This window comes from Lethenteron reissneri, chromosome 49 (genome assembly GCF_015708825.2).
Source record: "Lethenteron reissneri isolate LAM-NWPU_2019-01 chromosome 49, ASM1570882v1, whole genome shotgun sequence".
Taxonomy (NCBI): Eukaryota; Metazoa; Chordata; class Hyperoartia; order Petromyzontiformes; family Petromyzontidae; genus Lethenteron; species Lethenteron reissneri.
In genome coordinates, this window is record NC_083827.1 from 780,797 (window position 1) to 852,885 (window position 72,089).

A 72,089-nucleotide genomic window follows, 5' to 3' on the forward strand; every position below is an offset into this window, starting at 1 on the left:
AAGGGGGTCCGGCGAGACCGGGTTCGGGGGGGGTGTGGGGGGGGGGGGCACTTCCAGCCCGGGCCCCCGGCCCACTGGACAGGGGGTCTCGTACCGTGCGGCGTGGACGGAGCGGCGGCTTTCGCCGACGTCTTGACGGAGCAATGGCCACGCCTGCGCAGCGTCTTGGAGACGTGAGCACTCTTCCGTGAAACGTCCGTGGAAGTCGCCTCTCCGCCAACGCGTGCGTTAGGTCCAATTATGTTAATTGGTGTCCCCCGCAAGATCACACCCAGCCCGAGTGAGCATTGGAAGCGTCCGTCTAAAACGTGTTGTCTTCACAAATTTTGTTTTAAACGGCAAAATAAAAATTATATATATTTCCCCCACTTGACAACTCAAGTTCTACGAGTATTTATTTAAATGTCGCACTCAGAGCCACTGGTCACATTCGATTGCGATTTTTTTTTTAAATCAAAACATGAACAAGACAGAGCTATTCAATAAATTTCTGAAGCTGTCTCCTGGTGGCATCACACATTTATAAACGCAAACTCGTGATTTGATCTGCAAGCGGCTCGCCACGGCTGCTGAGACAACCCCCGTGTCCGCACACCGCTCCTGGCGCTCGTGTGTTTGGGTACACAAGTGTGTGTGTGCGTGTGTGTATGCGTGTGTGTGTGTGTGCGCGTGGGTGTGCGTGTGTGTGCGTGTGTGCGTGTGCGTGCGTGTGTGTGTGTGTGTGCGTCTTGTTGGAATTCCCTACACCTCTGCTGTAGCAGACGGACAGAAAATATGGCATATGTGCAGGACCGCCCTTTCCTGAAACCGCATTGGGGCTCCGCAAGCCTCTCCTCAGCGTGCCTAGCAAGGCGATGCTGAATAATCCTTGCCAGGACCTTTCCGGCACACTGAGGAGTAAGATGCCCCTGTAGTTGTTACAGTCTGTGGGGTCCCCCTTCTTAAAGAGGGGGGCCACCAAGGCATCCTTCCAATCCTGCGGAACCCGTCCAGTGGTCCAGACTGTTGTTATGATGTCATATCGGGCAGTCTGTTCACAACGCCACCCTCTCCGAGCACTTCGCTTGGGAGATCATCTCTGCCCGGTGCCTTTCCTGGTCTCAGACTCCGGATCGCCTTAAGTACTTCCTCAACAGATGGCACCTCAGCCAGCCACTCATTAAGGACGTTCATGATGGTGAGCGGGCCCGGGTAAAACTACGTGGCCGGGAGTCAGAGCCTTTCCCTGTACACCTTGGGGTGCGACAGGGATGTCCTCTGGCTCCCACATTATTTAACATCTATTTTGACCACGTAGTTCGTGAAGCCTTCAATAGCTGTACTGGGGGAATTTCCATTTGGTACAGATATAATAGGAGGCTGATCGATGACCTGGTGCGATCAAGGGATGGCTCCCTATTGGTCAACCACGTTATGTATGCCGATGATTTGGTAATAGCTGCTCATTCAGAGGAGGAGTTGGAGACGCTGCTGCTGAGACTGCCACTAAGAGGTGGGGCCTTACCATCAGCCCCACCAAAACTAAGCACCTGCCTGGGTATTTGTACCATTGGACACTCCACCCCCACAACTCCCAATCGGTGATGGGGCAGTAGTGGAGAGAGTGGAGAGTTTCCCATACCTGGGCAATGTGCTTATGACCGGCTCCAGTTTAACAGCAGAGGTCTCCGAATCAGTCGAGCGGCAATAGCTTTTCATCGGTTGCGTAACGCTGTGTGGAAGCTACCTGGTCTGTCGCTCCGCACGAAGCTTCAGGTCTTCTCGGCCACAGTCATTCCCTCCCTTCTCTACGCTTGCGAAACGTGAACCCCCCTAATGGAGCATCTTCGCCGGTTGGAAACATTTAGGCTGGCTTGCCTACGATCCATCCTGGGTTTAACCAGGCTGGATTGTGTGAGGAGCTCACAAATCCTTGAAAGATCTGGGCAAAGTCCCATCGGTGAGCTCCTCCGGCAGGCAAGGCTGCGTTGGCTGGGTCATGCAGCCCGCATGCCCAGCCACCGCATGCCTACACAGCTTTTGTTCGGCCGGATCGAGGGGGCTAAACGGGCGCGGCACGGGCTAGAGAAGAGATGGAGTGATGTGGTACAGGAGGACGTGGAGCTGAGTGGACTTGCCGATGACTTGTATCAGCGGTGTCAAGATCGGCCTCTGTGGAGGAGGCTCGTGAAGGACGCTACTGGCCAGTTGGAGGCAGTCGCCCTCCAACAACAACGGAGGGCGGAGGAGCGACGCTCACAACAACGAGCGGAGCGCCGGGTGGCTAAAGCACAGCAAGTTGGTACAGTAGGGGGCACAGGTGGTGCATCAGCCAGTCATCTCGGTCATCTCAGTCGACCCGTGGCACCTGGGTCTGCCCCGTGACCTGCCAGCGGGCGTTCGACACTTCACGTGGCCTCAACGTGCACCTAGCCTGGCACAAGCGTCGTGGTGACGTCACCGCCACTTAGTGGCGAATGGCGGTTGTTGTGTGCGTGCACGTGTGTGTGCGTGTGTGGTGTGTGCGTGCACGTGTGTGTGCGTGTGTGGTGTGTGTGTGCGCGTGTGTGTGCGTGTGTGTATGCGCAGCGTTTAGCGCGCTGCATTACGAACCCGGCGACCCGAGTTCGAATCCCGCTCACGGCCACCACCAGTGGCGGTTATTCGAATCGGTCCTAGGCCTCTCCTAGGTCGACTCGGCCTCAAAATGAGTGCCTAGTGCGGTGCGTAAACATCGCCGCTGGAGAGACAAAGGTGGCCGGGCGTGGTGCTGGCCACCCACCCCCTCGTGTGTCGAGCCGGCCTTCAGAGGTGCTCGCTAACAGTCTGTTGAGCCGGTAAGGGGGGGCGGGGGGTCTTTGTATGCGTCTGTCCCTATCACGCACACGCGTGTGTCTGTGCACATTAAGCCGGTCAATCCCACAGCCTTCGCGAACGTGGCCTGAAAGCGCACCTGCCCTGGCACTTTGTACCGGCGTCGCGTCGCCCACACTTGGTGGTGGAGGCTGTCCAGCAATGCAGCAGGCCACGCACCCACACTCTCATCCCAGAAACCTGGGCTCAAGAAATGCAGCTGTCGTAAGGAGCGTGTCGACGGCCACCGATGAACACCGGTCACACCCTCGGCACTCACGCCTCAGTACGAATGCCCTGCTTGTCTTCAGGTGCTCTCAAATACCCGCCCCACACGCTCGGGATGTATTTAGGCAAGCACAGCGATGCTGGCGACCGCTGGATCGCCAGTCTGCGCGGTAATTTGAGGCAATCGGCACCACCCCCCCCTTCCTCCTGTATCCACCCAGCTGTACACATGGGTACACAGTCAATCGACACGTCCCATGTGGTGGGAGAGTGGCTCCTACCAGCACGACCACCTCGTACCGCTCGACCGTGACGACCACTGCTGGTACAACAACTTCTACTGGAACCACGAGTAACAGCTACCACTACACAACCACCACCACCACCACACGGGTGAGGATCAGTGTTGGTGACGAGCCCGTGACTACCACTACTAGTTCGCTAAAAATAATAATCTATATTTCAAGAGCCGCAATGCGCGTGAATACGAGAGACGGTGGGTTATTAATGATTGACGTCACGAAGCCGAGCCCTGCTCCGGCTGGAGGAGCTCTGAGTGGCGTGAGCCAGGAGTTGCTTCTGAACGTCCCCTGACTTCAGCGTCCTTGAGTAAAGGGCCAAATATGAATCAGAAACAATAAGCTCGACGTTTGTACTGTGAACACGCGGGCGCCACGGCGTCGAGGGGTTACCTCCTTCACCTGGTATACAGGATGTCGTGGGTTCGATCCCGACCCTGTCGCCTCTATATTTGGAGTCTGCGTGTCTCTCTCCCTGTGGTCGCGTGGATTTTTTTTCCGGGTCCTTCGGGTTTCCCTCCAAATTTAGAAACATTCAATCTTGATTTGAAGCTTCCGTGACTGCAGGGATCCATACCAGAGGTCGCAATCGGGTATCCGATACCCGGCTACCCGTACCCAATACCCGGCTACCCGATACCCGGCCGGATATCGGGTACCCGTTTGCGACCCTGGTGCGGCCGCGTACGGGTAAGGAATCAAAACCCGTTTGCGACCTCTGATCCATACTCTTTGGTTCTTTCGGTAAAGTCACGTAGATAGAAATAAAATAAAACAAATCACGACGTTTCGATCGCAACACAAGCGGTCGTCATCAGGCAAAGGAGTCAAGCCTCTAAAGACAAACTGTTTGTCAAGGTTTGTGGATGGGCGTAGCCCAAGTGCAACAACAACAGCAGAAGCACGGGCGGTGCACGAGTGCCAATAAACATTCGTTTTGACTATTTGGCTATAAAAAAAAATCATTGAGCTATCATTTGTGGCCAGGTCGCTTCTGAAAAAAAAAATGCTACATAGCTTAGTGAGCTTTATCTGGTAAAATAAAAAGTTTAGTTTAGATGAACAAATAAAAGCCTCGTTGTTTTACATTTCAGATGTTGAGTCAGGCGTTCTCTAAAACAGGTTTAATTGGATCCGTTGGGAGTTTGTGGCGCATCGCGGTCCGGCACCTTCTGCGTCCCAACAGAGCCGCGAGGAACAATGCAGGAGCAGCGGCTTAAGTGGCGACATGTGCAGCCTGCTGAAGATCCTTGACGGTAGTATCACCTCGTGCATACGAGAGCCAAGCTGGACGTCGGCCTCACCGCGCCGTGGGACTTGATTTGTTCGTACGTTTCCCTGCCGCTCAATGCGGGCTGGAGAGGTATATTCATGATCGCCGCCCATTTTATTTTTCTGAAATATTTTATTTCCTGGCAATACATATTTATGAAATGAGAAACTCAATAATGAAAGTAATACATAGCCATCTTCCTCCTAAAATTAGATCATTTGATAAATGTTTCGTGGCAATTACATGGTGGGGATAGGCTCCCAACCAATGATAGAAAAAGGAATGTCCCAGACTGGAATGAAAAACGAAATGCCCATATTATTCAACTAGTTCATAAAGCCTGTTTTTGCCAGGCAAAAGTTTTCAATAAATATAATAAGTAACCTATGATTTGTAAAAAATGTTTTATCTACGATCAAACACTAACTACTTCAAAAATGTATTTTCCTGCAATTTTTTTACTTGTTTTTATTAGAAAGAACAAAAAATTACTTCATACTCTGTTGAGGGGAAGCTCCTATCTTTGACCATTTTTCAGGTTTGACCATCATAAAATGTATGTTTTCATTCAAATCCAAAATATATCAAAACAATTAAAGATAGAACAATGGTTCTCGCTTTAATTTTATTAGCGGTTTAATGCTCCATCAAACGAAAAAACCCGCAATCTAATATTTTGAACAGTTTCTGAATAACACCATACCAGCCATGTGTGCAAATCGAGATTTGGGAGCCTTAAAATGAAAACTCTCGGTCTCACAGATTTTTATTGTGTCCAAAAAGCTACCTATGTACGAAATTGTCAGCTTTCTACCTTGCTGGGAAGTACCCTGGGAGTTTTTGAGACGCAGACTAAGGTCTTTATAGATCAAGATGGGACCTTTTTGACAGTATCAAAATGATGACAATAGGCTTTACCCTTTCTGGCAACAATACAGCAGTGTTATGATGTTCAAACATATTCAAGCATTCCGTTTTCCCCATTACAGTAAAGAGTCAATGGCCATTCCTTTTTCTGTAATGTATTTGTCCATCCCTTTTATGATCTCATAATTTTGATAGGTCACGGAATTATTGAATATTCGCTTAACTGCCAGCACAGACATACGCATTGTAGACCATGCATCTGCTTGCATTAAGACTTGGGGCAGGCTTATGTTGAGTAAACTACAGTCGAAGAACTTTAATTAATCTGTATTCGTACAAGCTTAAACGTGCGAAATACAATTCAGAAGGTAAGGGGAACTCATTGTGGCGATCATCGTTAAATGATACAATTTGACAATAACCGCGAATAACGATACCGCGGCGAGCCGGGAGGGGGCAGTGCCGCCCGCCCGCCCGCCCGCCCGCCCTGGGCGCCGCGGCCTCTCTCCCTCTCTCTCCCGCAGCAGGTGGCGCGAAGGAGCAGCAGGCGGAGCGCGATGTCGCCGCGGAGAGTCGCTCGCACAGCCGGGCGCAGTGCGCAACCACCGTGCTCGATCCGCTCCTGGATGAAGGTCTCCTCCCCCCGCCCCCAAGCTTGTTGCCATTCTTCATGGTCCTGCGACACCACGAGCCATCCCGTTCCTGCATACGAACGGATCCCATCGCTCCGCCTTTGCTGCGGTCCTCCTCTTTGGGGGAGTCCTTTCTTTCGGCATCCATCGACCATCATCTTTCCTATCCAAACCCCCCCAATCCACAAATATTATTGCAAACCAATCGGGTTTGGCCCTGACATCACGGCTGCTGGGCGGTGGTCATGAGAGATTTGCCGAGGCTCTTCTAGGGAGGTTGCCAAATGCGCTTGGTGTGGCAAACAGCACTTTGTGTTTGGTGTGATATATCTGCATATATGCGAATTGTACCCGGTGACTTGTGTGTGACTGTTCACGGAGTTCTGCGAGGCTTAGGGGCGAGTGCGGATGTGGCGAGTTAGTCCCACCAAACTCCCGTCACAGTTGTCGTAAAAACGTCTTGCATCGAACAGAAACTGCGTTATCAGCTCCCTTCATTGGCACTGCCTCATAAGACAAAAACAAATCAAGGCAATAGTACTAGCAATGGCTGTTCTTCACATTTGAGACAAGACGGCAAACAAAATACACTTCTGGACATTACGAGTGGGGTCAAGTGGTCGTAAAGTCAAATAACGACCATCGTCAAAAAGGCTTCTCACTCAAACAAGTGCTGGGTGATGCTTCTCTCCATTAGTGGGCCTAAGTTTGGATTGGAAATTCCACTTTTCTATGGCAGGGTCTTATCATTCCACAGAACACTGGTGGCACTGACGGTTGAGAGCGAGTGGTGGGCAGGCTGTTAATGTACAAGGCCGCGTACCCAGAGTGCAATGGACGTGTGTGGCACGCACGCACGCGGATGACGGGTCACACGTGCAACATCGCAGACTGCCGCCCCCCATAGGCGAGGGCTTGAAGGTCACTGGCCGAGCCGACCGCTGCCGTTATGTCGCCGACGGTGGCGAAGCGTCCGGTGCGACATCGCAGCCAGGGTCCAGGTACTTGAGCAGAACGCCGCCGCCATCCCCGAGCCCCTCTCCCTCGCTCCCCGGGGCCGACAGCAGCGAGTCCACGAGGGCGTCCATGGGCCAGGCGCGCAGCGTCGCCACGTCGCACAGATGCAGCTTCTGCAGCGAGAGCGGCGCCAGTGGCGTCACGGTGACGTGACGTTCCAGTCCCGGCCACGGCTCAACATCGGCGGCTGTGATGTCCCCCGCCCCCCTTCACAAACCCACACTGACCAGTGTGGTGAAGTATTAGGCTAAACAACCACCATGACTGACATGGTGTGAGAAGCACTTAATTTAGAAATCAATCTGGCACAAGCACCATGGCGACGTCGCTCACGCTTAGTAGTGGATGGAGGTACTGCTGCTGATGCTGCGGTGGTGGTGATGGTGGTGGTGTGCGAGCGATGCCTGTTATTTACACAACAACGCAACACTGAGTCCCATGGCCGTTATTCAGGAAGGTTCGGCATTGGGATGTTTGACCAAAGTATATTTTTTAAAATAAGTATTTTACATGTCGCAGTACACAAAGAAAATCCGCCACACGTGAATCGACACTCAAATGTCCTCACAAACAGATTCATGAACACGTTTGCTGTGCTGCCATCTCCTGGCCAGAGCCCTGCAGCCTTGCAGATTTGTGAGTTTTTCAGCGCTTGACGATTGATTCCCGCGTGATCCTAAGATGCGCCTACAATCTCAACCGTGCGCCGCCATGTCTGCTCACAACACGGCAAAATGTAGCGTGCGGTCACACACGTGATTGAGTGTAGTGCCTGTGTGTAAACCGTGTGCGTGTGAGTGATGCGTGTGTACCGCCTGTAGAGCGTGTAAGTGCGAGATGCGTGTGCGCGACCACCTTGGCACTGGCGACGTGGTTGTTGTTGGGAAGGCGCGTGGCGCTGGCGACCCAGTCGACGACGCGTCCCACCGACCACGCACGAGACACGAACACGGCACGCTCCTCCTGCTGCTGCTGCTGCCCCTCAGAGACCCCCGCAGTGCGCGGCAACCGCACACGCAGGTACAGCCGCTCCTCCTGCAATCGCACAGCCGCACGCACAGGCGTGAGCGCAGCGTGGTGGCTAAGTGTGGCTTCAATACGTGCGGCACGGTGGAGTGTGACCAGGCGTGGAGTGGTTAAATTGGCACGGGATGGGTAAGCGTGCTGCGGTGGAGATAAATTACGACGAGATGTGGGGGGTTTGAGTGCAGAATGGTTAAGCTTGGGATGTTGTGTTGAGGTATAGTGCGGCGTGGTGTGGTGTGGTGCGGTGTGGCGTGGTGTGGCGAGGCACTGTACGCCGTTGGGGTCCAGTGTGGCCCGGTGATGCGCACTGTCGTTGAGTGTGCACTGTGTGGTAGAGACGGTGCTTTGTGTGTTGTCTAGTCACGCAGTATCGCGTCCAGCCATGGTGTCGTGCCGTGCAACAATGCGTGTCTCGTTGTGTCTTGTAGTTTCGTGCAATGTTGCCACATTGTGTTGTTGTGTCGCTTTGTTGCGATGTGTTGCGTTGTGCTGTGTCGTGTCACGGTGGCATGACCACGTTGCGTCGTTGCGATGCGTCGCGTTGAGATGGGATGCGTAGGGAGTCCTGCTGTGGCCGCCTTTTGTCGTGTTGGGCCAGGCCACGTTGTGACATCGTGTTGTGTCGTGTTGTGACGCGTGGCATTGCGTGGTCGTGCCTGAGGGATCCCCTGCTCCCCCACTGCCTGCTGCTTGGTCTTCATGAGCTGCACGCGTGCCGTCACGGCCGCACTCCGGGCCCCGCGCCTCCCCACGGCGGCTGCAGCCCCACACCTCCCCTCTACACAGGGGAGGGAGAGACGCGTGGTGACCACCGCTCACGGCAGCAGAGAGAACACGTGACGTGTGGGAGTGCAGCTCATCTCCTACCTAGCATGGCCTCGAGAGGAAATGGGGTCATGTCATACGTGAGGAGGCTCGTGAAGGACGCTACTGGGTAGTTGGTAGGCAGTTGCTCTCCAATAACAACGTATGGCAGAGAAGCGACGCTCATAACAATGAGTGGAACTTCAGGCAAATAAAACGTTGGCACAGTAGGCAGTAGGAGGCACAGGTGGTCAACCCATCGCACCTGGGTCTGTCAAGTGACCTCCAGCCAACAGTAGGCCTTCGACACTTCACATGGCTTCAAAGTCCACCAAGCCTGGCACAAGCGCCCTGGTGACGTCACAACCACTCCACCCCTACAACTCCTAATCGGTGATGGGCAGTTGTGGAGAGAGTGGAGAGTTTCCCATACCTGGGCAGTGTGCTCATGACCGGCTCCAGTTTATCAGCAGAGGTCTCACTCCGTGTTAGTCGTGCGGCATTATCTTTTCATCGGTTGCGTAACGCTGTGTGGAAGCTACCTGGTCTGTCGCTCCGCACGAAGCTTCAGGTCTTCTCGGCCACAGTCAAACCCTCCCTTCTCTACGCTTGCGAAACGTGGACCCCCCTAATGGAACATCTTCGCCGGTTGGAAACATTTAGGCTGGCCTGCCTACGATCCATCCTGGGTTTAACCAGGCTGGATTATGTGAGGAGCTCACAAATCCTTTAAAGATCTGGACAAAGTCCCATCGGTGAGCTCCTCCGGCAGGCAAGGCTGTGTTGGCTGGGTCATGTAGTCCGCATGCCCAGCCACTGCATGTGTGAGGGTGCGTGCGTGAGGGTGGGTGCGTGAGGGTGCGTGTGTGAGGGTGCGTGCGTGTGTGAGCGTGCGTGTGTGAGGGTGCGTGTGTGAGGGTGCGTGTGTGAGGGTGCGTGTGTGCGTGTGGTACCAGTGATGCCCCGCACCAGCTCCTGCGTGCGCTGCATGCGCGGCGCCGCCTCCTGGAGGTTCACGCACGCGTGGTCCACCTGGTGCCGGTGCCTGTGCCCGCGCACGGAGACACGAGCATCCGCCGTGCGTACCCTTGTTGAGAGCGAGCGCCTATTCAGGTCAGCACGGCGCACAACCGCGCTCGTCTCCGTGGTGTCAATGTTTTATGTCCGCACTATGCTAGGTACGCTTTTAAGGCCAGGCTGACCTAGGGAGACTGGTTAAGATCATTTTGACTGTTGGCCAGGAATCGAACTCAGGTTTAAAGTACGGTGCGCTTACCACTTTGCAAGTGCTCTTTTTGCATGTGCATGAATACAAACATACAAAGAAAAGGATCCGCCGTATAGCCTTAAGAGACTGTTGGGGCAAGTGCTGTAAGTGAACACCTACGAAGGCGGGAACGGCACACGAAGAGGTGGGTGGTCAGCACCACGCCCGGCGTTTTGCTGGCCACCCATACACGTCCAAGCACGGCGTATATGCACATGTACACACAAAGCTCTCGATTCTTTGCGTTGTCAAATCGCTCCTCGTGTTTTCCTAAGCCTAGGAAAGGTCGCTTCTTTTGCTCTGCTGCTCTTACTTCAAGAAAGGTCTTCCGATAGTGTACACGTTTTACGCTCTCTCCTGCCGACTGACGCGAGAGGGAAGACAACGGGGAGAGGGGCGGAGCTGCCCGGGAGTGCTGCTGGGACACACGGGAAGCCACGGGGAGCGGCCGGGAAGCCACGGGGAGCGGCCGGGAAGCATGTAGAGACAGGGAGCGGCGGGGGAACTGGGCGAAGTGCAGAGAGAAATGAGGAGGAGTGAATCGACGCAGTGGGGTGGGGGAGGGTGGCACGAGAAGACGGGTATCGACGGCACGCACCTGAGGCACACCTGCAGGCTGCAGTGCGGACACAGCACGGGCAGCAGCTCCCGCGCCGGGCAGGCCGGCACGTGGCACGCGTAGCTCGTGGGGCCCCCCCCGGCGGGCGCCGCTCTCCCGGGAGTTGCCTGTGGGCGACGCGCCGACTCGGCGTTACTCTGAAACTCTTTTTACTTGAGGGGTGACCAAGTGGCTTGGGGGCTCATAATGGCCGTGTGTTTTTTAACACTATCGCCACAGTGGCGAGATGTTAACTACCTCTCTTGGAATAAAGGTCGTGCATTCTCGATCCCAACCCTGACGCCTGTATATTTGGAGTTTGCGTGTCTCTCTCCCTGTGGTCAGGTGGATTTTTCTCCGGGTCCTTTGGTTTTTCCTTCCACATTTAGAAACAACGTGCATTCAGAGTATTTGGCTGCTTTAAAAGCCACTTTGTTGACCTATTATTTGTGGACAGGTCGCTTCTGAAAAAGAATTAAATAGCTCAGTTGGCCTTACCTGGTAAAATAAAAAGTTTAGTTTTAGTTTGAACTATGTGACATCACTTTCACTTCCGCGTTGAGCCAGTAGAGGTCGCGAGTGGTTTCGTGTTGGCTTGGTTCTGAGCCCAGGTGCCCAGCCCTCTTTGTGTCACATACCCCTTCTCCATTGGGACAGCCGAGCCGAGTTAGCGAGATGCCCTTGGGGTACACCGGTGGTATTTCCACAAGTTATTTTGCCGTACTGAGCCGGAACTAAACCGCGCCATGGTGGCCTCACGAGACATCTCAATCTGCCTCAGAGGCCGGCAGGGGATAGGAGCGGGGAGAATGACGTGTACATTGTGTGGCGTCACGGCTCTGGGTTCCACGGTGAACAACCTGGACCTCCTGACCCGCGACAGCCCAGCTTGGCACGGCATCGGCATGGCTCCGATGTGCGAGTGGAAATGCGCTTGCGGTGTCAGATTTTCCCAGCAGGAATTTTGTGTAAATGTGAGCCAATTGGGTGGTGGGTGTAGAGTGCTTGTGAATGCGTTGCAGAGTGTTGTGTATTGGCGAGCGTTCTGTGTAGTAGGTAAGGCTCCTCGGCGTTGAGCAACTCTGCTGCCGAGGCCTCACCTCTGTGCATGCGTGGTCGTCCTTGCCTCTATGCTCCAAACTGTGGAAACACGGGGGGGGGGGGGGGGGGGGGGGGGGTCACAAGTGTGGCAAAGGTGAGCAGCAAGGTTCCGCAGCTAGCACCATGCAAAAAACTATATATTATATATAATATATATATTCTCACCAATGAGACTCACCAGAACACCTTGGCACAGCCATTGCAGACGAACGGGAGGAAGTCTGCAACATAAATTCTCGGAAGAGTGAATTTTACTTTCAATGCAATTGCTTTCTTAAAGACCAGATAAGAGCCCGTTGAGTCCTAGAATCAAATTCTCGGGAGACGTGGCAAAGAAATGCGTTGTAACAACAGGCTCTGAAGTGCAACAGATAAAAACAGAATTAAACATATATAATAAAAAACAGTAAAAGGATCTAGATTGCTGCAAACTAAAGTTCACAATTAAGCATCATAACAGGATACTTCATAGCAGCACACTGGTTCACATGAATGTAGATATCAAGATGTAATAAAGAATAGTTTGTAAAGCACTGACATGTTAAACTAAGTGATTAAACATTATTTCTTATTTTACCAGGTAAGGCCTACTAAGCTATTTAGCTCTTTTTCAGAAGCATCGTGTTTACGTCGTGAAACCAACAGCACATCAACACACAGCCTGTGGCTGGTGGTTCAATGCAGAGGCGATACAGCAGGTGCATGCGTGACGGGGGGGGGGGGAATTCTCGAATGTGTTATTGCGGAGCCTTGGTACAAGTTTATAGATTAAAATGCTTTTTCTTCTTCAGTCCAGTGAATGGGTGAGGCTCCAGTGGGGATAAATTCATCAACACTTGAAAAACTAAAAATCGTGCAATACATGCTTGACCTGAAAATATAAAGCAGGAGAAAAGTGATCAAGTATGATCTTAGAGAAGACTGATCGATGAAAGAGACATGGCCTGCTTATTGAGTTCTTTGGATTCTCCACAACAGCGCCGATTCATTATAATTTGTTTTTAGATATCTTTGAGATAACTCAGAAAATTACAGCAATTGTATGATTGGCATAACAGTGAAACCAATAAGGTATTGTAAAAAAGACAAAACATTTCTGAAAACAAAATCTATCTATGCAAATGACAGTCAGACGCGGTTCTAGACATATTCATCCGGTAATTATGGAAAGTAATGTTGTCAACGTTTTCTTCAGTACCTGTGACGGGAATGTAACGGATTCAGGGGACCGTGGCTGCCAGGATCACCACCGAGGTGTGTCGGAGGCTCAACCCCATCCCTGTCGACCCAGACGCGTCACCCCGCATTCCAGTCCAGGGAAACTCAGTTTGCAGGTCCATACGGCGTACAGCCGGTTCAATATGGGCAAAAATATGTCTATTTGTTTGTGTTTCTCCCTCGTGATGGGACTTTGCAGGATGAACGTTGAGATTTATAAGGGCACGGGGTGATCAATAGGGTCTGAGTTGTTCTGGAATAAGGTAGGCAGCAGTGACAAGGGGTTGACAGGTGTGGGACCCGGACACATGGAGGGGCAACCTCCCTGAAGCACCCCAGATGCCGCACGCGACATCCTGCTACTTATATTCCTATAAGGGGCCGTCCATAAATGACATCACGCGATTTTGGACGATTTTTGACCCCCCCGTCACACGGCATCACAAAAAGTCAGACCCCCCTCAAATATGACGTCACAAAGCTCTGCCCCCCCCCCCCCCCCAAATAAAACATGTTTCACATCGCTTTAAACTATTGTCATAGTGCGTATTTAATGTGGCGCTGCACTCTGATGTTGCAGGGGAAAACATTTATTAAAAAGTCTATTTAAGTAGAACGTATTTTTGGTTCTTTCGGTAAAGTCACGTAGAAGGGAAATAATACAATTTAAGTATAACGTGTTGTCTATATTTATTTAAAGTTATTTATTTAAAGTTGCGCATTTTGATGTGACGTCACATTTCTCACCCCCCCCCCCTCCCCCGTCACAAATGTCTGACCCCCCCCCTCCCCCCTAGGTGCGTGACGTCATTTATGGACGGCCCCTAACGTTATTTTCACCTGGGCACGTGTTTCAGGTGCGTCTTCCTCTCCGGCGCGAATGGGCAAACTAAATGAAAGCTATTGTTAATCTACCAGGTCCACTGAGCCATAGATGATAGCTCAACGAAGTGGCTCATAAGTGTGGACATTGATCGCAGCCAAATCCTCTAAACGCGTGATGTTGATTCTAAATGTGGAGGGAAAAACTAGAGGACCCGCAGAGAAACCCACGCGACCACGGAGAGAGACACGCCAACTCCAAACACGCGACAGCAGCAGCAGCGGCAGCAGCGTCAGGGTCGAGCTGGAACCCACGTGGGGCTCCCCCTGCTGCCCCTGCCGCGTGCCACGAGCCCCTGCCGCGTGCCACGTGCCCCTGCCGCGTGCCACGTGCCCCTGCCGCGTGCCACGTGCCCCTGCCGCGTGCCCCTGCCGCGTGCCACGTGCCCCTGCCGCGTGCCACGTGCCCCTGCCGCGTGCCCCTGCCGCGTGGTGCCGCGTGGCAGGCGGGGAGGGAGTTGACGTCTCCTGTCGCCACCAACCTGCCCTGCCCCACGCCAGCATCTGGTGTTAAAGCAAATCGGCTGCAATTTATCTACTGAACTGATGCAATTTGGAAATGACTCGTTGGTTCTTTCGGTAAAGTCACGTAAAAATAGATCACGACGTTTCGATTGCAACACCAGCAACCGTCATCAGGTGAGAACTGTATGTAAATTCAAGCTCGGCGAGAGACATACACAGAGAGAGACAAACACACAGAGACACACGCAGAGAGATACAGAGAGAGCGAAACACAGAGACAAACCGAGAGACATACACAGAGAGACATACACACAGAGAGACACACATAGAGATGAGACAGAGACATACACAGAGAGACACACACAGAGACACAGAACAACAAATCAAGATTGAATTTGGAAATTATATATATTTTTCGTGAATTGCTTATCTTTCCCCTATATTTGCACTCCTTTCGCTTTTTCAAATTACTTGTTGTAACTTGCTGACCCACCCCTACTGGACGTCTGTAGAAAGAGCTTCATAGCTCAGCGGATTCCTCCTCCCGGATGAATGTACACGACACATTCCGAACGGGTGTCGCTGGCCGAGGCTTGGGCGAGGCAGCACGGCCGCCATCTTACATGGGGACGCGGCGATGACGTCACCGTACCACACGTGGTACCCTTTACCAACATGGCCGCCGGGTGACACATTATTGGACATTATGAAACAACGAAGCCGTTTCCGCACCGTTAGCACAAATGTTTGTTCAGTAACGGAGTTCATCGCAACAACGCGGGCAAAGGAGCCCGCCTCACCCGAGCATGCCGAGCCCTACCGAGCTGCCCGCACTGTTCAACCGCGCAGTGACGTCCCACGTCTAATTCGGCCATCTTGCGAGTGACGTCACGCGGCGGGCGGGGTTCGATCACGTGACCGCGAGTCACGGTACGTGTCAGGGCGACGACGTCACGGAACCTTGCGAGACGTCACAGGGAGTGGTTCACAGGGAGTGGTTCACCCCTGCTTCTAATACCGCAGCGCGCATGGGCGAGCGCCGCCGCGTCGACGTTCGCGATTGGCTCCGCGGTGCGCCGCGTCACCCAATCGCGCGCCGCTGTAGGGCCCCGCCAGCCAATGGGAGCGGCTCTTGCTCGAGGCGGCTCCCGATGCGCTGTGGGCATTTGGAGCTCGGCGCCATTTCGCGTCTCTCCGGCGACTCTCGGCGGCCTCCGCGCGTCGTCGTTTTGTCGTCTCCCCTTCGTCTCGCCTCCGTCTCATCTTCGTCTCTCCTCCTCTTCGCGAGCGTCGTTGACGACAAACGCGGCCATCATGTTGAAGTTCTTCGGCGGCGGCGGCGGCGGCAAGAGCAAGACGTCGGTGACGCCGCAGGAGGCGCTGCAGAAGCTGCGCGAGACGGAGGAGATGCTCGCCAAGAAGCAGGAGTTCCTCGAGAAGAAGATCGACACCGAGATCGCCACGGCGCGAAAGAACGGCACCAAGAACAAGCGCGGTGAGGACGCGGGGGAGACGCGGGGACAGGGGGGAGAGATGGTGGGGTGACACACGCGGGGATAAGGTGACACCGGAAGACGGGGTGACACACGGGGACATTGTGGGTGAGACACGGGGACATTGTGGGTGAGACACGGGGACATTGTGGGTGAGACACGGGGACATTGTGGGTGAGACACGGGGACATTGTGGGTGAGACACGGGGACATTGTGGGTGAGACACGGGGACATTGTGGGTGAGACACGGGGACATTGTGGGTGAGACACGGGGACATTGTGGGTGAGACACGGGGACATTGTGGGTGAGACACGGGGACATTGTGGGTGAGACACGGGGACATTGTGGGTGAGACACGGGGACATTGTGGGTGAGACACGGGGACGTTGTGGTTGAGACACGGGGACGTTGTGGGTGAGACACGGGGACGTTGTGGGTGAGACACGGGGACGTTGTGGGTGAGACACGGGGACATTGTGGGTGAGACACGGGGACATTGTGGGTGAGACACGGGGACATTGTGGGTGAGACACGGGGACATTGTGGGTGAGACACGGGGGCATTGTGGGTGAGACACGGGACATTGTGGGTGAGACACGGGGACATTGTGGGTGAGACACGGGGACATTGTGGGTGAGACACGGGGACATTGTGGGTGAGACACGGGGACATTGTGGGTGAGACACGGGGACATTGTGGGTGAGACACGGGGACATTGTGGGTGAGACACGGGGACATTGTGGGTGAGACACGGGGACATTGTGGGTGAGACACGGGGACATTGTGGGTGAGACACGGGGACATTGTGGGTGAGACACGGGGACATTGTGGGTGAGACACGGGGACATTGTGGGTGAGACACGGGGACGTTGTGGGTGAGACACGGGGACGTTGTGGGTGAGACACGGGGACGTTGTGGGTGAGACACGGGGACGTTGTGGTTGAGACACGGGGACGTTGTGGGTGAGACACGGGGACGTTGTGGGTGAGACACGGGGACATTGTGGGTGAGACACGGGGACATTGTGGGTGAGACACGGGGACATTGTGGGTGAGACACGGGGACATTGTGGGTGAGACACGGGGACATTGTGGGTGAGACACGGGGACATTGTGGGTGAGACACGGGAACATTGTGGGTGAGACACGGGGACATTGTGGGTGAGACACGGGGACGTTGTGGGTGAGACACGGGGACGTTGTGGGTGAGACACGGGGACGTTGTGGGTGAGACACGGGGACATTGTGGGTGAGACACGGGGAGAGGGGAGATCGTGGGTGAGACACGAGAAAAGTGTGGGTGAGACACGGGGACGGGGGACATTGTGGGTGAGACACGGGGAGAGGGGAGATTGGTGGGTGAGACACGGGGAGAGGGGAGATCGTGGGTGAGACACGAGAAAAGTGTGGGTGAGACACGGGGACGGGGGACATTGTGGGTGAGACACGGGGAGAGGGGAGATCGTGGGTGAGACACGGGGAGAGGGGAGATCGTGGGTGAGACACGGGGAGAGGGGACTTTGTGGGTGAGACACGGGGAGAGGGGAGATCGTGGGTGAGACACGGGGAGAGGGGAGATCGTGGGTGAGACACGGGGAGAGGGGACTTTGTGGGTGAGACACGGGGAGAGGTGAGATTGGTGGGTGAGACACGGGGAGAGGGGACTTTGTGGGTGAGACACGGGGAGAGGGGAGATCGTGGGTGAGACACGGGGAGAGGTGAGATTGGTGGGTGAGACACGGGGAGAGGGGACTTTGTGGGTGAGACAGCGATGCTGGGTCGAGAGACAAGGGGAAGAGCAATGGAGAGGGCGGGTGAGAGACGGCGACATGGAGACAGGTGGACGGGGATATACGAAAGGGTATGAGAAGAGACAACAGGGATATGGGGAGACGCGAGAAAGTGGGGGTGGGGGGGACACGCAGGGCTACGGGGAGACACGGGGGGGACCTGAGGACATGAAGACGGAGGATGACCCTCATGGCGGTACCCCGGATTGATTGGTACCCCAGTCGCGGAGTGAAGTACACCCCTGGAAAAGAAGTGTCCCAGAAGTAAAATATTTAATTGCCTCGGCCATTTAGTATTGTTTAGTACCCCGGGAGACCGCCATAAGGAACATACGCCGAGGCATGGGGAGGAGACACGGCAACTACATAACACATTGGGACGTAGCTACAGGTGGAGACAGCACGGAAACCTAACACGGGATAGACGGCACATGCTGTCAACATGGACACAGATTCATGGGAATATATGGACAGAGAGATACACGGGCGCAGGGTTCGAGTTGGTCACTTAGTGGTTTGTATACATTGCGGACGGACGTGCTGGAGGAGGCTGTCACATGACTAGCTACGTGGGCTGACGTTCACTCACATTACATTGACGTACGTCTACAAAAATGTATTTTTTTATTTTCCTTGTTGATCTGGGGCTCTAACTGTAAAATAATTCGCTGAATAATAAAGGGGTTAGAATAACAATGCAGAGGGGTACACGGGAAGCGACGCGCGCTCGTGAGAGTTGGTCGGCGACCCGGGAAGACACGGGGGTGGTGCCGTATGTATGTTGGAACTTCTTTCGCACCGTACGTAGCCGACCCTGCTTCAGCGGAGGTGCAGGGGATGGACAACTGATGGCTGGCGTTTGACGTTGAGACCTATGGGGCGGTTTGCTTACCCCTGGCTAGACACTGTGGTACGTGGAGACGTGGAGAGTCGACGGCAAATGGAGAGACGGGAGGGCAAGGGACGTGATACAGAGAGGTACATAGGTAGTATAAGGGAGGGGTACCGGTAGAGATGGGTCGAAACGCCGTGGGTTTTGAGAAACAACAAGTTGGGAATATTTACTGTTACGGCGCGGGTGGGTGTCAGAGGGAGCCACGGGGTCGAATCGCGTGGGCGCAGCGAGAGAGGAGGAGGTGGCCCGGGGGCGGGCTGGAGGAGGTTGCGAGAGTCGTGAGTGTGAGACCCACAGTGCCTCCCGGCTGGGTCGGTGAGTGTGAGACCCACAGTGCCTCCCGGCTGGGTCGGTGAGTGTGAGACCCACAGTGCCTCCCGGCTGGGTCGGTGAGTGTGAGACCCACAGTGCCTCCCGGCTGGGTCGGTGAGTGTGAGACCCACAGTGCCTCCCGGCTGGGTCGGTGAGTGTGAGACCCACAGTGCCTCCCGGCTGGGTCGGTGAGTGTGAGACCCACAGTGCCTCCCGGCTGGGTCGGTGAGTGTGAGACCCACAGTGCCTCCCGGCTGGGTCGGTGAGTGTGAGACCCACAGTGCCTCCCGGCTGGGTCGGTGAGTGTGAGACCCACAGTGCCTCCCGGCTGGGTCGGTGAGTGTGAGACCCACAGTGCCTCCCGGCTGGGTCGGTGAGTGTGAGACCCACAGTGCCTCCCGGCTGGGTCGGTGAGTGTGAGACCCACAGTGCCTCCCGGCTGGGTCGGTGAGTGTGAGACCCACAGTGCCTCCCGGCTGGGTCGGTGAGTGTGAGACCCACAGTGCCTCCCGGCTGGGTCGGTGAGTGTGAGACCCACAGTGCCTCCCGGCTGGTCTGGTGAGTGTGAGACCCACAGTGCCTCCCGGCTGGGTCGGTGAGTGTGAGACCCACAGTGCCTCCCGGCTGGGTCGGTGAGTGTGAGACCCACAGTGTCTCCCGGCTGGGTCGGTGAGTGTGTGACCCACAGTGCCTCCCGGCTAGGTCGGTGAGTGTGAGACCCACAGTGTCTCCCGGCTGGGTCGGTGAGTGTGAGACCCACAGTGTCTCCCGGCTGGGTCGGTGAGTGTGAGACCCACAGTGCCTCCCGGCTGGGTCGGTGAGTGTGAGACCCACAGTGCCTCCCGGCTGGGTCGGTGAGTGTGAGACCCACAGTGTCTCCCGGCTGGGTCGGTGAGTGTGAGACCCACAGTGCCTCCCGGCTGGGTCGGTGAGTGTGAGACCCACAGTGTCTCCCGGCTGGGTCGGTGAGTGTGTGACCCACAGTGCCTCCCGGCTAGGTCGGTGAGTGTGAGACCCACAGTGCCTCCCGGCTGGGTCGGTGAGTGTGTGACCCACAGTGCCTCCCGGCTAGGTCGGTGAGTGTGTGACCCACAGTGCCTCCCGGCTGGGTCGGTGAGTGTGAGACCCACAGTGCCTCCCGGCTGGGTCGGTGAGTGGATATTGAACTGTGATGTTCCAGCTGGATTTTCATCTCAGACTCTACCTTTGTGAAAGAGACTTGTATGCTTGCCTGGTCATACACAATATGATTGAACCCAGCCTTGAACATGTGGCTTGTTGGCAACTTGTGGATTTGTACACGTGGTCTAAGGGGGCTGCATGAAGTGATGTTTCCGTACAGATTCAACTAAATTGTAATGCGAGGTACGGTACGCAGGAGGGTTGTATTCATGTGACATCACGGCACATTTGTCACCTCCATGGCCCGTGTGGCATATCAATGGCGCAATCCGTGTTTAATCAGTAATGAGAACACCCGAAGCGATGCGTTATGCAACTCTCCACAGGTCTCTTGGTCTGTGGTTTTACGTCACAAAGTGGCTCTTCATTCTACTCGCTGAGATGTCAGTGCCTTGTGCACATTCTCGAATACAACAACAACATCAACCACCGTTTGCACTCGGTGGTGGTGACATCACTACATCGCTCGTGCCATTTAAAACACTTGCTCACACACAAACAAACTGAACAACTCCCTATGACATTGTATAGCTTATTGGGGGGGTAAGTGTTGGCAGTGAACTGACGTGATATACGAAGGAGTTGTGAGGGCAGCGCCACAACCAGCTGCCTTTGTTTCCCCAGTGCTGATGTTTACTGGTCACGCCGGGTACTTATTTAAGTGTGGGTCAACCTTAAATTGTAATAATTTTGGGGCCCGTAGAGTGAAATTTAGGAGGCTCAAGATTGGACGCGTTGGAGGGAGTTGGAGCCAAAGACCTTTCCATTGGACATAGGACAAAGGAATTGAAGCCTTAGTCGCAAGAGTAGTCACATTCTCTGAGGTCAGGTCAGATCTATTAGGTTGATACTGAAACCTGGGGCACAGTGACCCAATCCAAATTATGTTCAAGCGTTGGGTACTGCTTATATACCTATAAAGAGCCCTGAGTCAGTGGAATAGCCTTCATGTTTTCTGTTACAATGAGAAGTCTGTTCATAGGATGACCACTGTAGAAAAACCATGAATGGGAGCAATCTCATCAGGTATTATTTAACTGATGCACCCCAGAGAGAGATGATGATTATCTGCTGAAGGAGTCAGTCCTGGCCAGGATTTTGACTCTAAACCTTGAGATCATGAGCACTCTGAAAAAGAAAGAGTGAGCGTGTTTATTTGTTGCACTGTTTTAGCTGCATCTGGATGGAACAGGAACGGCTGGTCTTGCGGGAAATGTAAAGTGAGTCTTAAGAATTGACAAAACAACGTTTTGTATCGGAAGCTACAAGTGGACAGCGGGAAGGTGTGTACATTAACATGACGCGGGCGTGTATGATATCATGTGGCCATTGCTCTATCCAAGCCTGGTTTGTCCAGATTGTAATGACATCGACTGAGGTGAAGGTGTGGACCATTACAAATTAAATGCAGCTTCCTGTACCCAGCAGATAGTTCAGTGGTGTCATCCATTTGACAAGGGAGAAATGGTAAATCACCAGGTGTCTTTGTTTTTTATGCCATTTATATCCTAGTTATGCTGTCCTTCATTCCATGAATCAAACCTTCCAGAACAACAGGCAGAGCCTCACATTGGCAATGCAGAAACATCCATTATTCTACTTTACTTCTATGCTCCCTTGCCTATGCTCCCCACCTTCACAAGTCTGCACCGAGTATGGTCAAACAACCGTCACAACCCGTAAAGATGGGTAATTCACCAGTGAGTTGACAGGCTGTACTTGATCAACGGCAGCGTGCCTCTTCCCCCTTGTTTTGGAGTGGGTGCTGCAACCCCAGAGAGCAGGCTCCACGAGGGGGCAGCATGCACAGCTCTTGCCACCCGCCACATGGGTCTCGCCTCCGCTGTAGAAAGAGCACACAGTGTGAAATAGTCAACATTGTGCAATCTGGAGAGACAGTGGCAGGTGTGGGCCTCCGTGGTGGTAGTGGTCACACCACCGTCTTTACGCTACGCTGGACTCGATGGGTGCCCCATAAAAGTACACGTTCCAAACAGTGGAGACTGAATGGAGGATCTCTGTGTACTAGAGACGTGTAATGGGCTTTAACTACTTCACATCAGCATCACGCGTCACAGGAGTTGAATTACTCGTTTCACTGATGATGATCGTAGGTATGTGAATGTTTAGTCTTAAAGCACTTTACAGTTTTATGCTGACTGCCCGATGAGTAAAACTGGCCAACCTCTGGGCTGTTTTGTTTGGAGGCTTGTTTGAAGTATTGGGATATTCCTAATTATAAGCTCATATACAACTATATTTGTGAAAATTTCATCTCAGTAGGTCTTTTAAAACAATTTACATCACTCAGTCTTTTTTATTTGTATTAAATGCACTCTGTTTGTCTGTATTATTCTGTAGGGTGGTGCCGTTTCATAGTCCTTGGATCTGAATCGGAAGGTTTTGAGTTAAAATGCTCAGTATGGGTCTACTAAACCCATCATCCTTCCAGGTACAATACGTTTGTCTCTCTTTGTGAGAAATGAACAGTTCTTGCCTCCGTGGGGAGACTGCCAACCTCCAAGAATGTGGAATTTTCACCATTGCCGTCGGGCTGCCAACAGACATCGCCACACCGCCACCACATTTGTTTGAGCTAGATAATTGTAGTTTTTGACACTGAGCCTTAGGAAATGGGTCTGTAGCTTTGAGCAGGGAGACCCTTCGACATGATATTAGTCTATTTATGTGTAACGGTTTCCGGAGACACTTGTAGAGGTAACTTCTTTATTACAATACAACACTCCAACAATACTCCAACAGTCCAACACTCCAACTCTCCAACACTCCTGATACTCTGTTACAGCCTAGGTACACAGCCTAGGTACACAGCCTAGATACTCTACTCTGGCTACGCTCTGGAACTCGCCCTCACAAGGTCGTAGAGTCGGGAGTTCCAGAGTCCCACCACTGGCTCTCACAGCGTCCCAGGGTCCTCCGATGGCTGGTCTTGGGTCTTGGGTCTTGAGCTACGACTGGCCCCGATCGTCCAGGGAGCTCCACTTTTATGCCCAGTCCCCAACGAGGGGTGGGGCCGTGTGCGCCCCCAGATATCCCACAGAGCACACACAGCCCCCCCCCCCTGGTGGCGCCAAGGGGATTAAGCGCCTGGGAACCCAACGCCTGATGCCAAGAGGCTTAAGCGTCTGACCCGCCCAGGGACCCAGAGCCCCCCAGCAGCCCCTCCCTTCTTATGTCACTACATATGTACCATGTGCCAGCAGAGGGCAGTTCAGCAAAGTTAATTGTCCCGTACTATGCTCAGTCTATACTCCCCACCTTAACCCACCCCCGCTCTGACAAGTGTGGTGATGTATTTATAACCCTCGTGACCCACATGGCGTGGGGTGCCCTCATCCAGTAGTTGGTTGACAAAAAGAGCATTTGGCCCCCGAGTCTTTAGGCGTCGACGGTGCTGTGGGTTGAGGAATGCAGCTCAGGGCGTTGGTAGCAGGGTGGGCACTTGAAACGCCTCTTGTGAATTAAGAAGCAACGATTGACACTGTGGGACGCTCTTTAAAAACCCCGACCTTTTGCAGGTTGTCGTTTCCGTGCGTTATGCCGCCATGATTGTCAGTCGCGCGAAAGGGAGGCGTTCTGCCATGGCGATTAGGTGAAAGAAGAAAACCTACTCCCGCTTTATTTTCGCTCTTTGGCAGTGTAAGCACAGGATGTTCATTGTGACATGCTGCTGCGCGACTTTCTCGAGGATTAATATGCGCATAACGCTCATCTAAAATGCGAGCGCGTCACGAAGCTGGCACTACAATTACCCGTGGAGTGGTGTATTGTTGTTAGCAATGATTCATTTCATCGGGGGCAAGTGGTGCGAGTGCCTGCCCTGATCCCCCTAGGTCAACTCGGGTTAAAATATGTAATTAGTGCAATTGTGTGGTCAGAAATATCAGTGCTGGTGAGACTTGTGTTGTGCAGTTGAATCACCTATTTGTTAATATACTCGGAAATCTTTCCCAAATGGTCTGAACTTGGGTTCTTTGTTTCCGAGTGTGCGTGTGGAATAGTGTCGTTGCAGAGCTACAAAGCCAGCAGCCCGGGTTTGATTCCTTGGCCACGTTATGCAACAACAGTGGTCGATGGTGTCTGAAATCTGAACACTTCTCGCTTACGACTTACGAGGCTAACGAGGAGACGAACGTGGTGGTGCGTGTGCACGAATCTATAAATGTGACTGTGCGTGTGCTGTCCATCTGCAGTCGCTCTCGCTGCGCTCAAGCGTAAGAAGCGCTACGAGAAGCAGCTGGCACAGATCGACGGCACGCTGTCCACCATCGAGTTCCAGCGCGAGGCACTCGAGAACGCCAACACCAACACCGAGGTGCTCAAGACGATGGGCTTCGCCGCCAAGGCCATGAAGAATGCGCACCAGAACATGTGAGATGGCGCAACGCAGCGCTCACACTCACCACTCCTACTTGTGATACACAGTGCTCACACTCACCACTCCTACTTGTGACACACAGCGCTCACACTCACCACTCCTACTTGTGATACACAACGCTCACACTCACCACTCCTACTTGTGATACTCAGCGTTCACACTCACCACTCCTACTTGTGACACACAGCGCTCACACTCACCACTCCTACTTGTGACACACAGCGCTCACACTCACCACTCCTACTTGTGATACACAACGCTCACACTCACCACTCCTACTTGTGATACACAGCGTTCACACTCACCACTCCTACTTGTGACACACAGCGCTCACACTCACCACTCCTACTTGTGACACACAGCGCTCACACTCACCACTCCTACTTGTGACACACAGCGCTCACACTCACCACTCTCGTACTTGTGACACACAGCGCTCACACTCACCACTCCTACTTGTGATACACAGCGCTCACACTCACCACTCCTACTTGTGATACACAGCGCTCACACTCACCACTCCTACTTGTGACACACATCGCTCACACTCACCACTCTCGTACTTGTGACACACAGCGCTCACACTCACCACTCCTACTTGTGATACACAGCGCTCACACTCACCACTCCTACTTGTGATACACAGCGCTCACACTCACCACTCCTACTTGTGATACACAACGCTCACACTCACCACTCTCCTACTTGTGACACACAGTGCCACACTCACCACTCCTACTTGTGACACACAGCGCTCACACTCACCACTCCTACTTGTGACACACAGCGCTCACACTCACCACTCCTACTTGTGATACAGAACGCTCACACTCACCACTCTCCTACTTGTGACACACAGTGCTCACACTCACCACTCCTACTTGTGATACAGAACGCTCACACTCACCACTCCTACTTGTGACACAGTGCTCACACTCACCACTCCTACTTGTGATACACAACGCTCACACTCACCACTCTCCTACTTGTGACACACAGTGCCACACTCACCACTCCTACTTGTGACACACAACGCTCACACTCACCACTCTCCTACTTGTGATACACAACGCTCACACTTACCACACTCCTACTTGTGACACACAGCACTCACACTCACCACTCCTACTTGTGACACACAGTGCTCACACTCACCACTCCTACTTGTGACACACAGCGCTCACACTCACCACTCTCCTACTTGTGATACACAGCGCTCACACGCACCACTCCTACTTGTGACACACAGCGCTCACACTCACCACTCTCCTACTTGTGATACACAACGCTCACACTCACCACTCCTACTTGTGATACACAGCGCTCACACTCACCACTCCTACTTGTGATACACAACGCTCACACTCACCACTCCTACTTGTGATACACAGCGCTCACACTCACCACTCTCCTACTTGTGATACACAGCGCTCACACTCACCACTCCTACTTGTGACACACAACGCTCACACTCACCACTCCTACTTGTGATACACAGCGCTCACACTCACCACTCCTACTTGTGACACACAACGCTCACACTCACCACTCTCCTACTTGTGACACACAGCGCTCACACTCACCACTCCTACTTGTGATACACAGCGCTCACACTCACCACTCCTACTTGTGATACACAGCACTCACACTCACCACTCTCTCCTACTTGTGACACAGCGCTCACACTCGCCACTCCTACTTGTGATACACAGCACTCACACTCACCACTCCTACTTGTGATACACAGCACTCACACTCACCACTCTCTCCTACTTGTGATGCAGCGCTCACACTCACCACTCCTACTTGTGATACACAACGCTCACACTCACCACTCCTACTTGTGATACACAGCACTCACACTCACCACTCTCTCCTACTTGTGACACAGCGCTCACACTCGCCACTCCTACTTGTGACACAGCGCTCACACTCACCACTCTCCTACTTGTGATACACAGCGCTCACACTCACCACTCTCCTACTTGTGATACACAACGCTCACACTCACCACTCTCCTACTTGTGATACACAGCGCTCACACTCACCACACTCCTACTTGTGACACACAGCGCTCACACTCACCACTCTCCTACTTGTGATACACAGCGCTCACACTCACCACTCCTACTTGTGATACACAACGCTCACACTCACCACTCCTACTTGTGACACACAGCGCTCACACTCACCACTCTTACTTGTGACACACAGCGCTCACACTCACCACTCCTACTTGTGACACACAACGCTCACACTCCCCACTCCTACTTGTGATACACAGCGCTCACACTCACCACTCTCCTACTTGTGACACACAACGCTCACACTCACCACTCTCCTACTTGTGACACACAGTGCTCACACTCACCACACTCCTACTTGTGACACACAGCGCTCACACTCACCACTCTCCTATTTGTGACACACAGTGCTCACACTCACCACACTCCTACTTGTGACACACAGCGCTCACACTCACCACTCCTACTTGTGACACACAACGCTCACACTCACCACTCCTACTTGTGACACACAACGCTCACACTCACCACTCCTACTTGTGACACACAACGCTCACACTCACCACTCCTACTTGTGACACACAGCGCTCACACTCACCACTCCTACTTGTGACGCACAGCGCTCACACTCGCCACTCTCGTACTTGTGATGCACAGCACTCACACTAACCACTCCTACTTGTGACACACAGCGCTCACACTCACCACTCCTACTTGTGACACACAGCGCTCACACTCACCACTCCTACTTGTGACGCACAGCGCTCACACTCGCCACTCTCGTACTTGTGATACACAGCACTCACACTAACCACTCCTACTTGTGACACACAGCGCTCACACTCACCACTCCTACTTGTGACACACAGCGCTCACACTCACCACTCCTACTTGTGACGCACAGCGCTCACACTCGCCACTCTCGTACTTGTGACACACAGCGCTCACACTCACCACTCCTACTTGTGATACACAGCGCTCACACTCACCACTCTCCTACTTGTGACACACAGTGCTCACACTCACCACACTCCTACTTGTGATACAGTGCCACACTCACCACTCTTGTACTTGTGACACACAGCGCTCACACTCACCACTCCTACTTGTGACACACAACACTCACACTCACCACACTCCTACTTGTGACACACAGTGCTCACACTCACCACTCTCCTACTTGTGACACACAGTGCTCACACTCACCACTCCTACTTGTGACACACAGCGCTCACACTCACCACTCCTACTTGTGACACACAGTGCCACACTCACCACTCCTACTTGTGACACACAGCGCTCACACTCACTACTCCTACTTGTGACACACAGCGCTCACACTCACCACTCCTACTTGTGACACACAACGGTCACACTCACCACACTCCTACTTGTGACACACAGTGCTCACACTCACCACTCTCCTACTTGTGACACACAGTGCCACACTCACCACTCCTACTTGTGACACACAGCGCTCACACTCACCACTCCTACTTGTGACACACAGCGCTCACACTCACCACTCCTACTTGTGACACACAGCGCTCACACTCACCACTCTCGTACTTGTGACACACAACGCTCACACTCGCCACTCCTACTTGTGACACACAGCGCTCACACTCACCACTCCTACTTGTGACACACAGCGCTCACACTCACCACTCTCGTACTTGTGACACACAACGCTCACACTCGCCACTCCTACTTGTGACACACAGCGCTCACACTCACCACTCCTACTTGTGACACACAGCGCTCACACTCACCACTCCTACTTGTGACACACAGCGCTCACACTCACCACTCCTACTTGTGACGCACAGCGCTCACACTCACCACTCCTACTTGTGACACACAGCGCTCACACTCACCACTCCTACTTGTGACACACAACGCTCACACTCACCACTCCTACTTGTGACACACAGCGCTCACACTCACCACTCTCGTACTTGTGACACACAACGCTCACACTCACCACTCCTACTTGTGACACACAGCGCTCACACTCACCACTCTCGTACTTGTGATACACAGCGCTCACACTCACCACTCCTACTTGTGACACACAACGCTCACACTCACCACTCTCGTACTTGTGATACACAGCACTCACACTCACCACTCTCTCCTACTTGTGACACACAGCGCTCACACTCACCTCTCCTACTTGTGACACACAGCGCTCACACTCACCACTCCTACTTGTGACGCACAGCGCTCACACTCGCCACTCTCGTACTTGTGACACACAGCGCTCACACTCACCACTCCTACTTGTGATACACAGCGCTCACACTCACCACTCTCCTACTTGTGACACACAGTGCTCACACTCACCACACTCCTACTTGTGATACACAGTGCCACACTCACCACTCTTGTACTTGTGACACACAGCGCTCACACTCACCACTCCTACTTGTGACACACAACGCTCACACTCACCACACTCCTACTTGTGATACACAGCGCTCACACTCACCACTCTCCTACTTGTGACACACAACGCTCACACTCACCACACTCCTACTTGTGATACACAACGCTCACACTCACCACACTCCTACTTGTGACACACAGCGCTCACACTCACCACTCTCCTACTTGTGACACACAACGCTCACACTCACCACTCCTACTTGTGACACACAGCGCTCACACTCACCACTCCTACTTGTGACACACAACGCTCACACTCACCACACTCCTACTTGTGACACACAGCGCTCACACTCACCACACTCCTACTTGTGACACACAACGCTCACACTCACCACTCCTACTTGTGACACACAGCGCTCACACTCACCACTCCTACTTGTGACACACAACACTCACACTCACCACTCCTACTTGTGATACACAGCGCTCACACTCACCACTCTCCTACTTGTGATACACAACGCTCACACTCACCACTCTCCTACTTGTGATACACAGCGCTCACACTCACCACACTCCTACTTGTGACACACAGCGCTCACACTCACCACTCTCCTACTTGTGATACACAGCGCTCACACTCACCACTCCTACTTGTGATACACAACGCTCACACTCACCACTCCTACTTGTGACACACAGCGCTCACACTCACCACTCTTACTTGTGACACACAGCGCTCACACTCACCACTCCTACTTGTGACACACAACGCTCACACTCCCCACTCCTACTTGTGATACACAGCGCTCACACTCACCACTCTCCTACTTGTGACACACAACGCTCACACTCACCACTCTCCTACTTGTGACACACAGTGCTCACACTCACCACACTCCTACTTGTGACACACAGCGCTCACACTCACCACTCTCCTATTTGTGACACACAGTGCTCACACTCACCACACTCCTACTTGTGACACACAGCGCTCACACTCACCACTCCTACTTGTGACACACAACGCTCACACTCACCACTCCTACTTGTGACACACAACGCTCACACTCACCACTCCTACTTGTGACACACAACGCTCACACTCACCACTCCTACTTGTGACACACAGCGCTCACACTCACCACTCCTACTTGTGACGCACAGCGCTCACACTCGCCACTCTCGTACTTGTGATGCACAGCACTCACACTAACCACTCCTACTTGTGACACACAGCGCTCACACTCACCACTCCTACTTGTGACACACAGCGCTCACACTCACCACTCCTACTTGTGACGCACAGCGCTCACACTCGCCACTCTCGTACTTGTGATACACAGCACTCACACTAACCACTCCTACTTGTGACACACAGCGCTCACACTCACCACTCCTACTTGTGACACACAGCGCTCACACTCACCACTCCTACTTGTGACGCACAGCGCTCACACTCGCCACTCTCGTACTTGTGACACACAGCGCTCACACTCACCACTCCTACTTGTGATACACAGCGCTCACACTCACCACTCTCCTACTTGTGACACACAGTGCTCACACTCACCACACTCCTACTTGTGATACAGTGCCACACTCACCACTCTTGTACTTGTGACACACAGCGCTCACACTCACCACTCCTACTTGTGACACACAACACTCACACTCACCACACTCCTACTTGTGACACACAGTGCTCACACTCACCACTCTCCTACTTGTGACACACAGTGCTCACACTCACCACTCCTACTTGTGACACACAGCGCTCACACTCACCACTCCTACTTGTGACACACAGTGCCACACTCACCACTCCTACTTGTGACACACAGCGCTCACACTCACCACTCCTACTTGTGACACACAGCGCTCACACTCACCACTCCTACTTGTGACACACAACGGTCACACTCACCACACTCCTACTTGTGACACACAGTGCTCACACTCACCACTCTCCTACTTGTGACACACAGTGCCACACTCACCACTCCTACTTGTGACACACAGCGCTCACACTCACCACTCCTACTTGTGACACACAGCGCTCACACTCACCACTCCTACTTGTGACACACAGCGCTCACACTCACCACTCTCGTACTTGTGACACACAACGCTCACACTCGCCACTCCTACTTGTGACACACAGCGCTCACACTCACCACTCCTACTTGTGACACACAGCGCTCACACTCACCACTCTCGTACTTGTGACACACAACGCTCACACTCGCCACTCCTACTTGTGACACACAGCGCTCACACTCACCACTCCTACTTGTGACACACAGCGCTCACACTCACCACTCCTACTTGTGACACACAGCGCTCACACTCACCACTCCTACTTGTGACGCACAGCGCTCACACTCACCACTCCTACTTGTGACACACAGCGCTCACACTCACCACTCCTACTTGTGACACACAACGCTCACACTCACCACTCCTACTTGTGACACACAGCGCTCACACTCACCACTCTCGTACTTGTGACACACAACGCTCACACTCACCACTCCTACTTGTGACACACAGCGCTCACACTCACCACTCTCGTACTTGTGATACACAGCGCTCACACTCACCACTCCTACTTGTGACACACAACGCTCACACTCACCACTCTCGTACTTGTGATACACAGCACTCACACTCACCACTCTCTCCTACTTGTGACACACAGCGCTCACACTCACCTCTCCTACTTGTGACACACAGCGCTCACACTCACCACTCCTACTTGTGACGCACAGCGCTCACACTCGCCACTCTCGTACTTGTGACACACAGCGCTCACACTCACCACTCCTACTTGTGATACACAGCGCTCACACTCACCACTCTCCTACTTGTGACACACAGTGCTCACACTCACCACACTCCTACTTGTGATACACAGTGCCACACTCACCACTCTTGTACTTGTGACACACAGCGCTCACACTCACCACTCCTACTTGTGACACACAACGCTCACACTCACCACACTCCTACTTGTGATACACAGCGCTCACACTCACCACTCTCCTACTTGTGACACACAACGCTCACACTCACCACACTCCTACTTGTGATACACAACGCTCACACTCACCACACTCCTACTTGTGACACACAGCGCTCATACTCACCACTCTCCTACTTGTGACACACAACGCTCACACTCACCACTCCTACTTGTGACACACAGCGCTCACACTCACCACTCCTACTTGTGACACACAACGCTCACACTCACCACACTCCTACTTGTGACACACAGCGCTCACACTCACCACACTCCTACTTGTGACACACAACGCTCACACTCACCACTCCTACTTGTGACACACAGCGCTCACACTCACCACTCCTACTTGTGACACACAACACTCACACTCACCACTCCTACTTGTGATACACAGCGCTCACACTCACCACACTCCTACTTGTGACACACAACGCTCACACTCACCACTCCTACTTGTGACACACAGTGCCACACTCACCACTCGTACTTGTGACACACAGCGCTCACACTCACCACTCCTACTTGTGACACACAGTGCCACACTCACCACACTCCTACTTGTGACACACAGCGCTCACACTCACCACACTCCTACTTGTGACACACAGCGCTCACACTCACCACTCCTACTTGTGACACACAGTGCCACACTCACCACTCCTACTTGTGACACACAGCGCTCACACTCACCACTCCTACTTGTGACACACAGTGCCACACTCACCACTCCTACTTGTGACACACAGCGCTCACACTCACCACTCTCGTACTTGTGACACACAACGCTCACACTCACCACTCCTACTTGTGACACACAGCGCTCACACTCACCACTCTCGTACTTGTGATACACAGCGCTCACACTCACCACTCCTACTTGTGACACACAACGCTCACACTCACCACTCTCGTACTTGTGATACACAGCACTCACACTCACCACTCTCTCCTACTTGTGACACACAGCGCTCACACTCACCTCTCCTACTTGTGACACACAGCGCTCACACTCACCACTCCTACTTGTGACGCACAGCGCTCACACTCGCCACTCTCGTACTTGTGACACACAGCGCTCACACTCACCACTCCTACTTGTGATACACAGCGCTCACACTCACCACTCTCCTACTTGTGACACACAGTGCTCACACTCACCACACTCCTACTTGTGATACACAGTGCCACACTCACCACTCTTGTACTTGTGACACACAGCGCTCACACTCACCACTCCTACTTGTGACACACAACGCTCACACTCACCACACTCCTACTTGTGATACACAGCGCTCACACTCACCACTCTCCTACTTGTGACACACAACGCTCACACTCACCACACTCCTACTTGTGATACACAACGCTCACACTCACCACTCCTACTTGTGACACACAACGCTCACACTCCCCACTCCTACTTGTGATACACAGCGCTCACACTCACCACTCTCCTACTTGTGACACACAACGCTCACACTCACCACTCTCCTACTTGTGACACACAGTGCTCACACTCACCACACTCCTACTTGTGACACACAGCGCTCACACTCACCACTCTCCTATTTGTGACACACAGTGCTCACACTCACCACACTCCTACTTGTGACACACAGCGCTCACACTCACCACTCCTACTTGTGACACACAACGCTCACACTCACCACTCCTACTTGTGACACACAACGCTCACACTCACCACTCCTACTTGTGACACACAACGCTCACACTCACCACTCCTACTTGTGACACACAGCGCTCACACTCACCACTCCTACTTGTGACGCACAGCGCTCACACTCGCCACTCTCGTACTTGTGATGCACAGCACTCACACTAACCACTCCTACTTGTGACACACAGCGCTCACACTCACCACTCCTACTTGTGACACACAGCGCTCACACTCACCACTCCTACTTGTGACGCACAGCGCTCACACTCGCCACTCTCGTACTTGTGATACACAGCACTCACACTAACCACTCCTACTTGTGACACACAGCGCTCACACTCACCACTCCTACTTGTGACACACAGCGCTCACACTCACCACTCCTACTTGTGACGCACAGCGCTCACACTCGCCACTCTCGTACTTGTGACACACAGCGCTCACACTCACCACTCCTACTTGTGATACACAGCGCTCACACTCACCACTCTCCTACTTGTGACACACAGTGCTCACACTCACCACACTCCTACTTGTGATACAGTGCCACACTCACCACTCTTGTACTTGTGACACACAGCGCTCACACTCACCACTCCTACTTGTGACACACAACACTCACACTCACCACACTCCTACTTGTGACACACAGTGCTCACACTCACCACTCTCCTACTTGTGACACACAGTGCTCACACTCACCACTCCTACTTGTGACACACAGCGCTCACACTCACCACTCCTACTTGTGACACACAGTGCCACACTCACCACTCCTACTTGTGACACACAGCGCTCACACTCACCACTCCTACTTGTGACACACAGCGCTCACACTCACCACTCCTACTTGTGACACACAACGGTCACACTCACCACACTCCTACTTGTGACACACAGTGCTCACACTCACCACTCTCCTACTTGTGACACACAGTGCCACACTCACCACTCCTACTTGTGACACACAGCGCTCACACTCACCACTCCTACTTGTGACACACAGCGCTCACACTCACCACTCCTACTTGTGACACACAGCGCTCACACTCACCACTCTCGTACTTGTGACACACAACGCTCACACTCGCCACTCCTACTTGTGACACACAGCGCTCACACTCACCACTCCTACTTGTGACACACAGCGCTCACACTCACCACTCTCGTACTTGTGACACACAACGCTCACACTCGCCACTCCTACTTGTGACACACAGCGCTCACACTCACCACTCCTACTTGTGACACACAGCGCTCACACTCACCACTCCTACTTGTGACACACAGCGCTCACACTCACCACTCCTACTTGTGACGCACAGCGCTCACACTCACCACTCCTACTTGTGACACACAGCGCTCACACTCACCACTCCTACTTGTGACACACAACGCTCACACTCACCACTCCTACTTGTGACACACAGCGCTCACACTCACCACTCTCGTACTTGTGACACACAACGCTCACACTCACCACTCCTACTTGTGACACACAGCGCTCACACTCACCACTCTCGTACTTGTGATACACAGCGCTCACACTCACCACTCCTACTTGTGACACACAACGCTCACACTCACCACTCTCGTACTTGTGATACACAGCACTCACACTCACCACTCTCTCCTACTTGTGACACACAGCGCTCACACTCACCTCTCCTACTTGTGACACACAGCGCTCACACTCACCACTCCTACTTGTGACGCACAGCGCTCACACTCGCCACTCTCGTACTTGTGACACACAGCGCTCACACTCACCACTCCTACTTGTGATACACAGCGCTCACACTCACCACTCTCCTACTTGTGACACACAGTGCTCACACTCACCACACTCCTACTTGTGATACACAGTGCCACACTCACCACTCTTGTACTTGTGACACACAGCGCTCACACTCACCACTCCTACTTGTGACACACAACGCTCACACTCACCACACTCCTACTTGTGATACACAGCGCTCACACTCACCACTCTCCTACTTGTGACACACAACGCTCACACTCACCACACTCCTACTTGTGATACACAACGCTCACACTCACCACACTCCTACTTGTGACACACAGCGCTCATACTCACCACTCTCCTACTTGTGACACACAACGCTCACACTCACCACTCCTACTTGTGACACACAGCGCTCACACTCACCACTCCTACTTGTGACACACAACGCTCACACTCACCACACTCCTACTTGTGACACACAGCGCTCACACTCACCACACTCCTACTTGTGACACACAACGCTCACACTCACCACTCCTACTTGTGACACACAGCGCTCACACTCACCACTCCTACTTGTGACACACAACACTCACACTCACCACTCCTACTTGTGATACACAGCGCTCACACTCACCACACTCCTACTTGTGACACACAACGCTCACACTCACCACTCCTACTTGTGACACACAGTGCCACACTCACCACTCGTACTTGTGACACACAGCGCTCACACTCACCACTCCTACTTGTGACACACAGTGCCACACTCACCACACTCCTACTTGTGACACACAGCGCTCACACTCACCACACTCCTACTTGTGACACACAGCGCTCACACTCACCACTCCTACTTGTGACACACAGTGCCACACTCACCACTCCTACTTGTGACACACAGCGCTCACACTCACCACTCCTACTTGTGACACACAGTGCCACACTCACCACTCCTACTTGTGACACACAGCGCTCACACTCACCACTCTCGTACTTGTGACACACAACGCTCACACTCACCACTCCTACTTGTGACACACAGCGCTCACACTCACCACTCTCGTACTTGTGATACACAGCGCTCACACTCACCACTCCTACTTGTGACACACAACGCTCACACTCACCACTCTCGTACTTGTGATACACAGCACTCACACTCACCACTCTCTCCTACTTGTGACACACAGCGCTCACACTCACCTCTCCTACTTGTGACACACAGCGCTCACACTCACCACTCCTACTTGTGACGCACAGCGCTCACACTCGCCACTCTCGTACTTGTGACACACAGCGCTCACACTCACCACTCCTACTTGTGATACACAGCGCTCACACTCACCACTCTCCTACTTGTGACACACAGTGCTCACACTCACCACACTCCTACTTGTGATACACAGTGCCACACTCACCACTCTTGTACTTGTGACACACAGCGCTCACACTCACCACTCCTACTTGTGACACACAACGCTCACACTCACCACACTCCTACTTGTGATACACAGCGCTCACACTCACCACTCTCCTACTTGTGACACACAACGCTCACACTCACCACACTCCTACTTGTGATACACAACGCTCACACTCACCACTCTCCTACTTGTGACACACAACGCTCACACTCACCACTCCTACTTGTGACACACAGCGCTCACACTCACCACTCTCCTACTTGTGACACACAACGCTCACACTCACCACTCCTACTTGTGACACACAACGCTCACACTCACCACACTCCTACTTGTGATACACAACGCTCACACTCACCACACTCCTACTTGTGACACACAGCGCTCACACTCACCACTCCTACTTGTGACACACAACGCTCACACTCACCACACTCCTACTTGTGACACACAGCGCTCACACTCACCACACTCCTACTTGTGACACACAACGCTCACACTCACCACTCCTACTTGTGACACACAGCGCTCACACTCACCACTCCTACTTGTGACACACAACACTCACACTCACCACTCCTACTTGTGATACACAGCGCTCACACTCACCACACTCCTACTTGTGACACACAACGCTCACACTCACCACTCCTACTTGTGACACACAGTGCCACACTCACCACTCGTACTTGTGACACACAGCGCTCACACTCACCACTCCTACTTGTGACACACAGTGCCACACTCACCACACTCCTACTTGTGACACACAGCGCTCACACTCACCACACTCCTACTTGTGACACACAGCGCTCACACTCACCACTCCTACTTGTGACACACAGTGCCACACTCACCACTCCTACTTGTGACACACAGCGCTCACACTCACCACTCCTACTTGTGACACACAGTGCCACACTCACCACTCCTACTTGTGACACACAGCGCTCACACTCACCACTCCTACTTGTGACACACAGTGCCACACTCACCACTCCTACTTGTGACACACAATGCTCACACTCACCACTCCTACTTGTGATACACAACGCTCACACTCACCACTCTCGTACTTGTGATACACAGCACTCACACTCACCACTCTCCTACTTGTGATACACAACGCTCACACTCGCCACTCCTACTTGTGACACACAGCACTCACACTCACCACTCCTACTTGTGACACACAGCACTCACACTCACCACTCCTACTTGTGACACACAACGCTCACACTCACCACTCCTACTTGTGACACACAACGCTCACACTCGCCACTCCTACTTGTGACACACAGCACTCACACTCACCACTCCTACTTGTGATACACAACGCTCACACTCACCACTCCTACATGTGACACACAGCGCTCACACTCACCACACTCCTACTTGTGATACACAACGCTCACACTCACCACTCTCCTACTTGTGACACACAGTGCTCACACTCACCACTCTCCTACTTGTGACACACAGTGCTCACACTCACCACTCCTACTTGTGACACACAGTGCTCACACTCACCACTCTCCTACTTGTGACACACAGCGCTCACACTCACCACTCCTACTTGTGACACACAGTGCCACACTCACCACTCCTACTTGTGACACACAGTGCCACACTCACCACTCCTACTTGTGACACACAGCGCTCACACTCACCACTCCTACTTGTGATACACAACGCTCACACTCACCACTCTCCTACTTGTGACACACAGCGCTCACACTCACCACTCTCCTACTTGTGACACACAGTGCTCACACTCACCACTCCTACTTGTGACACACAGTGCCACACTCACCATTCCTACTTGTGACACACAGTGCTCACACTCACCACTCTCCTACTTGTGACACACAACGCTCACACTCACCACTCCTACTTGTGACACACAGTGCCACACTCACCACTCCTACTTGTGATACACAACGCTCACACTCACCACTCTTGTACTTGTGACACACAGCGCTCACACTCACCACTCCTACTTGTGATACACAACGCTCACACTCACCACTCTCCTACTTGTGACACACAGCGCTCACACTCACCACTCTCCTACTTGTGACACACAGTGCTCACACTCACCACTCCTACTTGTGACACACAGCGCTCACACTCACCACTCCTACTTGTGACACACAGCACTCACCACTCTCCTACTTGTGACACACAGTGCTCACACTCACCACTCCTACTTGTGACACACAACGCTCACACTCGCCACTCCTACTTGTGACACACAGCGCTCACACTCACCACTCTCCTACTTGTGACACACATTGCTCACACTCACCACTCCTACTTGTGATACACAGCGCTCACACTCACCACTCTCCTACTTGTGACACACAGCGCTCACACTCACCACTCTCCTACTTGTGATACACAACGCTCACACTCACCACTCCTACTTGTGATACACAGCGTTCACACTCACCACTCCTACTTGTGATACACAACGCTCACACTCACCACTCCTACTTGTGACACACAACGCTCACACTCACCACTCCTACTTGTGACACACAGCGCTCACACTCACCACTCTCCTACTTGTGATACACAACGCTCACACTCGCCACTCCTACTTGTGACACACAACGCTAACACTCACCACTCCTACTTGTGACACACAACGCTTACACTCACCACTCCTACTTGTGACACACAGCGCTCACACTCACCACTCTCTCCTACTTGTGACACACAGCGCTCACACTCGCCACTTCTACTTGTGATACACAATGCTCACACTCACCACTCTTGTACTTGTGATACACAGCACTCACACTCACCACTCTCTCCTACTTGTGATACACAGCGTTCACACTCACCACTCTCTCCTACTTGTGACACACAACGCTCACACTCGCCACTCCTACTTGTGATACACAATGCTCACACTCACCACTCCTACTTGTGACACACAATGCTCACACTCACCACTCCTACTTGTGACACACAGCGCTCACACTCACCACTCCTACTTGTGACACACAGCGCTCACACTCACCACTCTTGTACTTGTGATACACAGCACTCACACTCACCACTCTCTCCTACTTGTGATACACAGCGCTCACACTCGCCACTCCTACTTGTGATACACAGCGCTCACACTCACCACTCCTACTTGTGACACACAGCGCTCACACTTACCACTCTCCTACTTGTGATACACAGCACTCACACTCACCACTCTCTCCTACTTGTGATACACAGCGTTCACACTCACCACTCCTACTTGTGACACACAACGCTCACACTCACCACTCTCCTACTTCTGATACACAGCGCTCACACTCACCACTCTCGTACTTGTGATACACAGCGCTCACACTCGCCAATCCTACTTGTGATACACAGCGCTCACACCCACCACTCCTACTTGTGACACACAGCGCTCACACTCACCACTCCTACTTGTGACACATAGCGCTCACACTCACCACTCTCGTACTTGTGATACACAGCGCTCACACCCACCACTCCTACTTGTGATACACAACGTTCACACTCACCACTCTCGTACTTGTGATACACAGCGCTCACACCCACCACTCCTACTTGTGATACACAACGTTCACACTCACCACTCTCCTACTTGTGATACACAGCGCTCACACTCACCACTCCTACTTGTGATACACAGCGCTCACACTCACCACGCTCTCCTACTTGTGATGCATACATCGCACGGACACTTGCCACACTCTGTAACTCTAGGAGAGTGTGTGCTGAGAACAGAGGGGAAAGTATCTGCTGAGAGACAGAGGGGAGTGTCCGCTTTTTAACTTGTCAATACTCACGTGCTTGTGTAACGTTGCCGCATCTCCGCGCGTGTCCTTGGTGTCCAGGGATATAGACAAGGTGGACGAGCTCATGGGCGACATCCACGAACAGCAGGAGTTGGCGCAGGAGATCTCGGACGCCATCTCCAAGCCCGTCGGCTTCGGGGACGACATGGACGAGGTGACGAGTGCCCCTCCTCCCATGCTGTGTGTGTGTAACTGTGACTTGTGTGCCATCGTCTCACGCTGTGTGTGTGACTGTGTGACATCGTCTCGTTCTGTATGCGTGTGTACGTGTAACACCACCTCGTTCTGTGTGTGCGCGTGACACTGTAACACCGTCTCATTCTGTGTGTGACTGTGTCGTATTAGTGTTTAGTTTGTTGTCCTTGCCCCACCGATTAGCACGGTTGGCTACGTGAATTGCGAAATAAGTTCTACATACATACGTGTCTGTGTAACACCACCTCGTTCTGTGACTGTGTGTAACATAGTCTCATTCTGTGTGTGTCTGTGTGTATACACCACCTCGTTTTGTGATTGTGTTACCACAGTCTCGTTCTGTGTTTGCGTGTAACACCATCTCGGTCGCTGTGTGTTTGTGTATCTGTGATGCGGTGCAGGACGAGCTCATGGCCGAGCTGGAGGAACTGGAGCAAGAGGAGCTGGACAAGGAGCTTCTAGCAGTGGGCGGCAGCCAGCTCCCCAGTGTGCCCACCGCCTCGCTGCCATCCCGGCCTGGTAACACAGACAAATACCCTTCGTGTAACCATGCAGACTGTTGGCGCCAGTGCTGTGTTATCGAGCACATACACACTGCACCTCCGATTAGCACGCTTGGCTACGTACGTCGCGAAATGAGTTTAACATACATGCGTATCTACTGCACCAGACACCCATTTAAAGTTGAGTTGAGCTGAAGGAGGCCCAGGACTGGTGCAGATATTCATCGCTGTTGTTAGCATTAAGTGGGAATTGAGCTCGGGTCACCAGGTTCGTAGCGTAGTGCGCTAAACACTATGCTGTCGCTCTCCACCTTCTCATTATGTATGTGTTTGTCTGAGCCTGGTATTTCTCACATGCACACCCGTTCACTTGCGCACACATACATACTCTCACACGTACATACATTCTCACACACACATACATGCTCTCTCACTCGCATGCTCAATCTCGCATGTTCATGCACATTCACTTACTCTCACATGCACACTCACATACTCACAAACTCATACGTGTATGCTGTCACACACAAGCGTGAATGCTCCTACACACGCTCAATCATGCTGTTACACTCGCATGCTTTCAGACTTGTTCCAAACAAACACGCTGGTCGTGGATAGCGCCGACTGCCACCACCCACACTTGTAATGCCACACAAGTCGAGATATCGTGATACTATCAGTATCATCTTGTCACATGGTGTGCTATACCAATCCAAGGGTTTTCCTGTAGAATAGCAAGTGTGCACTATTTTACGATGCCACGTGCGATGTCGTGACACCTACGCAATTTTATTTGGAAACGTGGTCCAATTCTGAGTTTTTTGGAAATGTGATTATTTGTTCATTGCTGCAGGAAAACAAGGTGCCTTTTGTAAGCACCAGAGCAAGTTGGTTTGCCATCTGTGTGGAGTTTGAGGAGTGACTCCCCATTCGAGAGGTGGTTTTCTCTGGGCACTCCGGTGTCCCCCCTGATCCAAGAGGAACGATTCAAAAACGGAGTTTTCCAAGCAAGGCCCTCGTTAACAAGTAGCGCTCAGTGAGGCTGGTTCTGCTAAAGTAAACAATTGTTGCCTTAGTTTAAACACAGTCTGAAGGGTAGTCCTTTTTGAATCCTTTATATTAAGTTCGCTTGCTTGCTTAGGACCGTGCAAATCTTTCGGTGGTTTTTTAACCCACTTCCCCTGATCCAATCGAGCTGACATTTTCCACACAGACTCGTTGTGCGTGACAATTAATGTTCGTGTAAATTTTTTTCCAAAATTTTACACTTTTTAGGACAAAAATATTATATTTAATTACCAATTGCTTAATGGTGCAATGCGATCATCTGACCCATAGGTGGCAGCCATCTCAAGCCAGAGGACGAGAGGACTCTAGCCGCCACGCATATAAAGGATTTATAGTGAAAAACTTTGTTTTTACGGGTTATACTTATTGTAAGCTTGCTTGAGCAGCCATCATTTTTGGCCAGGTTACTTCTGCAAATAAGTTAATAAATCAGTAAGTAGGCTTTACCTGGTAAGAAAAAAAATAGTTCAGTTTTATATGCATATATATTTAGAAGTGATTTGTTTACCTTTCCTATACATTTCACTCCGATTTGTGTTTTTGTATTGTTTGTTTTTGTAACGTTCTGACCCGCCCCGACTGGACATCTGTGAAAAAGAGCTTTATAGCTCATCGGATTCCTCCTGCAGTATAAATACATTCTGATTCTGATCCAGCCACCTTATGTGTGTGTTTGTTTTTTTGTTTGCTTTTACAAGCAGCCACCAAGAAAAGGGAAGAGGAAGATGATGATGACATGAGGGATTTGGCTGCCTGGGCCAACTGAGCCACCCCCTGCTCCCTCCACACCGTCCCAGGTCTCTTCCCAACCTTCCTCCTGGGCGCCACACCCCCACCCCCGCCCCTTCCTCCTGGGCAGGTTTCCCAATTCCTATGGGCAAGGAGGGCTCGGCTTGGCCCTTTGCAGCTCAACAACAGGGAGCGCGCGCAGACCGTGCACCGAACTGCGTCAACGCTAGTGGCGAGAGATCACGGCGCGTGCTCTTACAAAAGAGAAGGGCCGTGGTGTGGAACACTTTTAACTTTTTGGCATTGAATCCTGTACCATGCATTTGTGTCGTGGTATGAATATTTAATTCACCGACCTTCACAATCAAAATATGACTGTAGCCCTATTAACTTGATGCTTTTAACATTCGGAAGCACGCCACCTACATTTGCAGCCAGAAGCAAAATGTTTCCCCCGAGTGCAGCGGCAAAGCAGAAGGTGTAAAGGCTTCTTATACAAGAGGAAGTAGCATGGTAATTTCAGTGATAATTTTAATCTAATTGACCAAATCCAAATGCCCTGTTAATGTGACCATGATCACCTATTCTTAAGGCTGCTTACCACCATCCAGCATACAAAAAACAACCAACAAAATTCAAATTGCAGTTTCTAAGCCTGAAAATGAGCCCAAAAACATATACCCTTGTAGGTGAAAATACAGATAAGCATTGCGTGCCTTTGTTTCCCGGCGCCTTAAGCTAGATTTTTGAGTGTTGTGTACAAATGGCCAAGTAATCCTGTGCTGGAAACTTTATGCATTTCCCCCATATATGAGGCCAGGGGCCGTGAGACCAAGGCAAACAGGTTTGCCTAAATTCTGTCACCAGAGTGTGGCCTGTCAAACAAATTAGGTTTTGGATTTACATTGAGTGCCTGAAATGCAGCAGCATCTCAAGGCGCTGTACAAACCATGGAATGATAAGGGTCAGTCGTGGGGAAAACCAAAGCAAATTGGAAAAACATCCTGTTGGGTTGCCCTGCACAAACACCACGAGGCCCACTGAATGCAGTAAAGCAAGATCACAATTTATTATCCACTGTCATGATGGATTGTGGGTAATCGCCACAGTCCACCATGGCGGATGGCAATGTAAATATTAGACAACAAGTCAAGGGCCTGGTGGAGATTCTATTTGCTACTATAAGTTGTATCCCGTGTGAGTCTGGTTTGTCTTTATGGTTTGCTGCTAAAGTCAGGTGCTCAATTGTGATCGATTCAATCCCAAATTGTTTTGAGTGCAACTTTGGTGTTTCTTGAAGAACATTTCCAAGTTGCACCCATTAACATTCTTCAGCACTTTTGAATTTGTCTATGGCCGAGTCCATTGCCAATCCAACTTGATCTTGTGACTCCAAATTGTTCCCGATTAAATTCCTAGTACCTCTTTATGTAATTCCTAAGTTGCCTATCAACGCTGTATTTTTTTCCTAATTAAATTACGAGTTGCTCTCGCTTTCATTGCGGGTGGTTTTCTATTTAACTTAGTTGCTAGCTTAATAAATTACAACATGAACTTTATTTTCTTTAAGGTCGAAGTTGCTGTTGGTTTAACTACAAGTTGCACCATGCACATTTCTTTAAAAACATTTTTACAGTTTAATATCAAATTTCGATTTAAAGCTTTCGTGACTGCAGGGATTCATCTTCTTGGTTCTTTCGGTAAAGTCACGTAGAAGGGAAGTAATAAAATAATAAAAATAAAACATAATAAAACAATTATAAAACATAATAAAACAACAATTCTCACGACGTCGTGAGAATTGTTTTATTATGTTTTATTTTTATTATTTTATTACTTCCCTTCTACGTGACTTTACCGAAAGAACCAAGAAGATGAGTTTAATATCAAGTTGGTTCCATTTTTATTGAAGTGTGATGGTGCCAAGCTGCTGCCCAGTGGGAGCTGAAGGGCCGTTCCGTACTCCGCCTGTAGTAGTTTCTCAACCCCTTCTCCCGTGCATGATAATTAATCACTCCTCCCACACCCCCCCGAGTTTCTTGCGGTCGCGAAGCTTGATTGCTTGATTGGAACTTTTCTGGTGAAGGGAGAGGCGGCACCGACCGCGGTTGCTTATTAACGGATGGTGTCGGATCAAATCAATTTCTCGATAATGCAACGGTTTAATTTAGTCCTGGGCTATGGCATTTAAATCTGTATATATGAAATGTATTTTTTTTCTTATAATTGCTGTTATTGTTAGATGTATTTTGCTATACGTACATTTTGCAATGTACAGCAGCAAAGCATGTATATAGTTACTCTTTGTAAATTAATCTGAATAAAAGTGTGCAACTTTACACTGACATTATGCTTCATTGTGTGAGTCATGAAATAAAATATTTTGAAATAAAATTCATCAATGGGCACATCAACTTAGGCAATGGCCTTGTGGCATGTTACACCACAGCGACCGGGGTACTGTAGGATTGTCAGAATGTCCGGATTTTCTGACACAATCTGCAAAGCCATCACCCCAACCGTGAGGAAGGAGCCATCAGAGGATCCAATGAAAACCATCACCCTGCCATACATAGCAGGGGTAACCAAAACATTTCCAAAATCATGAACAAACAAGATCCAGGTCCGATTTAACACGATACATAAAATTCGTAATCTGATTTTATTTGTGAAGGACTAGATTCATGACATGCAATATCCCGGCGTCTACAAATGAAGCTGTATCTGCGGCAGCAGTTACATTAGGGAAACTAAGCGACATGTCTCGGACCGTGTTCGTGAACATAAGGCAGATCTGAAACACGGTAGGACCAATACCTCGGCCGTGGCCGATAAATATTTGAAAGCGGCTGGCTCATGAAATTGATTTCTCTAAGACGATGGTACTTTGCAAGCCTACTGGCTATCAACAAAGATCCGTTCATGAAGCCATCCATGTATACAGACAAACAATTTCAACCGAGAGGATGGCTATAGACTCTGCAATCATTGGAAAGGTGTCATCAACCACTTTGGGTCATTGTGTTTTCTTGTCAATCAACCTCCACCGTCAGCAGTGTGGAGTGGGGTGCAGGGATTTCCTGGTGGCCCTTTGCTGCATTGGCATTGCTGCTGCATTGGCATTGATGCTGCATTGGCATTGCTGCTGCATTGGCATTGCTGCTGCATTGGAATTGCTGCTGCATTGGCATTGCTGCTGATACACTTGGGCTACGCCCTTTATAAACAGTTTGCCTTTAGAAGCTAACCATTTTCCTGATGACGACTGCTTGTGTTGCGATCGAAACGTGGTATTTATATTAACTTTATTTTTATTATATTTTTTCTATCTACGTGACTTTACCGAAAGAACCAAATAATATGAATTCTTGCAGTCACGAAAGTTTCAAGTCGCTTCAACTACTGGAGAGTTTTTAATTGTCCATTTGTGCATCATCAGGTATCATCCGCATCTACTGCCATTGTGCAGTGGATGCGGTTTAGGGTGGACCATGAGCTTCGTGGAAGATCAAACCCCCCAGGGGGGGATCTTCTGCGTTGGGGTTTTCACAACAAGGTGTTTGTGAGTTCCTTTGAACTCCGTTTCGCTCTCCAGGCTTCATCGGGATTGGATCGCATTGTTGAAGGTGAAGCGCATGGGTCTAAAAGGGCTTGGGGGTGACTTCAAGCGGTGACCATCATGGATGTTGAGGTCCTGACGAATGGGAAGGCGACTGTTGTCCTCGATTCGCAGGACTTCCCAGAAGGTTGCAGCCTCGCGGCGATTGTTTGGGAGAAAGAGGTGGCGCCAGCACGGCCAGCCAGGGTGTCGGAGTCGACTGTAGGAGGGTCCCAGTGACACACCGCAGCGTTCAGCTTCACTCCGAGATAGGTCGGAGTGGGATCGTGTCGCACACTGTGTTTCCGCAGGTCACTTTCAGAGCGAGTTGCTCATTGTGGCTGGGATGGGGAGCGCGATGTAAAATCAATTATCATGGCTCGGGGTGGGGGGGGGTTGCGATCCGGGTGACAAATCAGCTCCGCTCCATCATCGCGCCCCTGCGGTACATTGCAGAATTTATGGCGGTGGGTTCGTGAAGAGTGCGATGGTGTAGTGGGGTTATGGAAACTGTTAAACATTGCTTAGATTATTTTGCTACTATCAATTTCCACACGATGAGCCAACTTCGTTGAGCTATCATTTGTTGCCAGGTCGCTTCTAAATAGAAGATAATAGCTCAGTGGGCTTAACCTGGTAAAATCAAACAAAGTGTTGCTATTTTAGTGATTTGCTTACGTTTCCTATACTTTGCATTCCTGTCGTGTTTCTGTATTGTTCGTTGTAACGCTCTGACCCGCACCTACTGGATATCTGTGAAAAGGGCTTTGTAGCTCATCGGATTCCTCCAGCAGAAATACATATTCTGATTTAGTGTCCATGGCGCTCCTATTGCCAACGCAGTTGTGACGACGTAGCCACGAGAGGGCGACACAGACCAACAAGACTGCATTCGAATCGAGACCCAGACACCGCACCTCCTGCCTTTCACGTGCCTCTCCCTCTAAGACACCGGTGGGACCATTACCCACGACAGAACACCAACACGCCCATGCGCACATCTCCATCAGATGGACAATCTGAGACGAGCCACCATTGGGGGTGGGGGACACACGAATTCTCTCCTCTGCCTGCTGCAGCCCTCTCGCCGTGACCAGCAGGAGACCTCGACATTAGCAGCGAGCTCCTGAGCAGCTGCTGTCGCCATCGTACACGCGAATAGAACGATACAGTCCCAAACATTCTTGATTTGAAGCTTTCGTGACTGCAGGAATCCATATTCTTTGGTTCTTTCAGTAAAGTCACGTAGGTAAAATATATATATTCTTGGTTCTTTCGGTAAAGTCACGTCGAAGGGAAATAATAAAATAATAAAATTTTAACAAAATTCTCACGACGTTTCGATTGCAACACAGGCAATCATCATCAGGTGTAAAACCCACGGCAAAATGTTCTTGCTGTGGCAATCGAAACGTCGTGATAATTTTCTTGTTTTATTTATGTGACTTTACCGAAAGAAACAAGAATATTAATCCTTTCAGTCACGAAAGCTTTAAATCGAAAAAAATAATATATCACGGCGTTCCAGCTGGTTCAGCTGGTTCAGCAGCTCCATTGCTGGATTATGTTTTCCGCCTGGGGACGACCGCTTGTGTTGCGATCGAAACGTCGTGATCTCTTCTTTTTGTTTTCTTTTATTTATTTTTCTACCTACGTGACTTTACCGAAAGAACCAAAGAGTATAGTCCTCAACATGATCGTCGTGGAGAATTTCATTCCAAATATAAATCAGCGATTCGCCTCCTTCTCCACATAGCAACAACAACATACTTTTACACATCCCATGAGCCACATGGCGTTCTGCGAGTTCACAATTTCAGCAGCATTGGTTCAACACAAACTATGGACTGGTTTACAACATATAGGGGCCGTCCATAAATGACGTCACGCGATTTTGGCCGATTTTTTACCCCCCCCCCCCTCGTCACACGGCGTCACAAAAAGTCAGACCTCCCTCAAATATGACGTCAAAAAGCTCTACCCCCTCCCAAAACCATATTTCCACTTTGAAAATAAAACATGATTCAAATCACTTTAAACGATTGTCATTGTAGTGCGTATTTAATGTGGCGCAGCAGTCTGATGTTATAGGAGAAACATGTATTACAAAGGCGTTGGAAAGCTGAAATTTAGCATAAAATCTATATATATAAAATCGTGAATGTCTGTCTGTCCGTCTGTGTGTGTGTGTGTGTGGATTTCGGACCATACGCACTTTCATTGGACGGCGGTTGCCCCTGGCAACCGATAGCGACGCCTTCGCCGCTTTCATTGGACCTGGCAACGGCTAGCGACGCCTTCGCCAAGGGCTGCAGTTTCATTGGACGGCGGTTGCCCCTGCCAACGGCTAGCCACGCCTTCGCCACTTTCATAGGCTCCTTAAATAATTAAATAATAGCCATTACACAGTATTGTTCGAGCGCTGAGGGGGGGGGGAAGGCACGCCACCCGTACCCTGCCTCTGCCGGGTGGACAATTTTGGCGAGGCCGCAGGCTCTGCACGCTACTAGGCCTCGACACCCACCACGCCACTCTGAGGTAAATTCATCAAAGTTTGTCGTACAAATCACTCCACCCCCACCACAATGTGTGCAATTAATATTACTTTTAAACCCAACGCGCCAACAATCGATTACTTTAATGTTCACTGTACAAATAGTCATTAAGCTGGGTCAGCGTACTGCCAGTCTATAATGTAGACTGTAGCCTGCTTATTAAGCTCGGTGAGCGTACTGCCACTCTATCATGTACACTCTAGCCTGCTTATGAAGCTGACTGCGTGTACTGGCAGTCTATAATGTGGACTGTAGCCTGGTTATTATAATCGATTCTTTATATGTTCTTTGTACAAATAGTCATTAAGCTGGTTGAGCGACCCCAGTTCGATTCCAACTCACGCCCACCACCGCTGACGATTATTTTAAACGGACCTGGCCCTCCCCTAGGTCCACTCAGCCTCAAACGCCTAACTGCTGTCGTGTGTGAACATCGTCACTGGGGAGACAAAGGCGGCCGGGCATCGTGGATCCAAGTCCCGGGCGAAGCCGGGTCATGTGTATGTGTGTATGTGTTTATGTGTATGTCTGTGTGTCTCTATGTATGTGTGTATGTATGTGTGTGTATGTGTTTGTGTGTGTGTGTGTCTATGTATGTGTGTGTATGTGTTTCTGTGTATGTCTGCGTGTCTGTATGTATGTATGTACGTGTGTGTATGTGTTTGTGTGCATGTGTGTGTGTATGTATGTGGGTTTTTTTGTATGTCTTTATGTGTATGTCTGCGTGTCTGTATGTATGTGTGTATGTACGTGTGTGCATGTGCTTGTGTGTATGTACAGGGTGACCCAAAAAAAACGGGCCCCGTGCACACGGGGCCTATTAGAGTTGGGGCCCGTTTTTTTTGGGTCACCCTGTATGTGTGTGTCTATGTATGTGTGTGTATGTGTTTCTGTGTATGTATGTGTGTGTATGTATGTGTGTTATGTGTCTGTCTGTGTGTCTGCATGTATGTGTGTGTGTATTGTGTATGTGTTTGTATGTGTTTGTGTGTTTACGCTCGCATTACACAAATGTGTTGCAGGTCTAAGGCGTTCCTTGCGCAGCATTGCCGCTTTATTATTTCAGTCGTTTACTGCCGTACGCTACCCTGAAAGTCGTGTGTGTCTGCAGCAAGCGCGTGTATGTGTACCTATGGACGCGCGCGCGTGTGTTGTGTAGGGGGAACGGTAGTGTAGTGCTTAGCGTGCTGCCTGTGTCTGTGTGTGTGTGTCTGTGTGTGTGTGTCTGTGTGTGTGTCTGTGTGTGTCTGTGTGTCTGTGTGTGTGTCTGTGTGTGTGTCTGTGTGTGTGCGTGTGTGGTGTGTGGGGAGCGGTAGTGTAGTGGTTAGCGTGCTGTCTGTGTGTGTGTGTCGCTGTCTGTGTGTGTCTGCGTGTGTCTGTGTGTGTGTCTGTGTGTGTGTCTGTGCGTGTGTGGTGTGTGAGGAGCGGTGGGTGTAGTGCTTAACGCTACGCTGCGCTACCAACCCGGCTAACCCAGTTCCATTCCCGCTCACGGCCACCACCGGTGACGATTATTTGAACCTCCCCTAGGTCGACTCTGCCTCAAACGAGTAACTGCTGTAGCGTATTAACATCGCCACTGGGGAGACAAAGGCGGGCGGCCTTGGTGGATACAAGTCCCGGGCGAAGCCGGGTAGTACAGCTAGTGCACTTTAAAATATTAATCGTCTAACTAAAACTGCAGATGTTCAGAATATTATATTGAAATTCTGTTAAAATTATCAAATATTCAAAGTAATTATAACTATAAAAAATACTTTAAACTTTGTAGTAGAACGAAGCAAAATGGAGAGTACAATTATAATAATCACATATTCATTCCACAGAATGAAAAGCCCTGGTAGAATCATTAGAATCATAATCTTCTTGGTTCTTTCGGTAAAGTCAAGTAGAAGGGAAGTAATAAAATAATAAAAACTAAAACATAATAAAATAATTCTCACGACGTGTCGGCCACAACGCAAGCAGTCATCCTCAGGTGAAGAACAGGTCTGTCGGAAAGACAGCGTCTGAATGAGCACCACCAGGCTTGGCAGCGTATATTTAAGCTGGGTTGGAGGGGAAGAGCATATCAAGAGGAATTTAGCATATTCATGGGAAATGCAGATATGGGATTAGTCACTACTTGTGGAATGCGTAGGAGGTGGGCGGGGGGTTTCAAAGTCATATTATGCCCGTGCATTATGCAGGATTAGCAGCATCAAAGGGAGGGAGTAGGGTTAGCATTAATAAAGGGAATGAATGTTAATAGTATGAAGCTGCAGCAGCTAAGCCACCACGTAAAAAAACTAAATTATAAACTACATCAGTATCATCAATATACTAAATATACTCTCCAATAAGCTGAGCTACTAACAGTAAGTCATACATTACAATTTTATTTAGCAAAACATATAATATGCCTCCAGCTAAACTTTTCTCTCTTACATCACACGGGTCTACCCCGTACTATATACTGCCATAGACAAACCCAACATTAAATTATATACTGTATTGCTATACACCACCCTATACCTTAGACTATACATTGTAATATTACACTATGTATTATTCTACCCACCCTACTGTATACCACACTCTGTATATTCACTATACAATTACGATACTATATATTACCTATATAGTAGTAAACTGGTGTGGAGGACTACTTTAGTAGTAAACTGGTGTGGAGGACTACTTTAGTAGTACACTGGTGTGGAGGACTACTTTAGTAGTAAACTGGAGTGGAGGACTACTTTAGTAGTACACTGGTGTGGAGGACTACTTTAGTAGTAAACTGGTGTGGAGGACTACTTTAGTAGTACACTGGTGTGGAGGACTACTTTAGTAGTAAATTGGAGTGGAGGACTACTTTAGTAGTAAACTGGTGTGGAGGACTACTTTAGTAGTAAACTGGTGTGGAGGACTACTTTAGTAGTGCACTGGTGTGGAGGACTACTTTAGTAGTACACTGGTGTGGAGGACTACTTTAGTAGTAAACTGGTGTGGAGGACTACTTTAGTAGTAAACTGGTGTGGAGGACTACTTTAGTAGTACACTGGTGTGGAGGACTACTTTAGTAGTAAACTGGTGTGGAGGACTACTTTAGTAGTAAACTGGTGTGGAGGACTACTTTAGTAGTGCACTGGTGTGGAGGACTACTTTAGTAGTACACTGGTGTGGAGGACTACTTTAGTAGTACACTGGTGTGGAGGACTAGTTTAGTAGTAAACTGGTGTGGAGGACTACTTTAGTAGTACACTGGTGTGGAGGACTACTTTAGTAGTAAACTGGTGTGGAGGACTACTTTAGTAGTAAATTGGAGTGGAGGACTACTTTAGTAGTAAACTGGTGTGGAGGACTACTTTAGTAGTAAACTGGTGTGGAGGACTACTTTAGTAGTAAACTGGTGTGGAGGACTACTTTAGTAGTAAACTGGTGTGGAGGACTACTTTAGTAGTACACTGGTGTGGAGGACTACTTTAGTAGTACACTGGTGTGGAGGACTACTTTAGTAGTACACTGGTGTGGAGGACTACTTTAGTAGTGCACTGGTGTGGAGGACTACTTTAGTAGTAAACTGGTGTGGAGGACTAGTTTAGTAGTAAACTGGTGTGGAGGACTACTTTAGTAGTACACTGGTGTGGAGGACTACTTTAGTAGTACACTGGTGTGGAGGACTACTTTAGTAGTAAACTGGTGTGGAGGACTACTTTAGTAGTAAACTGGTGTGGAGGACTACTTTAGTAGTACACTGGTGTGGAGGACTACTTTAGTAGTAAATTGGAGTGGAGGACTACTTTAGTAGTAAACTGGTGTGGAGGACTAGTTTAGTAGTAAATTGGTGTGGAGGACTACTTTAGTAGTACACTGGTGTGGAGGACTACTTTAGTAGTAAATTGGAGTGGAGGACTACTTTAGTAGTAAATTGGTGTGGAGGACTACTTTAGTAGTAAACTGGTGTGGAGGACTACTTTAGTAGTAAACTGGTGTGGAGGACTACTTTAGTAGTAAACTGGTGTGGAGGACTAGTTTAGTAGTACACTGGTGTGGAGGACTAGTTTAGTAGTACACTGGTGTGGAGGACTACTTTAGTAGTACACTGGTGTGGAGGACTACTTTAGTAGTATACTGGTGTGGAGGACTACTTTAGTAGTAAACTGGTGTGGAGGACTACTTTAGTAGTAAACTGGTGTGGAGGACTACTTTAGTAGTACACTGGTGTGGAGGACTACTTTAGTAGTAAACTGGTGTGGAGGACTACTTTAGTAGTAAACTGGTGTGGAGGACTACTTTAGTAGTAAACTGGTGTGGAGGACTACTTTAGTAGTACACTGGTGTGGAGGACTACTTTAGTAGTATACTGGTGTGGAGGACTACTTTAGTAGTAAACTGGTGTGGAGGACTACTTTAGTAGTAAACTGGTGTGGAGGACTACTTTAGTAGTAAACTGGTGTGGAGGACTACTTTAGTAGTACACTGGTGTGGAGGACTACTTTAGTAGTACACTGGAGTGGAGGACTACTTTAGTAGTAAACTGGTGTGGAGGACTACTTTAGTAGTACACTGGTGTGGAGGACTACTTTAGTAGTAAACTGGTGTGGAGGACTACTTTAGTAGTAAATTGGTGTGGAGGACTACTTTAGTAGTACACTGGTGTGGAGGACTACTTTAGTAGTACACTGGTGTGGAGGACTACTTTAGTAGTACACTGGTGTGGAGGACTACTTTAGTAGTACACTGGTGTGGAGGACTACTTTAGTAGTGCACTGGTGTGGAGGACTACTTTAGTAGTGAATTGGTGTGGAGGACTACTTTAGTAGTGCACTGGTGTAGAGGACTACTTTAGTAGTGCACTGGTGTGGAGGACTACTTTAGTAGTACACTGGTGTGGAGGACTACTTTAGTAGTAAATTGGTGTGGAGGACTACTTTAGTAGTGCACTGGTGTGGAGGACTACTTTAGTAGTAAACTGGTGTGGAGGACTACTTTAGTAGTACACTGGTGTGGAGGACTACTTTAGTAGTAAATTGGTGTGGAGGACTACTTTAGTAGTACACTGGTGTGGAGGACTACTTTAGTAGTAAATTGGTGTGGAGGACTACTTTAGTAGTACACTGGTGTGGAGGACTACTTTAGTAGTACACTGGTGTGGAGGACTACTTTAGTAGTACACTGGTGTGGAGGACTACTTTAGTAGTACACTGGTGTGGAGGACTACTTTAGTAGTACACTGGTGTGGAGGACTACTTTAGTAGTAAACTGGTGTGGAGGACTACTTTAGTAGTACACTGGTGTGGAGGACTACTTTAGTAGTAAACTGGTGTGGAGGACTACTTTAGTAGTAAACTGGTGTGGAGGACTACTTTAGTAGTAAATTGGAGTGGAGGACTACTTTAGTAGTAAATTGGAGTGGAGGACTACTTTAGTAGTAAACTGGTGTGGAGGACTAGTTTAGTAGTAAACTGGTGTGGAGGACTACTTTAGTAGTAAATTGGAGTGGAGGACTACTTTAGTAGTAAACTGGTGTGGAGGACTACTTTAGTAGTAAACTGGTGTGGAGGACTACTTTAGTAGTAAATTGGAGTGGAGGACTACTTTAGTAGTAAATTGGAGTGGAGGACTACTTTAGTAGTAAACTGGTGTGGAGGACTACTTTAGTAGTAAACTGGTGTGGAGGACTACTTTAGTAGTAAATTGGAGTGGAGGACTACTTTAGTAGTAAATTGGTGTGGAGGACTACTTTAGTAGTAAACTGGTGTGGAGGACTACTTTAGTAGTAAATTGGAGTGGAGGACTACTTTAGTAGTAAACTGGTGTGGAGGACTACTTTAGTAGTACACTGGTGTGGAGGACTAGTTTAGTAGTACACTGGTGTGGAGGACTACTTTAGTAGTACACTGGTGTGGAGGACTACTTTAGTAGTAAATTGGTGTGGAGGACTACTTTAGTAGTACACTGGTGTGGAGGACTACTTTAGTAATAAACTGGTGTGGAGGACTAGTTTAGTAGTAAACTGGTGTAGAGGACTACTTTAGTAGTACACTGGTGTGGAGGACTACTTTAGTAGTAAACTGGTGTGGAGGACTACTTTAGTAGTACACTGGTGTGGAGGACTAGTTTAGTAGTAAATTGGTGTGGAGGACTACTTTAGTAGTACACTGGTGTGGAGGACTACTTTAGTAGTAAACTGGTGTGGAGGACTACTTTAGTAGTACACTGGTGTGGAGGACTACTTTAGTAGTAAACTGGTGTGGAGGACTAGTTTAGTAGTAAACTGGTGTGGAGGACTACTTTAGTAGTACACTGGTGTGGAGGACTACTTTAGTAGTAAACTGGTGTGGAGGACTACTTTAGTAGTACACTGGTGTGGAGGACTACTTTAGTAGTACACTGGTGTGGAGGACTACTTTAGTAGTAAACTGGTGTGGAGGACTACTTTAGTAGTACACTGGTGTGGAGGACTACTTTAGTAGTACACTGGTGTGGAGGACTACTTTAGTAGTAAACTGGTGTGGAGGACTACTTTAGTAGTAAACTGGTGTGGAGGACTACTTTAGTAGTACACTGGTGTGGAGGACTACTTTAGTAGTAAACTGGTGTGGAGGACTACTTTAGTAGTACACTGGTGTGGAGGACTACTTTAGTAGTAAACTGGTGTGGAGGACTACTTTAGTAGTACACTGGTGTGGAGGACTACTTTAGTAGTATACTGGTGTGGAGGACTACTTTAGTAGTAAACTGGTGTGGAGGACTACTTTAGTAGTACACTGGTGTGGAGGACTACTTTAGTAGTACACTGGTGTGGAGGACTACTTTAGTAGTAAACTGGTGTGGAGGACTACTTTAGTAGTACACTGGTGTGGAGGACTACTTTAGTAGTACACTGGTGTGGAGGACTACTTTAGTAGTAAACTGGTGTGGAGGACTACTTTAGTAGTGCACTGGTGTGGAGGACTACTTTAGTAGTGCACTGGTGTGGAGGACTAGTTTAGTAGTACACTGGTGTGGAGGACTACTTTAGTAGTACACTGGTGTGGAGGACTACTTTAGTAGTGCACTGGTGTGTAGGACTACTTTAGTAGTAAACTGGTGTGGAGGACTACTTTAGTAGTAAACTGGAGTGGAGGACTACTTTAGTAGTAAACTGGTGTGGAGGACTACTTTAGTAGTAAACTGGAGTGGAGGACTACTTTAGTAGTACACTGGTGTGGAGGACTACTTTAGTAGTACACTGGTGTGGAGGACTACTTTAGTAGTGCACTGGTGTGGAGGACTAGTTTAGTAGTAAACTGGTGTGGAGGACTACTTTAGTAGTACTGTGGGGGTCGCTGGCCCCCGAGATCCCTCCCTCTGTACCGCTAACGGCCGGGTTAACCTCATTACTCGCCCCCTCGCTACTAGGCGAACCGCTGTTGGGTTCTTCACCCATGGGGTGAGAGCCGTCGCTCGAGGATTCCCCTCCCCCACGGGTCCGCGTAATAGGCATGGTTAATTACGTACGCGCACACCCACACACAGCTCTGCGCGGCACTCACTCAATACAGACCACTCACGTTAGGATCGCGCACCTGTATTATACACGTAGTGAACGTGCGCGCACACACGCATACAGCTCCACACGCGATACCCACTCTTGCGCCGCTCTGCGCAGCGCTCGCCGCCTGCTGGCCGCTCACGTTATGATCGCGCACCTGGGGTACGCCGATTACGCACGCCGCGAGCTTACGCATACACAGTACCACACGCGTTCACACTTATAATACGAGATCACACGAGGCCACGATCAGCTGTTAATGATTTATTGTCTGCTACCCGGGACTGGTTGTTGAGTCAGTATGAATCGACGAGGCTGCCTACTCTACCATCCCGGGACCTATTCCCTATTTATCGTTCACAAAATACTTTTACCTCCTTACTCGACGTTCCGTGGATTTTTCTCGCTGCTTGCCTCGACACGTCGCACGGACGTCCGGAGGGCAGAGCTGGGGGCCGTCTTGGACGCTGGCTTCTCGGAGTAAGAGAGGGCTCTACCTCGCTACGCTCCCTTTTATCCTAATTCCCCGGACTCAGGCCCCTACCCCCTTCCCACGTACCGTGGGCCTTCGATATGCTAATCGGATGTTCCGCAAGTTAATTCCTTTCTCACGCATGCCTTTGTTATTGCAGATTATGCGGCGGCGTCCATTACAAAGGTGCGCCGTGGGAATTTGTGCACGGCTGCCCGCATGACCCCGCTCTCCAGGTTATTTATACTAATAGCCTTATCCTTTAACTCCCCTAACAATGGTGCCTGCGTGCCCGAGCGTAATTATGCCGTCCCTCCGCTGCCTGTGCGGGGGTGCCTGATTATGCAGTTCAGATGCGCTGCGTGTTTTCTAATGATGCTCCTCCATCACAATGCTTATTCCCTCTGCCTGCCCCGTCGATACTGGCGTGTGTGGGGGGAAATGCGCCTCAACTGCGGTGGCCGAATGCCCCACGCCGCGACCATACCATATTAAGGCTGATCGCAGCGCCGCGGCGCAACGTAGCATGGGGGAGGTCATCCAATTCCCTGATCGCCGGAAACCGTGAGAGTTAATCCCGATAAGGGTTTCTCGGATAAAAACCGGTCGGCCAGGTGACCTCCCCTCGGAGCTCTATGGGGGGGGGGGGGGGGAAATGCGTGCGGGTGTGTTCATGTGAGGTGAGGTGAGGGGGATAAGGGGTCGGCTCCGTCGCTTGGTGGTGGCGAGGTCGTAGCTGGGGCACCTGCTGAACGGCTTCGTGGCGGCGGCATCACAGTACACTGGTGTGGAGGACTACTTTAGTAGTACACTGGTGTGGAGGACTACTTTAGTAGTGCACTGGTGTGGAGGACTACTTTAGTAGTACACTGGTGTGGAGGACTACTTTAGTAATAAACTGGTGTGGAGGACTACTTTAGTAGTACACTGGTGTGGAGGACTACTTTAGTAGTAAACTGGTGTGGAGGACTACTTTAGTAGTACACTGGTGTGGAGGACTACTTTAGTAGTACACTGGTGTGGAGGACTACTTTAGTAGTGCACTGGTGTGGAGGACTACTTTAGTAGTAAACTGGTGTGGAGGACTACTTTAGTAGTAAACTGGTGTGGAGGACTATTTTAGTAGTACACTGGTGTGGAGGACTACTTTAGTAGTAAACTGGTGTGGAGGACTACTTTAGTAGTACACTGGTGTGGAGGACTACTTTAGTAGTGTAGTATTCTTGAATGAGACCGACACTTCGTAGAGGCCACACGCTTTTATTCCGATAACACTAGTCCTCAGGACTCACTGGGGAAACAGTCCCACACACACAACCTAGGGAGGTACAGCCTCCGGCTCTATTCTCATTTCTCTCCTTCCCTAGCCTCCAGCTACTCTGTTACTCTCTTCCCTAGCCTACAGCTACGCAGTTACTCTCTTCCCTAGCCTACAGCTACTCAGCTACTCTCTTCCCTAGCCTACAGCTACTCAGCCCACTCAGTTCCAGCGGGGCGGCATCCTTGAGGCTTGGGGGTCCAGGATCTCCGGCTCTCCTCCTTCAGCTTCTCCTCCGATCGCCCCCTCCGCTCTCCGGGAGCCGTCTTATATATCCCCTCTCTCTGAGGGGCGGGGGTGTCTCGGGCCCTGGCTCTCGCCAGCCCCCTCCCCTCAGAGCCGTTCCAACCACCTCTCGTCCCTGTCAATCCGGGCCGGTCCAGACCGGTACGTACCTCTCCCCTAGCTTGTGTGACCTGTGTGACCTGTGTCAACCTTGGTGTCAACCTTGACCACCACATCACCCCCCCCTATACAGCACGCAGCCGTCCCGGCTGCATCACTATCCACATCCCAACCCTAACTCGCGAACCAGGAATTCTGAACACGACAATAACAATGCGTGAGCCTCAACACAACAATAACAACAACAGAACAACAACAACACAACTATCCCCGATAATTTACCCCAACCCCCCTGTACACAAGAACACCCCGGACACACCACACCAACGAACAAGGTGACTCGAACACCCAGGCCCCGTGAGGAGGCAGTGTGTCTGCGACAGGTCTCAGGAGAACCTGAGACCCTTCGAATGAGTCCGTGTGGCGGGTCCATCGCCAGAAGCCAGCGTTCCTTGCGGAGGGTCAGGAGGGGCCAGATGACGGGCGTCCGGCACGTTTCGAGGCCCCGGGGACACAGCCCGCGAGCCGTCTTCCTGCTGGACAGGCGGCCGGCTCGCTTCCCGCTCCTCTGGCGAGACCACCCTAGGTGGACTCACACCTGCAGCATCCGAAAGAGTGGCAGGGGGTTTTGGAACAACAAGGGGGTCACGAGGCCCCTCCCCCAACCTGCCGGACACGTCACGCGGCCGGCCCCTGCGAGATGAAGGTGTGTGAGTGCGTGGTGCGACATAGGGCTTCAGGCGCGAGGGGTGCACGTACCAAGAACGCCGTCCGCACGCGACCCTAACACACTGGTCCCGAACGACCCGAACAATGTCGACCGGCCCCCGCCAGGGCCGCAGCAATTTCGATGACGTCGACAGCGGCACCTGCGGGCAGTGCAGCCACGCCTTATCCCCTACCGCCCATTTATACACTGTAACCCGGCAATCATACAGACGCTCATTGGCCCGTTGCCTTGCCCTGGAATTTTCCTGCGCGGCCACCCTCGCCTCGACCAACTTCCGAATATTGAACTGAGCGTGTTCGGACAGTTTCGAGCGAGAAGCCGCAGACTGGACCCGCAATTGCACCTCCACGGGGGGGGGGTCGACTTCCCTGCCGTACATTAAGTAGAAGGGCGAATAGCCCGTGGCCGCGTGAGGCGCTAACCTATATGCGGCCAGAACTCCGGGAATCTTCAGGTCCCAATCCAACTGTGTGTCGTCTACTTGATGACATAACATAGAGGTAATGGTCCGGTGTAGACGTTCGACCATACCATCGGTCTGCGGGTGGTAGGGGGAAGTCCGGACCTTCTGTGTGCACAAAAGGTCACAAACCTCCCGCAGAAGATTGGACGAAAAGTTCTTTCCCTGGTCGGTTAGCAGCCGTTCCGGGGCACCCTTATCCAGGACGTAGCCCTGGAGAAACGCCTCCGCAATGGCTGCTGCCGACTGGTTGGGGAGGGGCCAGGCCATAGGCCAACGGGTGAAATATTCAACCCCAACCAGCAGGTACTTATTTCCCCGAGCGGTGACAGGGAAGGGACCCAGAATGTCAAGAGCCACCAACTCATTAACCCGGGACACCTGAATGGACTGAAGGGGTGGGCAAGCCGCCCTAGCCGGGTGTTTCCGCCGCGCACACTGTGTGCAACTATTCAAAAGGTCGGCGACATCGCGCGCCATTCCCGGCCAAAAAAAATCCAATTGCAGTGTAGCGAGCGTTTTGTGAATACCTAAATGCAGGACGCGTTCGTGCGCCGCCCACACGGCCCTGCCCCGCAGAGCGGTGGGGACGACGATTCTGCAACGCCCCGAGCTGGCGTCCCATGACATGAGGAGACCCTCCCGCAACCTGACAGTACCTACCCTTTCCTGACAATCTCCCCCTCTCTCCGCACGACGGCGTAACCTGAGGAGGGAATTGTCTTCCATCTGGAACCGTCCCCATTCGTCCAGAGGCAGATCGAGGAGTGAGTCGCGAGCGACCAACACCTGCGAGTCCCCCTCGGCGACAGGTTCCCTATCGACCACCCCTGCTGCCGCTGCCAAGGGAGAAGCCGGAGCGGTACTCGTGGCCGATTTGCATCTCCCCGAGCCCATAAAACACGCGCACCCATCACCCGGAGGAAGGCGTGACAAGCCATCCGCGTTCAAATGTTGTGTCCCCTTCCGGTACACCACCGTGAACGTGTAGTCCTGTAGGACCTCAAGCCAACGTGACAGCTGGCCGGACGGCTGGTCTATTTTAAACGCATACTGTAGCGCGGCGTGATCGGAACGAACCGTAAAATGCCTACCGTACAGGTACGGTCGATATTGTTGAACAAACACGACAATAGCGAGCAGTTCACGGCGGGTGACGCAATAACGTTGCTCTGCCGGAGACAGGACTCTACTGCCGTAGGCAACGACCCGTTCGACCCCGTTGACAACCTGCGAAAGCACCGCGCCGATGCCGGTATTGCTGGCATCGGTGTCCAGGATGAAGGGCAACGTGAAATCGGGATAGCACAAGGGAGGAGCTCGGACAAGGGCATCGCGAAGCGCCCTGAACGCCCTGTCTTCCTCTTCCCCCCAATGGAATTTAGCCCCCTTAGCCGTCAGAGCATGAAGGGGTTTGGCGATCGTCGCAAACCCCTCAACAAACCGGCGGTAATAGGACGCAAAGCCTATAAAGCTGCGGACTTCCCCCACAGACGTGGGCGTGGGCCACGACCTTACACAGTCAGTTTTAGCAGGATCGGTGGCTATACCCGTAGAACTGACAACGTGGCCGAGGTACCGCACCGATTCACGCAACAGGAAACATTTCTGAGGCTTAAATTTAAGGTTAGCCGATCGCACTCTGAGAAATACAGCCCGCAGTCTGTCCAGATGTTCCTCAAACGTACGGCTGAAAATAATCACGTCGTCCAGATATATAAGACAAGAGTCCCACTGCAGGCCAGCGAGGACCAGTTCCATCAATCTCTGGAACGTCGCTGGAGCTGAGTGCAATCCCATGGGCAACCGGTTGAACTGATAAAGGCCCTGTGGCGTACGGAACGCGGTCTTAGGTTTGGAAGCGTCATCCAAGGGCAGTTGCCAAAACCCCGACAAAAGGTCCAAGGTTGAAAAATACCGTGCCCCCGCCAAGGCATCGAGCGACTCGTCCATGCGAGGGAGTGGATACGCGTCCGCCAGAGAAACCTTGTTAAGCTTCCGAAAATCCACACAAAACCTCAAACTGCCATCATGTTTTTTTACAAGCACAATGGGCGCACCCCATGGGCTGTTGGAGGGAGCCACAATGTCTGCGGCAAGCATGTCATTCACTGCCAACCGGATATGTTCCTTCTCTGCCGGACTTAATCGGAACGGATTTTGCCGAATGGGAGCGGAATCCCCCGTATCAATGTGGTGTTTCAATAGATTAGTGCACCCAACATCGAATTTGTGTTTGCTAAAAACATCGGGAAAATCACGAAGCAACATGCGCAGCTTGAATCTTTGTGACTCTGAAAGATTTTCAGCCCCTGAACAGAGAGAATCCATCCATGCCTCATCGACACCCACCTGCGTCCCGGACGCCGGCGCCTCACCGACATGAGCTGCAACAGAGTCAGTGTGCAGCGGCAGCGACGCATGTGCAATGACAGCCCCTCGGTGCACGACCTTCGTCCGCAACCCCGCATTCAGCACCTGAATGAAGGGCTGTCCATCTCTAGGCACAAGCGTTTGTGCACCCACCAGGTCCAACCCTCGCTCGGTCGTATTTGAAGGAGACAACAAAACCCCCGACGTAGCGTCTGCCTCCAGTGGTTTGCGTAACTGAAGCGGTATCAGCATCTGCGCACCCGGCGGAATCCACACGGTTTCAGACGCCATAGCCGGAACAGTCGTGCAAGCTGTGCGCAGCCGGTTTGGTGAGGGCAGAAACGCCATCCGGCGGCCCGAAGGAAGCTCGATGCAGCCTTTGTCAATCAAAATTTTGATGGGCATCCTCCCCAAGAAATCCGTACCCAACAGACAGGGAACGGCCAAGGCATCGGAAACCAAAATGGGACCAGATAATTTAATGTCGCCAATACAAATTTGTGCAGTTATTTGGCCAATGATCCCCAGGGAACCCCCATTTGCCGCAAAGCAAGGGACGGAGAACGGGGTGAGTGCCTGACATCTCTTTGGTAACACGTTGTATATGAGGTCGGAGATTATAGTAGCCGAAGCCCCCGTATCGACCAACAATCGAAATTGAATTCCCTCAATATCCCCGAGAATAACCGACGAGCCCGTTGCCGCGGCCACGACCCTGTGGGCCAACTCGGACCACTGAACCGCGCGAAGTGGCCCCCGAACATCAGCCCCATTCCGCTCCCCACCCCTCAACGCAACGCGATTTACTGGCGCGCCGATTCGCGGTGTATGAGATGCGGGCAGGGACCGTGTGCGTGAGGTGTCGCGACATGCCTGGGGGTCTTGTGGAGCGGCCGGCGGACGGGCGACCCGATGCCAGGTGACCCAGCTGGCCACAGTTATAGCACGTGACGCCAGCCCACGCCCGCGGGGATCCGTGTCTCCCCCGGTTTTCCCCTTGGCGAGGCCGGTCGGCCCCCCTCCAACTGGCGGCCCGCTGTGACGCAAAGGCCTGGGCATCCGGGACCTCGTCAACTCTTGCAGCGGCGCACGCAGCCACCTGCCCATCCCGCTGGAGGAGCAACTCTGTGTGCAGGTAATGTGCCGCCCCCAGCGAGGAAAGGTTAGCTTCATCTTTGACGTGGATGGCAATCCTCAGATCCCGAGCCAGCAGCAGCAACTTCTCCAGCACGATGGAGTCCAGGCCCACATCGTCCATTCGAGGGTAGGCTGCTTGAGCCAACGCCATCAGTGCACTCTGATAGGCAAGAGGTGTCTCGTCCGCCTCCCTCCTCCGACTGGCGAAACGATGTCTAGTTTCGGATGGAGGTCCATACACTAAGGCCATCCGATCGAGGGCCTCCTGCAAAGTGGAGCGTTGCCTCCGTGGAATAAGGAGGAACGTGGCCAAGGCCACGTCGTCCAAGGCGGAAGGCAGGGCTCGGAGAGCGATGTCAGCAGACCACCCAGCCGTCTCGGCATTTGCCACGAAACGGCGTGAAAAAGCAGCCCAGTCCCCCCCCTTTGCCGTGAAAACCTGAAGCGAAGGCAAGCGCTGTTGTAGCGCCGGGATGTAGTCCCCCCTAGAAGACAGCAGCGTCCCAAGTGCAGTATATGAAGCATCTTCCGGCGGCAGAATATCAGACGGAATCGGCGGGCACCTACCCGAAAACTCTGCTTCTCCCGATGTAAGGCCGCAGATGGCGGATGTGACGCGGGCCACCTCTGCCCCCTGACCTCCTGGGCGGTTGACGTCACGTCCCCCGGAAGCGGTGACCCCCCCGGCGGAAGTGACGTCATCCCCGGCGGCCGCATCCCCGGCGGAAGTGACGTCTCCCCCTCCGGAGGTGACGTCAAAGTTTTGCGCGGGAATGGCGCGTTTCTCGGCGGGAACCCGTCCCATCCTCCGGCCTGGTACTCCACCCGGCGCTCCCGCTCCCCCCAGCGTGAGCTCGTCGAGGATGGAGGCAGCGGCATGGAGGAGATCGGCCAGCCGGGCATGGGCTGACTGGATCGCCCATCCCGACGTCGGCGGACTCCTGGAGGGCCCCGGAGAACCCGAGCCCGCCCCCGCAGACCCGTCCCCCGGAAATGGCGCTCCCGCCTCCGGCTCAGCGTCTCCCTCGACGTCCTTCTCCTGGCCCCTGGTGAGCGTTTTCTGTCTTGTCTCCATGTCGGCGAGGTTCTTTGGCCGCTTCTAACACCAATTGTAGTATTCTTGAATGAGACCGACACTTCGTAGAGGCCACACGCTTTTATTCCGATAACACTAGTCCTCAGGACTCACTGGGGAAACAGTCCCACACACACAACCTAGGGAGGTACAGCCTCCGGCTCTATTCTCATTTCTCTCCTTCCCTAGCCTCCAGCTACTCTGTTACTCTCTTCCCTAGCCTACAGCTACGCAGCTACTCTCTTCCCTAGCCTACAGCTACTCAGCTACTCTCTTCCCTAGCCTACAGCTACTCAGCCCACTCAGTTCCAGCGGGGCGGCATCCTTGAGGCTTGGGGGTCCAGGATCTCCGGCTCTCCTCCTTCAGCTTCTCCTCCGATCGCCCCCTCCGCTCTCCGGGAGCCGTCTTATATATCCCCTCTCTCTGAGGGGCGGGGGTGTCTCGGGCCCTGGCTCTTGCCAGCCCCCTCCCCTCAGAGCCGTTCCAACCACCTCTCGTCCCTGTCAATCCGGGCCGGTCCAGACCGGTACGTACCTCTCCCCTAGCTTGTGTGACCTGTGTGACCTGTGTCAACCTTGGTGTCAACCTTGACCACCACAGTAGTAAACAGGTGTGGAGGACTACTTTAGTAGTACACTGGTGTGGAGGACTACTTTAGTAGTACACTGGTCTGGAGGACTATTTTAGTAGTACACTGGTGTGGAGGACTACTTTAGTAGTAAACTGGTGTGGAGGACTATTTTAGTAGTAAACTGGTGTGGAGGACTACTTTAGTAGTAAACTGGTGTGGAGGACTACTTTAGTAGTAAACTGGTGTGGAGGACTACTTTAGTAGTAAACTGGTGTGGAGGACTACTTTAGTAGTAAACTGGTGTGGAGGACTACTTTAGTAGTACACTGGTGTGGAGGACTACTTTAGTAGTACACTGGTGTGGAGGACTACTTTAGTAGTACACTGGTGTGGAGGACTAGTTTAGTAGTACACTGGTGTGGAGGACTACTTTAGTAGTAAACTGGTGTGGAGGACTACTTTAGTAGTACACTGGTGTGGAGGACTAGTTTAGTAGTAAACTGGTGTGGAGGACTACTTTAGTAGTGCACTGGTGTGGAGGACTACTTTAGTAGTAAACTGGTGTGGAGGACTACTTTAGTAGTACACTGGTGTGGAGGACTACTTTAGTAGTACACTGGTGTGGAGGACTAGTTTAGTAGTGCACTGGTGTGGAGGACTACTTTAGTAGTGCACTGGTGTGGAGGACTACTTTAGTAGTACACTGGTGTGGAGGACTATTTTAGTAGTGCACTGGTGTGGAGGACTAGTTTAGTAGTAAACTGGTGTGGAGGACTAGTTTAGTAGTTCACTGGTGTGGAGGACTATTTTAGTAGTGCACTGGTGTGGAGGACTACTTTAGTAGTACACTGGGGTGGAGGACTAGTTTAGTAGTAAACTGGTGTGGAGGACTACTTTAGTAGTACACTGGTGTGGAGGACTAGTTTAGTAGTAAACTGGTGTGGAGGACTAGTTTAGTAGTAAACTGGTGTGGAGGACTACTCTAGTAGTACACTGGTGTGGAGGACTATTTTAGTAGTGCACTGGTGTGGAGGACTACTTTAGTAGTGCACTGGTGTGGAGGACTACTTTAGTAGTACACTGGTGTGGAGGACTATTTTAGTAGTGCACTGGTGTGGAGGACTATTTTAGTAGTACACTGGTGTGGAGGACTACTTTAGTAGTACACTGGTGTGGAGGACTACTTTAGTAGTGCACTGGTGTGGAGGACTATTTCAGTAGTGCACTGGTGTGGAGGACTACTTTAGTAGTACACTGGTGTGGAGGACTACTTTAGTAGTAAACTGGTGTGGAGGACTACTTTAGTAGTACACTGGTGTGGAGGACTACTTTAGTAGTAAACTGGTGTGGAGGACTACTTTAGTAGTACACTGGTGTGGAGGACTACTTTAGTAGTACACTGGTGTGGAGGACTACTTTAGTAGTAAACTGGTGTGGAGGACTACTTTAGTAGTAAACTGGAGTGGAGGACTACTTTAGTAGTACACTGGTGTGGAGGACTACTTTAGTAGTAAATTGGTGTGGAGGACTACTTTAGTAGTAAACTGGAGTGGAGGACTACTTTAGTAGTAAACTGGTGTGGAGGACTACTTTAGTAGTAAACTGGTGTGGAGGACTACTTTAGTAGTAAACTGGAGTGGAGGACTACTTTAGTAGTAAACTGGTGTGGAGGACTACTTTAGTAGTACACTGGTGTGGAGGACTACTTTAGTAGTAAACTGGTGTGGAGGACTACTTTAGTAGTACACTGGTGTGGAGTACTACTTTAGTAGTACACTGGTGTGGAGGACTACTTTAGTAGTACACTGGTGTGGAGGACTACTTTAGTAGTAAACTGGTGTGGAGGACTACTTTAGTAGTAAACTGGAGTGGAGGACTACTTTAGTAGTACACTGGTGTGGAGGACTACTTTAGTAGTAAACTGGTGTGGAGGACTACTTTAGTAGTAAACTGGAGTGGAGGACTACTTTAGTAGTAAACTGGTGTGGAGGACTACTTTAGTAGTACACTGGTGTGGAGGACTACTTTAGTAGTACACTGGTGTGGAGGACTACTTTAGTAGTAAACTGGAGTGGAGGACTACTTTAGTAGTAAATTGGTGTGGAGGACTACTTTAGTAGTACACTGGTGTGGAGGACTACTTTAGTAGTACACTGGTGTGGAGGACTACTTTAGTAGTGCACTGGTGTGGAGGACTACTTTAGTAGTGAATTGGTGTGGAGGACTACTTTAGTAGTAAACTGGTGTGGAGGACTACTTTAGTAGTGCACTGGTGTGGAGGACTACTTTAGTAGTACACTGGTGTGGAGGACTACTTTAGTAGTAAACTGGTGTGGAGGACTACTTTAGTAGTGCACTGGTGTGGAGGACTACTTTAGTAGTACACTGGTGTGGAGGACTACTTTAGTAGTACACTGGAGTGGAGAGGAGGGGGAATCGATTCTGAGTACGCACGCGCGGGGCATTGTGGGAGGCGGGGTGACGTGCGCCGCTTCCTGGAGCGAGCGGCCGCGGGCGGCGGAGAAAGTTCGGCGGAGCGGAGACGGCGGAGCGGAGAATCCCGGGCCCAGAGAGAGAGGCCGCGCAACCCGCCTCGGTGGCCACCGGGCTGGTGGTGTGGGGTGGTGTGGGGTGGGGTGGGGACCGCGCAGCAGCAGCAGAGCACAGGCCGCGGGGCCCGGAGCCGTCGACTGGTGGAGCGCGGAGGGCGCGTTCGCCTGACTGGCGCCCGCAGTAGGCCCGAGGTTAAACGTGTTTTTGTTGTTTTTGTTGTTGCTGCTGCTGCTGCTCATTGAGTTCGCGTCTCGTTCGGACGACGAGAAGGCCGCGCCGTGGTCTGCGCGGACAGTTGCATCGCTCGGCGTGAGCCGCGAGCTTCGGTTGAAATGTCGCATTCAGTGGCTCGCCGCCTGCCCGCCTCGTCGGCTTCGTGAGGACTGCGCTGAGCGCCGCTCGCTGCTGAATGACTCCGAGGCAGCCCGACCGAGAGCTGCAAGCTAATTTACGAGGCGCCTCGTAAATTAGTCGCCGAGTTGGAGTTGTCCGAGTCCACGTTGAAAGTGGCGGGCTGCGAGTGGCGCGCAGGCCGAAACGGGTGAAGTGTCGCTCCATCCTGTAGTTTGTATTTATTAGTATTTATTGATATGTATTGATAGTATTATTGAAGTGCCCATTATTTCACCAGCTAAGGGCTCATTGAGATTCGCTTGTCAGTGTCCGTTATTTAACATCGTGAGAGCTGCTTATGATTCACTCTCTCGTGTGTGGCGTCATACAAAGACACGTCTGTTTATATGCCTACCCTATGCCGCGGCTGTGTATTATACGGTAGTGATATTGTTGAAGGTGGTTACATGAGGATTGTAATTGTTTACTTTGTGTTGGTTATGTTTAAGATTTGTGATTCTGGGCACTGTCAGCACAGAAGGACTTTTATTGCAAGTTTCTTCACCACGAAAGTGCAGTGCCCCATTTAAGAGGTTGTTTGTTATCGAACTTTCGTTTTCCTACGAACAAAATAGCCGCTTTGCTAATATGCCAATCGCTGCGCTCAACCTTAAATGAGTGCCTCGTGGAGTTTGCGCAACAGCGGCCGGGATACTAAGCGTTTCTTGATCCTGGCCTCACGACCCATTGCGTGCATGCCACGCTAACCCCAATGGGTGCTTAGAAATCCGAGATTTTTCAGGAACTTTAGTGTAAATCGGCTCACAGCTTCTAAACAGAGTACATGATAAACTTGTTTCGAATGAGTAATTAGTAGAATGCGGGTGAAGTATTTGTATACATAATTCGGTGTTTTATCATGAATTACAATATTTTTTTCTCCCGTTTTTGACGTGCTAAGTTTGAGCCAGTTTTCATTTTTGCCGGCTCGGTGCTCTCGTGCACCACCACCTGGACGGCTTTGCCTTCGCATGAAACCACGAGAACTGTTCCGGTTGACCGTAGAGTTTACGTGGCAGCGTGTCACGTCCTGACCTAGGAAAATATTATATTTATTTACTCATTGCCGTGTTGGCTCAGTGCCTTTGGGGGGTGGCAATGGGCGTGGAAAAGTGCATTCCGCACAAACTTTCGAAAGGTTAAAAAGGGACGCATGTTTAAAAGCGAACTTTTTGCTAAAAGTGGAAAAACAGCTTTACTGACCAACGACTGCATAAATAACATGTCGACCAGAGTCTAAGCAACTATGATTAATTACCTTAATTATATACTCGACAAACCCACAAAAACATACTCATGATTGATCAATTAAATCTGATAAAACCTACGTTTATGTCCAGAAATGGTGTCACTCCACCACAAATGATACAGGAGGTCATCACAAGTCAAAGCAACAGCGTGGGAAAACAACAAGACGAATGCATTACCATTTTAATCCCGACACCGGCCGAGTGTTGCCACTTAATTTAAACGTATAAACATTAATCCTGGTCAGCAGACGACTAAGGTTATCGTCCCTCTAGTGTAAAACAAATGAGAACCTTTTCTTGGAAAGGCAATCGTGGCAGGCCTATGAAGTGATTGTTTTTCGCCATGGGGATGTGGCATATCCATCAGTAACTCAGGGTTACCAATGGAGATGAATGCTGCACCATTTCTCCTTTGAATTGGGAGACAATTTGACTTAAGGTTGACGTTTACCTCGTATAATAGATATATGAATGGATCAAATGGAGTTTTGCCATTTTCTGAATTTTCATGATTAACTTTTTCAAGCAACACACGCAGCATCCTTTGCCAAACTTAAATGCAATAACTGTTGTTTTTCATACTTGTTTTAATTGGCAATCATCCCAACCAGTTTAGCCGTGGGATCGCGACGAGACCCCCCAACCCCCCGGGTGTTGTAGATATCGTTTCCATAACAGAGTTTTTATAACTGTGCAGAAAAGTTTTACCTGCTAGATGAATGGCTCCCTACGCTGCCACCACCTTTCACGATCCTGTGATGTAATAATCACCGAGCACCTACATCTCAACGGAGCTCAATCTCCTTGTTTGGATGTCTTTGCAGGCGTCTTCCATTCTTTGGTTACTACTCCCATTACTATTCTTGACTTATCGGCCATCATTCCTTTCAGTGAAGTTTCCCGTGCAAGCCCTCTTCATAGTTGAAATAGTCTACATGAATATCTTATAATAATGGTATTTTATCCCAAAAATCTTACAGAATCCCAAGTGCATATTTCAGTTCGGATCCTGCATTGGGATGTTTGGCCAATTCCCCTCTATCAGGAGTTTTATTTTATTTGTGTGGAGCGTCTTCGATGGTCTGTACAAAGCCCATCTAACCATAGGATAACACTCAATGGTTTTATCTAAAAATATATATCAATTTTATTTTCACCAGGTAAGGTCCATTAAGCTATAGCGCTCTTTTTCAGAATCGACTTGGCCACAAGTAATAGCTCAACAAAGTGGCTTATCACGTCTAAATTTATAGCAGCTAAATACTATTAAACACATGTTTCTCAAGGTGGAGTGAAAAACCAGAGAACCTCGAGAAAAATGCATGTGATTACGGGGAAAACATGCAAACTCCAAATATACAAGCATCAGGGTTGGGATTGAACCCACGACCTGTATACCATGTTAACATCTTTCCACCGTGGCACCCCATTAGGCCATCTCGCAGCCCAGCGGTTTTAGACATTTAACACATATTTGTCATCCACTAACCCTTGCTGCCCAAAGTGCTGATCACAGAGGCATGCCACCACACCTGACTTTTGGTAACTAATTGCCCTTCATTGTTAAAGCACAGCCATACTTGGGATACATTTGCATTTAGGTTTAAAATATATATTGTTAAAGCTCATTGCAACATATCTTCCAGTGATTTAAGCATGCTTGTGTTTATGTGTAGAGAAATGTCGGACCTCATACAACAGCAAAAAGCAAACAGACATTTTTTTGTGTGGCTTCTATGTTCCTTGTAACTCCTGAGAAAGCAAAGTTTGTTCCACGGCCCTTGTTTGGAAATTGTCTGTGTACAGTGGTTCAAACCACAACTGGCTCGCTCGACAACCCAACTTGCCTTTGCTCTGGGTGTCAGTATGCTGTCACCCCTGAATAACGTTCAAAACGTATCCCACGTTTGAGTGGGATATTGATTTGCATATTGAGCCTGTGTGTGTCATCCCCACATAGGCCTCGGTAAGGTAAAAGTTAAAAGGTAAAGACAACGAGCCTATTTTTACCCGACCTTTTACCTTACCACAATACAATCACTCTACCCTACCTTTTACCCTTTAGCAGGTAAGGTAAAAGGTGAAAAGCAACGAGCCTACCTTTTACCCTACCTTTAACCCTTACAAATTACCCGATTACAGGGTAATTACTGGGGTACTACTACACATGAACAAGGTTTATAACGGTAAATGCTAGGTAGAGCGCTTTATTCATATAGAATACTCTCGATGATTCCAATTTTACACGCTTGTTGTCGTTGTCATTGTTGTTGTCGTTGTCGTCGTTGTTGTATCCTCAAATCTTGTAACTAAATTTTTACCCACTTCCTAATGTGGTATCGACTGCAAACTTGGTATACTTATGTCATACTGATGACAACACTATATTCTATCATAAAATCCTTTTTTAGATGTTATGTTTCGGCTTTGGTCTAATTGTCCACGGTCAACTGACGTTGGCTGTAAATCACCACGGCCCCTTACGTTATGGCGAGCTTCAGGGCCACTTCCTGGAGTCGTAGAGTTCTGTCATT

General features: G+C 50.9%; 3 protein-coding genes across 12 annotated transcripts in view; 2 read left to right on the forward strand and 1 right to left on the reverse strand.

Annotated features, from left to right (window-relative positions):
- Positions 1 to 4,765: 4,765 nt before the first annotated feature.
- On the reverse strand, positions 4,766 to 15,402 carry LOC133354956 (AN1-type zinc finger protein 1-like). Of its 9 annotated transcripts, none has more exons than XM_061572191.1 (8): positions 15,003 to 15,295; positions 12,123 to 12,165; positions 11,944 to 11,983; positions 10,855 to 10,971; positions 9,932 to 10,023; positions 8,831 to 8,952; positions 8,004 to 8,183; positions 4,766 to 7,261 (listed from the first exon to the last, which is right to left on the reverse strand). In XM_061572191.1, exons 2-8 carry the CDS (start codon positions 12,142 to 12,144, stop codon positions 7,079 to 7,081), a joined length of 756 nt encoding a protein of 251 aa, XP_061428175.1. In that variant the 5' UTR covers positions 12,145 to 12,165; positions 15,003 to 15,295; the 3' UTR covers positions 4,766 to 7,078. The 9 variants fall into 9 exon arrangements, with proteins under 9 accessions (XP_061428175.1, XP_061428176.1, XP_061428170.1 ...); XM_061572192.1 differs by lacking the exon at positions 15,003 to 15,295 and adding an exon at positions 13,143 to 13,614; XM_061572190.1 differs by lacking the exon at positions 15,003 to 15,295 and adding an exon at positions 15,330 to 15,402 and having other exon boundaries at positions 4,767 to 7,261.
- A 244-nt stretch (positions 15,403 to 15,646) lies between these two features.
- LOC133354955 (charged multivesicular body protein 4b-like) lies at positions 15,647 to 45,547 on the forward strand. Of its 2 annotated transcripts, none has more exons than XM_061572182.1 (5): positions 15,647 to 16,004; positions 24,398 to 24,575; positions 40,753 to 40,867; positions 41,310 to 41,427; positions 43,181 to 45,547. In XM_061572182.1, exons 1-5 carry the CDS (start codon positions 15,824 to 15,826, stop codon positions 43,243 to 43,245), a joined length of 657 nt encoding a protein of 218 aa, XP_061428166.1. In that variant the 5' UTR covers positions 15,647 to 15,823; the 3' UTR covers positions 43,246 to 45,547. The 2 variants fall into 2 exon arrangements, with proteins under 2 accessions (XP_061428166.1, XP_061428165.1); XM_061572181.1 differs by having other exon boundaries at positions 15,648 to 16,004; positions 43,178 to 45,547.
- Positions 45,548 to 67,945: 22,398 nt separating this feature from the next.
- TM9SF1 (transmembrane 9 superfamily member 1) overlaps positions 67,946 to 72,089 on the forward strand; it is a 29,433-nt gene continuing 25,289 nt past the window's right edge. Inside the window, exon 1 of the mRNA XM_061572136.1 lies at positions 67,946 to 68,103. The gene's annotated coding sequence lies outside the window, so the exon portion shown is untranslated. The remainder of the gene's footprint in view (positions 68,104 to 72,089) is intronic.

Excerpts from the sequence above, each read along its gene's own strand:
- LOC133354956 (XM_061572183.1), bottom strand. The coding sequence starts at position 15,384 with ATGGCCGAATTAGACGTGGGACGTCACTGCGCGGTTGAACAGTGCGGG. Across the intron at positions 12,166-15,329 it reads TGAACAGTGCGGGCAGCTCG|ACTTCCTCCCGTTCGTCTGC; the intron begins GTAGGGCTCGGC and ends TTTATGTTGCAG. Across the intron at positions 8,184-8,830 it reads GGGAGCAGGGGATCCCTCAG|GAGGAGCGGCTGTACCTGCG; the intron begins GCACGACCACGC and ends GTGCGATTGCAG.
- LOC133354955 (XM_061572181.1), top strand. The coding sequence starts at position 15,824 with ATGTTGAAGTTCTTCGGCGGCGGCGGCGGCGGCAAGAGCAAGACGTCG. Across the intron at positions 24,576-40,752 it reads AAGAATGCGCACCAGAACAT|GGATATAGACAAGGTGGACG; the intron begins GTGAGATGGCGC and ends CTTGGTGTCCAG. Across the intron at positions 40,868-41,309 it reads TCGGGGACGACATGGACGAG|GACGAGCTCATGGCCGAGCT; the intron begins GTGACGAGTGCC and ends GATGCGGTGCAG.